Source organism: Ostrinia nubilalis, chromosome 4 (genome assembly GCF_963855985.1).
Source record: "Ostrinia nubilalis chromosome 4, ilOstNubi1.1, whole genome shotgun sequence".
Lineage (NCBI taxonomy): Eukaryota > Metazoa > Arthropoda > Insecta > Lepidoptera > Crambidae > Ostrinia > Ostrinia nubilalis.
Window position 1 is genome coordinate 3,209,004 of NC_087091.1, and position 72,089 is coordinate 3,281,092.

Below are 72,089 nucleotides of genomic sequence, written 5' to 3' on the forward strand. Positions count from 1 at the left end.
CACAATTACTTATTCTATGCAACACATCACGTGACATGTAAAATATTATGTTGTTTTCAGTTACAGACTCAAAAGGTAATAGCAATGCGTTCGTATGAATATAAATGCGGGGATTTTTGCTTGTCCCTACAAGGGTTATGAAAATTTATGATTTGTTATCAGATTTGTGATGGAGAATGATGCATTTGAATCAAATAAACATTTTATTTTTATGTGTGTGGTGCATTCTAATGAGTATAGTACTAAAAATATGTGACGCATTCTTAAGGTTAACAAATTTTGTCTTTTTGCAATAATCTTTCGTCATGATGGTTACTAAGGCTGGGTTGCACCATCTTACTTTATCTTTGACAAACGTCAAAAATCTGTCAAACTTTATACAAAAACACCGGTTATTGTCATAGTCACGGTCAAAGTTAGGTGGTGAACTCAGCCTTAATGTCAAAATTCCACAAAATAGAAATTCTTATTCCATCAAAAATAAATATAATGTGCTATGGACGTGGTTTTCGTAACACAATCTCTAACTTGCTTACATTTTAAAATAGTAGATACTTTTAGCTCCTTCAGAAGTTTCCCAACCAAATAATATTAAAGTAACTATTAAATTTTAAAACAATGTTGTCAGATACACATTTAACTATTGTAATAATTATTATCTCAATGAACCCCCTAATCATGACTTTAGGCCTTTGATCTCCTTCCGCTGAGTTATGTTTCTGGAATAACGTTAACGTTAAAATCTACAGGTGTCCGGGGCGGAGGATATTCTGCCTCTAATTTATTAAGGCCTGCTTTTGTGGCCAGTAAAATAGATTTACAAGTTTGAAAGCCCTTCCTGACGTAAAGTCAAAATGGGGATGTATTAATTTTCAATATTTTATGACGCTATAATTTTTTTAGCAGTTTGGAAAGTAAATGAAAAATAAATTAATTGAACAATATCAAAAGGGTTAAAAACCCTACAACCCTACCCCAAAACACTTGATATTGTGAAATGACAGATGGTATATTATGTACGTTCGTTAGCAGGTACATGCCTACTCATTAATGTAGAATTAAAAAGAGAAATAAATAAATAAATTGTTTCAATTATTATTGAAAGGATCAAGTAATATTGAGTATGTTCAGTGAATACAAAGGTTAGGTATCCATTTTGACTATACAATAAAATATTTGATATAGGTATAATGCCAACTTGAAATCTTCTGAATTTGACTCACACAATTGCCTCGCATAATTTGGACACAGTTAACCCTTAAATTGTTTTTGTCCGTTTTAAAGGACATGTCAAATAATTGCTTACAGAATCTAAATTAAAGCAATTTATCGACTTTCAAGGGATATTTTATAAAAAGCATGATATTTTATGTGAAACACGAGGCTGCAGTTCAATAAAAAGCCGCGAATTTTAAAAATAAAGACAGTTGAATAAATGCAATAGCAATGTCAAGTTTTCACTCTTGATAAATGTGGCAATACTGTAGGTATTACACTTGTTCTTGTGCTTTATTGATTGATTTTAGAATATTAACGAATAAAACTGACGGTTATTGCCAAAACTGTAAAAAAATATCGATTTTTTTCCATTCATTTCAAGGTTACAAATGTTATGTCACTTAAAACGGACAATGCCATGTATCAGTAATAAATACTCATGTTGATTTTTAGACATTTTTACCCAATTTCCCCCTTTTAGGGGTTGAATTCTGAAATAACCTGAAACACGTGTTTATTCATTTATCGATAGGAATGTATCCTGTGAAGTTTCGAATTAAATAGTGTAACTAATTTTGTTTCGCCCTACAAACTTTGGACCCCCATTTCACCCCCTTAGGGGGTAATTTTGGAAAAATCCTTTCTGATAACACCCCTAGACCCTAATAAGGAACCTACATGCCAAACTTTGTGTTTTTATACCCACCGGTTTGGTATTTATGTTGATAAATCAGGCAGTCACTTTCTGTTTTTATATGTCAGGGTATTTTTTGATAAATTTATGTAAAATCAACAGTAAATAGTCCAGATGGATTGCAAAAGGCGCTGGATTAGCCAGAGGATGATTATCAGGGATTCCTGTATTGTTATTAAGAAAAGTTGTTTTACGTTTGTTTTTCTAAACTGGCAATGTCCGTCCTAAGTGACATGGTTGTAATGCTAAATAATTGGCAATGTCCGTTTTGAGTGACATGTCATAACTTCTATACTAATTGAAATTTTTTCAAAAAGTAAATATTTTTTTCTTAATCTATCAAAACAATACCTAAATCCCAAATTTGACCATTTTTGAAGCAAGGGTTCAATGAGTGCCAATTTAAGGGTTAACCACGATTAATTCACAGATCCCTAGCAGCTCTACTGATTAAAATTCATAAACCTAACGCAATTCCCAACACGTTGGGGCATGTTAGACCGCTGACAAGTGCTCGGCTGTCGCGACTAGTCGACGGTTGTCGCCGTCACGCCGTCGTGTCGCGTGATGGCCCCATGTCGCCGTCATGGCATGTCGCGACACGTCGTGTTGTCACGTCAAGCAACGGGAATCCAGTTAGCGTGCACTGACCGGGCGAATTCGAATATTCTTTGAAATGTTTTTATCATGTTACAGTTGCTTTTCACGGGTTACCTACATGTGATTTGTAGTAAAATACATTTTATCTTATTCAAATCAATAGTACACAGCTTAATCAGACCTATACGTGTATGCGACGATTATTCAAACCGTCGAATCATTTTCCTTCAAACAATGGAACCTGTAAGTCTTAAGGTTAGAAATTCCTAACCATAACTATTTCCAAATTGTACAATATAGATTTTCAATTTGTGACTCAGATGCAGATGACAATCCATCTAAGAACCTCCAGTTCCAAAATCTCATCAAAACCATTTAGAATACTAAAGTTTTTAGCTTGTAAAACCATCGCGTGGTCTATACGAGCACTTACTTATACCCGATTTAAAGAAAAACAATTTATTATGTATTTTCATTTACTTACCTGCCATAATCATCAATCCAATTTAAATCTGGTAATGGAAACAAACTCAACAATTAGAATCAAAGCAATAATTACAAATCAGCGGTCCCAATCAACAATAGTTCTTTGTTCTGGATAATTACGACATCAAAGCCGGCAAGACGAATGGCAATTAAGTCGTTAAATTAAATGTCAACCTAATTTGGAGGCGGCCATGTTTATTGGGATTATTTGCATTTTAAATGCTAATAATGAGAAATACCTGTAGTACATTAAGGCTGAGTTGCACCATCTAACTTTGACCGTAACTATAACGATAACCGGTGCGTTTTGTATGGAGTTTGACAGATTTTTGGCGTTAGTCAAAGTTATAGTAAGATGGTGCAACCCAGCCTAACTTTTGATGAAAAAAGGTGTGTTCAATTGTCAATTATAAAAAGACAGGCGAATGTTGTTAAAATTTTTCTTTAATACAATAAAATACTTATTTGTTTATAACCATGCATTTGTAAAGCAAACCTCTCATCTCTCACTTGTCAATCCTTAGAAAATAATTGCATTCTCACTTGCCAGTACTTTTAAAAATAATTTCTTCTCCAGATCGAGGGCAAGCCAGTCATCCAGCAACGGATCCTGCCGAGTCCAGTCGTCTCCATCGACGTTCCTGGCAGGAGCGTATCAGCGGCAGGAGACGAGAACAGCAACATCATCTTCAGCCCTTGGAAGGCGTTTGGACCTTTCGTGGATACTATACAGGTGGGTGATGCATGATAAAATTAAAAGTTTTTTTTTATTTTCCTTTTTCAAATATTATAAGTCCCGTTAGCCCCTAGTACTAAATTAAATATGCTTGTGTCACGAGTGAGCTCACAACAGTCGAGCGGTGGCGGGGATCGAAACCGTGTTCCCCGCATCACGAGTCGGCCAGTCCGACCCCTTCATCGTTCGGCTATCGTGGCTCCAAAAAGGTTGGAAACGACTTAGTTTCTTCATATATCGCGTACTTCATCTTCAGACCTTGGAAGGCGTTTGAACCTTTCGTGGATACTATACAGGTTGGCGATGATTACAAAACTAAAGTATAATTACTTTTAGCTTCTTCTTCTTTTGTGTAAGTCATCTTCAGCCTTTTGGAAGGCGTTTAAACCTTTCTAAAGGCGTTTAAAGGCGTTTAAACTATACAGGTTGGTGATAATTATAAAACTAAAGGTTAATTACTTGTAGCTTTTTCTTCTTTTGTGTACGTCATCTTCAAACCTTGGAAGGCGTTTGAACCTTTCGTGGATACTATACAGGTTGGTGATGATGATAAAACTAAAAATTAATTACTTCTAGCTTCTTGTTCTTTTGTGTACGTCATCTTCCCACCTCGGAAAGCATTTGGACCTTTCGTGTTAATGACTCGTAGATAAAACTAAAGTTGGCAGTAAAAGCCATTGCCACTTTTAGCTTTTGTTGTCGTATGGGCAGCAACCCTCGCGCTAAAACTATAAAAGCGCTTTCACATATAGGCGTTTTTGACTGGAGGCCTAGTGACATTGTCCACCCATTGGGCACCTTGTGCTGCTGGGTAAAGTGGAAGGTACGAGGTCACGCAGACGTCTGCCAAAGCAATGAATACACCTGATCAAAACTGCTGTGGGCGGTTCCCTGCACGAGTGACGAGTGCTGTTTCAATTTTCATAATTTGATTCCCAGAAGGATATACTTTGCTTAACCCTTAAGTAACACCGTGGGGTAATTTTTTACCCCAGGCGCATAAAAATCGACATATCTTTTTTTCTAGCGAAGCTAGTGCAATGTCGTTTTGTGTATTCTCAATGCAGAACGTGCGCTTTAAGCTCATAGACGCGGGATGTGAAAAAAATCATCCGTTTGGCTTTTACAGATAGGTGGGGTAGAAATTTACCCCAGGGTGTTAGTTACGCATGCTTTAATTTATCATCACCTAACATGTTATTAATAGGTTTTTATAATATTTAAACAAAATGAGTAAATATTAATATGACAATCAATTAGCACGTTGTCTCGAGAATGCAGAGAGATAAATAGAGCTTGATTTACATGATACTTTTCGAACTTTGAAAACATCTCCTCAGAACAGAGCGTTCATAAATTCGACACAGAAATAGAGCTCGAAACTGATAATTACGCAATAATTCAGTGTGTTTGATGTGTTTTGCAAATAATAATTAGAAATAGAATAAAATAAAAAATATTTTCTCATAATTTTATTTTAAAAAAAGTTTTTTTATTTTGATTTGTTATAAGTTTTGAAATTTTCGTTTATTTAACTTAGAGTTTAAAATGTTTATAAAGCATCTATTCGATGTCCGATTAGTGTAAGTTTTTGGTTCCCACAATAACTTTCCAAGATTTTCCTAGAAGAGCATTGTGGAAACTATTAGTTGCAAATGAAAAATTCTTTATTTTTTGTTATGATTGATTTAAGATGTTTTTTACGCTAGATAGTCGATTTTTTTAAAGCAATCGTATAATTTAGTGAGCCCGCTAATACATATAAATCACGAATTGAATTGATTTGAAATATTTACTAAAAATTTTTCAATTTCCCATTGGGGTAATTTTTTTACCCCAGGGTGTTCCAAGTGTAACCAAAAATAAGGATGTTACTTAAGGGTTAATTGTACACCGCTGGAAAAAGTTATTCCGCTAATAAATTCTCCTAAATACGTCAGTATAAGAGCCAAGCAAAGCAACAAAACAACATAAGCTCCTTTAGAACTGTCCCAGTCTGAACATCTGAACGTAAGATTCACCCGAGCCTCTCAGTTTAATGACCAATTATACAAAAGGCCTTGTCATACAATCTAGTAACTCCAGAAAATCGCATTTCACGACCATTGTTGAGATAACGATCGCCGAGTTTCGGCTGGCATTTTGTGAACGTTTGCATACCTAAATATTTTTATAAGCGAAGATTACTTCAATGTGAGCCGTGAAGGCAATTTGAGATTATGATTTTGAATAGTCTAAGGATTTCGGTAACTATTTTAAAATTGTTTATACGAGTAGTCTTCTTATTAGAGCAACCTGTGACTTTTTCTATTTCAAGGATTTCCACAATGACCGGTCCAATATGCACCATAAAAATAAATAAATAAAATTGATAATTCATTGGTTAGTTGAATACTGTACACCGCACTAGGTATACCTATCACACTGATAATAGTACCTACTTACTATACTTTCGTATATTAAAAGGGGGTGGAGTTTCGTAAAATCCTTTCTTAGCGGATACCTACGTCATAACATCTACCTGTGTGTGTTGATAGATCACTATATCAGTCAGTCAGTCAGTCACCTTTGAGTTATATAAATTTAGATAGAGCTCTCTACTTATTCAAGTAAACAAAAACATTTCGTCCTTGTTTGCCGTCTAAACAACAGAAACAACTGTTCCCATTTCCTCTAATGTAATTAGTTAGGTCACATCTAACTAATTAGTCGCATACTCCAATCACGATAATTATAAAGGAAATAAACAATCCAATCCGAATAAACAAAGTAATGAACATTAGTAAGTAAAGGGACTTGGAAACTTTCTTGCTTGCCTTGTTTCATTATAAATAAATAACGCCCGCATGGCCTAGTAGCCGGAAAGTTTGACTTGTTTATTCAGAAGTTGTGGGTTCAATGTCCAGGTGGAGAGTTAACTAAAACTTTCATTCTTAAAATAGGTATTCTAGGTAGTGTTATAAAAACTAAGCGGGGCACATAGCTCGTAAAAGGCCGTTGGGGCAGGAAAGTTCTCGAGTAGCAACCACGGACTGAGACGTTTAGTCCCGCTAGGTATACCAACTATCAAAAGGCCTAGCTTTTATCGTGAAATTTTTTCGATTTTTCGCGAAAAACTCATACGTTTGTCGCCTAAAATTATCGATAAGATTTATCACGGCGCGCATCTTCCCCCGGCTGGAAAAAGTCGCGAGAAGCACCTGGATGTACGAGTAAGTAGCGTAAGACTCGTTGCAGTGGAAATCCTTGAGAAAAGCATTTGTCCAGCTGTGAACGTTGCAAAATATCTTTTACTACAACTTAGATATAAAAGATGCCAGCTGATATGATGTTTGGCCTAGGAACATTCTGCCAATATCTCAAGCGATTCCGGGGCGTGTGCTAGTCCTTCATAAAACTGTATCATCTTGTTGCGCCGCTGTATCTCTGGTAAGCATCCATTTGTCAACGTCGCCGGCCAATTACGCAGTAAAGATGGCGCGATCTCGATCTGCCAGGAATTTGAGGCTGGAACAAAGGTAATAAATTACTTTCAGTTGCGAGTGTAAATCATAAAGCGGGTTTACAACGCTCCGGTTTTAATTATCAGTTTTGGAAATTTGTGGGCTGTGCGAAGTGTGTTATTACAATACATGGATACATCTTTTTAGGTGTAACTTAAAATACATAAAGAAGTAAATAGCTTGAACGTGTAGTTTGTTCTGTTGGCCACTATCCTATTAGCAAATACTATAATGCATAGCCATGAACTTAGAGGACAAATGGAGCTGTCCAGTCACTAACAGACGGAACCTCTGCTAATGCTGTAAATGGATGCACATACGTGCCATCTAGTGCATGTGCGTTTCATTCAACTGATGCACTTAGCAAGTCAGCCAAACCAATTTCACACTTGACTCTAATATATTAAAGGGATTCATTGAGTTGCTGGCGGATTACATTTCTGTTATGAAAAATTGGGCATGTTTACTACAAAGATGTTTATTATACAAATCCGTTGACCAACCAGTATTGACTCACTCGGTGTTTGTTTGTTCTCAGGATGGTGAACTCCTGCCCAGCCAGGATACGGTAGTGTTGCCTACTCCGAGGCATCAGTTCACTTCGGTGGACGAAGACGCAACTGACCCCATGCCCACTACTGAGACGTCAAATAAGGTAAATATTTATAAGTTCTTGCAACTCACGAAGGCGAGTGACCTTTACTTGTGTGTGTACGTGTACATGCACAACGATAGTGCAATGTCTATCAAGACTTTTGAAAAACGAACAGTAGCGGGTCACCACACATGTAAAGCTCACTCGCCTTCATGAATTGCAACAACTATAATAAGGTTAATATAATAAAGGAGTGAATATCGAAAAGCCAAGGCTGGTGTAAAGCTATGTTGGGATGTAACAAGTTGCAATAAAGGTCTTTGAACCAACCATGGGGACATGGTGGCCTGTTATTAAAAAATCTTTGGGGAATGCCTTTGTCCAACAGTGCAAATGTCACTACTATTTCAAGCAGTTCTATGTTACTTTTATGTCTGTTGTCAAGGAATCCTTAGGAAGGACTTTCAAATTCTTGAGAAGGCTTTTGTCCAGCAGTGGACGCCTTTTGTTTGAAAATAAATCAATCAAAGAACTTTTCTCAGTCGGTATCAATAACTATTCCCACCAGTTTCTATGTTACTTGTCAAGAAATCCTTGAGGAGGCCTTTGAAATTCTTAAGAAGGCTTTTGTCCAGCAGTGGACGCCTTTCGTTTGAAAAGGAATCAATCAAGGAACGTTCCGCAGGTGGCCTCAATAAGCCAGCTGTCCTTCATGGTGAGGCCGGACAGCTTCGAGCGGGGGCAGCTGCGGCTGACGTGCATCTCGACGGTGCACAGCGTGTACAGCGAGCAGGCTGAGCTGGTCATCAATGAGGAGCGACCGCAGATCGCCTCGGTGCTAGGCACAAGGGATGATGCTAGAGGTTAGTGCAGTTATAGGTTTCGACGTGCCTTAGTATTGCCTCTGTGTTCTAGATGGTTCTATTACGAACCATTACCATCATGAACGCACGAACCGTATAAAGGAGATTGGATACTCAATAACGTCTCACCTGGAGGACTCATAAGACCTACCCTGTAGGCGGGCAATCGCGGTGAGACTGTGGTAGAGAAAGCTTTGCCTGGAATTCCAGTTTTCTCCCACTTACGGCGAGTGACTGATCACCGAGGTCGTTGCATATTACCTACTCGTTTTTCTTACTTAGGGAGTCCCACTTAAGCTACCCTGTCCCTGCAAGTATGCTATCAATGCATTTTATCTTTCAGTAATTGTGATAAAGATTTATGAGGGATGACGACAGAGGTGAATGTACCAAGTTCAAATTTCGGTACGCGCAAGTTTTGCAACTGCGTATTTCTTTTGCATTTTCTTCTCTCGGTCATCTACCTTCAGTGAGAGTGATAAACACAATTATCTGGTACTTATTGGTTTATTTCACCAGCATACTCCAGCAAATTTAATCACGTCAATTGAAAAAGAAGTGGAATTGATTTCATGAATACTAAACGAAACCCGCCTGTAGTGGAGGCGCTATAAAACGGCCGCGAGGGATTAAATCGTGGATCGCTCGCTCGCTCAGCTCCGCTCGAAACTGTTTGTGAATTGGAAACTCGCAATTTTCTAATTGATATACGGTAATAGAGTGGGGGACGGCGTGAAGCGATGTAGAGAAAATATTTCAGTTTTATTATTTTTTAATTGGTGTCTGGCGTGATTCGATTAGCCTATAGGTCAGACAAACACGTTTAAGGCCGAACTAACTTAACCAATTAAGAACTTTTCGTTTTAGTTGTCATAGTGTCAGTAAGTACCTATGCCGATAATGTAACATTTTGAGTACCTACCAATTTTTTTTCAGTCGAGAGTTTTTGACACTGGAAATTCATGAGTTTGACCGTTGTCAAATCGTCTGAAAAAACAACGCCGTTATTATTACGTACGAGTAGACTAATCCCCTTATTGGTAAAAAGTTACACCTACACTGTTTTAAAGTGACTTTTCTATTATTTATTATTATTGGTTTTTTGGGCCTTCATTTGCGCCAGCTCGACCAGGTTTTTTTCTATTGTGGCAGCCCTTGTCTTTAGAGTTCACCGCTTAGTCCCGTTGAGTCTATAAATATCCAGATTCTTTGAAGCGTGATATCTACTATCTCATCCGGGTGCATGATGTGTCGCCCGAGATGGATACTTCTTTTGCTCATAAGCGGGCTGCATGAGCAAAGAACATGCATGGCCGTTTCTTCTTCTGTTTGGCTGAATCTGCACAGAGTTTCCTCGGTCATGTTCATGTTGACTTTTCTGTACTAAATGTCACTATAAAACAGGGTTCCACTAGTTCGTAACTTTTATTATAAGTAACTAGGTAAGTAATAAGTATGTGAGCACCCCAGCACAATCTTATTCATTATCCAAACAAACAATATTATAAACCATATAGAATCTCAAACTACGATTGAAGTCCCACCATCGGTCTCGAGGGATTAATGCATTAACCACTCGCTTGCTTTCGCTCGATATGTCTCTACCACACTGCGCGGTGACAGGGGACTATCTTGACACTAATAGATAAATGTCGAAGGGATTGGATTTTAAACTGAAAATAAATTAAAAGTAAAACTATGTACATACAAAAACGTATGTACAAAATTCGGCAGTTTTATACACTTTTCTAGCGGCCGCCCGCGACTTCGTACGCGTGGATCCCGTTTTACAACAAACGTTTTTTCCCGCTAGCTCCCGTTCCCGTGGGAATTTTGCAATATCCTGTTGTAACTAAGCTTTAAGTTTACTAAGATACCTGCATGCCAAATTTCAAGCGTCTAACTTAAGCGGTTTAGATTTTTTCATACAAATGTTTTTTCCCGATGACTCCCGTTCCCGTGGGAATTTTGCAATATCCTGTTGTAACTAAGCTTTAAGTTTACTAAGATACCTGCATGCCAAATTTCAAGCGTCTAACTTAAGCGGTTTAGATTTTTTCATACAAATGTTTTTTCCCGCTGACTCCCGTTCCCGTGGGAATTTTGCAATATCATGTTGTAACTAAGCTTTAAGTTTATTAAGATACCTGCATACCAAATTTCAAGCGTCTAACTTAAGCGGTTTAGATTTTTCATACAAAAGGATTTTCCCGATAATTCCCGTTCCCGTGGGAATTCCTAAGTATACTATAACCTGCCCAGGAGTATGAAGAATAATTATACAAAGTTTCGTTAAAATCCGTCCAGTAGTTTTTGTTTCTATAAGGAACATACAGACGGACAGACAGACAGACAGACAGACAAAAATTTAACTGATTGCATTTTTGGCATCAGTATCGATCACTAATCACCCCCTGATATTTATTTTGAAGATATATTTCATGTACAGAATTGACCCCTCTACAGATTTATTATAAGTATAGAAGATATAGATTTGTAAGTGAGAGTAGTAAAGGCATAGAAAAAAAATATTTTCTATGGTAAAGGTTATCATTGATTTTTAGGCGTCATGCATTATGCGTCATGCATTATGCGTCAGCATAGTTCGATAGGTAAAGTTGCAGTGACTGAGAAAATAAACAGAAGGTTCTTACAAATTGTCCCAAGTAGATACTTCATCTCTAAGTAAACTCTTAATAATTGTATTATGCACCTGCCTGTTTTATTTATTTAAAACTACGTTACTATAAGCATAAGTGCAAAAGATAAATTAAATATCTCTGAAACATCCGCAAAGGTAGCTTTTTAGTTTCACAAATTACGAGTACATTCTCGAAATTAAATTAATATAACATAAAGGCAATTGCAGGTTTTGCTCGAAGCAATTCATTTAAAGTATGTGTGCCGCTTACTGGAACGAACAGATTTTAAAGAGATTATATTATTACGTGAAAATTTAATTCAAACATTTATCAATTTTACCAGCGAATACGTACCTAGTCATATACTTACGTACATAATCGCAGCTATTAAATTATTTTCTACATTCGACATGTTAATTGTTTATAACAAGAAACACAAGTGTATTAAAATATCTGGTTTCAGACAAAGATACAGGCCTGTGTTGAAAAACTTTCGGCACTAAAATATCCATTATTTTGTCAGTTTACAATGTAGTACACTGAAAACGCTTTAAACGCTGCAAACACTTTAGACGTCTATTGAAACCACATTTCTTCCAAAAAGTAAAAAAATGCTTATTTATTTCATAATAATCACTGGCTGGTTTTACATTTATTTGAAAAAAAAAACTTAAGTAGGTACGCATTCGAATTTTAAAATTGGTAATCACGAATCCGTCGCGCTCGAGCGGACGGTCCAATAAACGAAATTATGCACTCAAAGTAGACTCGGGGATTGGGTTCAATTAACTCATCCTTTACTGAGAATGAACTGAAAGCATACAAAAAGTTTCATATTCGATTTATGCTGAAAAACCCATTTTTATATGGCTCAAAGTAATTACAGGTGATGAAATAATTTTGGAATCAAATTGCTTTTCAGATGGGTTTTTAACAGACTTGTTAGGTATTTTGTATCTGGTAACGATCACATTTTATAGACGCAATTGTAAAATATTATCGTACTATGTTTGTGTGAATATTGAAATCACACGTAGCCAACGTGTGACCAATTTCATTTAACATTTTCTTATTACCTTACTTTGCTTATTGGTAGAAATTCTGTATACATTATGAAATTCTTCTTTATTATAGAAACTGTTATTATTTAATACACAAATATTATTATTTTTGTACCATCAAAACATTCCTTAACCGCAGTATCACACTTTTAGCTCCACAAACATTTTTAGTCCTAAGAAGAATCTTACTAGATATTGTGGGGTATAGAATCAAAGGCAGCTAAAGCATGATTTTAAGTACCTGTATCCCCAAGCCTATTGCAGTTGGAATCAGACTTGATTGCAACGAACTAGAAAATTGCACTCATTCAGCACTAGTAAATAGTCTTCAGTCAATAGTTCACGGTGATTTGGTAAAAAACCTTAAGAGATTGGACTCCGCTCCAATATTAAGCTTTTTACCAAATCACCGATTGAGAGCTTTTAAGCTTTTGCATACCGCAATTTATGGAATAAAATTGCAAAGACCTTTAATCTAAGTTTTTGATGAATAATTTGCATTCCATTTAAATTTCACAAGGTAAGCTTTCAACAAAGTCAGCAATTTTTCATATTTGTCAGGATTTCAATATTCGAGAAATAAATATTTCTCGTGGTCTCAAATTATGAGCACCTAAGGTGGATGAAAATTTTCTCTAACTGGATGAAAAAATAAAAAGTTAATTTCTATCAAATATCATGAATATTTTACACAACTTTTTTTCCATCTTTAAAGTGATTACTTACAAACAACTTTTATTAATCAACTCACTGAAATCTTCTGCAAAGACTGACGTTACTTGCATATCTTTTTATTTCCATTTCAATTACCTAAGTGGTTCTTACTTCCAACAACTCTGCATTACCAATATCCAAGTAAAAAACTCAAGATTGATATGAAAGTGAATATCAAAAGTTGGAACTGCAACGAACGAAGGAGGAGAGCTCCTTCGTTCATTTATTTAAAGTAGCGCAAAAGTTGAAGTAAACTGAAATTCACGTGTTACTCTTGAATTTGAAATACTACTTTTGTTTTTCTCTTTTTATGCATTTCTTGAAATATTAACACAACAAGTAGGTATGTAGTTATGTACTCACTCATGTGTGTTATTTATTTATCAATATATTTATTTTCAGTCAACAATTTTAGTGGCAAAGTTTCTTCTTTTCTTTCATTTTATTTGACATTTAGTTCCCAGGAAATATTAATAATAGAAACACATAACTTTTGTGTTTTTCCTCTCTGCCATTTATCTTTCACTTAAAATTCTGTTAACAAAAATTTACTTATTTAACTAAGTGGCATGACGATGCACTAAATCTACGATTTCAATACAAACCATCCATTAGGTGTCTCTTTCACCCATACCAGCACCCTGGTGAGAGCAAGTGAGACGAGTAGACTTCGTCGCTTTTCCGAGTCGACCTTTAGATTGTTGACGTCATGCATTCAATTACCCTGATTGGCTGAAGCAAAAAAACGATGCTGGATGCAAGTTAACGAGATTTTAAACTAATGTTAGTGCTCGAGTTAACGACGTTTATCGTGATTATGTGATTTTGAAGTGCGGCTAATCACGGGTAAATAATGGAACTTTTTCTGAGCTTATTTTAAAAAGAATTTGATTTACATATTATTTCTAATTCATTTTAAGAAGAATATATGAAGAAGATAAGTAGACCTATGTCATAAAGTTCAAGCAAAGTAGATAGAATAGAGCTATTCCCAGTCTTCCTGCAGATATCGTGAATGGTGACTAAGGATAATATTTGAATCAGGTCTTACTTAACATGTTTGGCCAGTGTAGGCAATATCCTCCACTGTAAACTGAATAATTTGACTGATGAGGATGATAGTGATACTGAGCAATGCTAAGCTCTATACTTTTGGTTTTTACTATAGTACTTAGCATACATTTTCCCTACTACTGTTAAACACAAAACACACAGGTTCAATTAATTTTTAACCGCTACCATCAACGCAGACCTAACTTATGAATAGTTCAGTGCGATAATGAAGCCTGTAGCATTCCTAGCTATCGGTCTCCGTCAATTAATTTGTAATTAGTGAGACATTGTTTACAAACGGTGCATTGCATACGTTCAAAGCGTTGTTCTATGAAACAGTGAACTAGCAGGGCTATTCCGAAACGCTGATTACGTAGTTTCAAGTCTATCTGTCACAGCCGCTCATGCTGGCATCTCGCTTAGCGTGATAGAGATGGCAACATTCGAATTCGGATAACGTGTATCAGAGTTGCCCCCCAGTTTTGCCCGTGGCTAGGGGCAAAGGTGAAATTTTGGCAAACTATACTGATACATGTTCCAGTTGTAATTACGTTCGCGTTGGGGGCAATTTCGCTGACGACCACAGACTATCGTCCTTTTACTAGGACGTCATCACAAAATTAATGGAAAAAACTTTTGGCAGTTGTGTGTAGACCAAACATGGTAGCTTCTCCATAAATTCAAAATCATTAGTTTTGCAATAAACAATGAGGTTGTCCTTAGTCGTATCTATCTCTATGCCAAAATTCATCTAAATTAGACTCTGTTGTAAATGTATATTTTGTATGTAGTGAATTGTATTTTCAAAGGAATTTGTTTCAGTTTTTTTAATTACCCGTTATATATCTTTACACAAAGTCTGTTTAGCTTGGCTTAACCGTTGCTTCATTAGAACAATTTTACCATATTCGCAAAAATCAAAACCAAAGCTGCATCTCCACTGCGCCTTAACCAGATCGATGGGCAATGTGGGCATCGGTTCACCGAGCACAGGTAATGTTTGTCGCGTCGCAACCACCCATCGACGCAAATATGACAATACCTAAATTATGCCTGCGAGCATGCACCATTGGTTTCCGTGTTTACGACGTTTTGTCATTAAATTTAAGGATTTTGCGTTAGTTAAAGATTGTGTGAATCAATGGAATAATTTATTTAGATTTATTCAAGATCCAAGTTAAATGAAGGATCCAAATATAGAAATACAAACATTCACAGGTTGGAAAGTATTCATAGAATTCTGATCATCATTTGAAACTCTGAGCATCAGCTCAATTCACTGTTCAAAACAATCTTGCGATGCCTGCATTAAGCTTTACAGCACTTAGATTTAGTCTTATCAATCTGGGTATCTAAATATATGTAATTCAAAGGTGACTGACTGACTGACATAGTGATCTATCAACGCACAGCCCAAACCACTGGACGGATCGGGCTGAAAATAAATTTGTCATGGAGGTAGATGTAGGCATCCGCTAAGAAAGGATTTCACGTAACTCTAAAACGGGATCCACGCGCACGAAGTCGCCGGCGGCCGCTAGTTAATAGATAAACACGTTTGATTGATAAAATTTAAAACAAAGTAACTGTGAAAATTACTAGCATGAGTTTTGCAAGCTTACAACTGAACTTAGAACTTTCAACATTTACGTAACCGTTTAATTGATCATAAAATAAATTGTAGGGAGTCATAGTGTAGGACTTTGATGATGAATCTTGTAATATTCAAAAAAATATGGTCATAAAAGAGACAAAATTTCGATTCATTTCCTTTTTCGACTTAAAAAAAAGGTTCTTGTTACACATACATGTAGTTTGTTATACATACATGCTTATTAGTCCAATCGTGATGAAGACACACGTAAGATACATGGCCGTAGCGCCGTAAGTGACAAGTGGTTAACGATCTATGAATATGTATGAGGGGACAATCTCTAAGCTAATCCGATTTTGGAAATGATATTATACATACAAAGCTATATTAATGGCCGTGGAATAGTTTATTTTCTTATGTTAAGAAGACGTCAGTATTCGTTGATTTAATAATCATTTAATAAAAACAAAGAAAAATCCATTTTCAAGTGGACCAGTGGAATTGTGTAAAGCAATCGTTATCATTTGACAGTTCATAACGTACGATAAAGTCAGTTATACAAAGCGTTTGACAGAATAATCGTACGTTATGAACTGTCAAATGAATACGATTGCTTTACACAATTCCACCTTAGAATGGTTTACTAAAAGTTGCCTCACTTTTCGTGCGCTTACTATTTATCTAGTCTTTATTAATCTATGTTTAAAGGTATACAAGATGTGGAACATCGATGGGTGGACCAACCTTTTTACTATTTGTCGTTATTTTCATTATGTATTTTTGATAACTTTTGTTTTGGTCTTTTTATTTTTTTATTATTGTCTTTTGTTTATTCAGAAACTCAACAGCTATATTACATTTTTTTAGAATATTTTCTTACAATGGTGGCACTTAAGCTAAAAAAAAAGTTTCGTTCTGTTAGCGCATTAGGTAGGAATACCTTTATAAATAATTTCATTTTCTTTTCCAACACTGCGCCAGCACACACAAGATAAGGCCACAATAGTTTTCGAAAATGACTCTACCTGGAATTTTAATCCGTTACTTTCAACGTTTACACCTTAACTGTGCAGTGCACATCAAGCTACACATTGTGACATCTATGTAGTTGTAATAGAAGCGATTTTACAATGCAAATGTAATATTCTTATGTGCTGCATGTAACTTTTAGGTAGCGTTGAAAATTGCTTAGATACTTTTTTAACGCAAGCGCAGTCGAATGCGTGGAAGCAAACCAATCCCATTCTGCTGTTCAAATATTTGCCTCACAACTAGCGCGGATTCCTCGGAGTTGAGGTGCAACCTCCTTTTTGCATTCAATTAGTGCTGTAGAAAAATCTACTATCGATTGTCGACAGGTCTTTGGTTATTCTAGTGGAGTAACGACACGCTGGGCCTAGTTAAAATAGTGCATGTCTAGGTAGTCCAAAGACAAAAATTCTGCGATAATCTCTTGTTTCTTATTTGCGACTTGCGATTTGCGACTTGCGATTTGCGACAAATTAGCTGAGATCCGCCATACATTATGAATATGACTATGACTGGCGTCTCTCTTAAGGGATTAAAATGACTAGGCAAGATTACTCAAACTTCAACAGTTATTTTATTTTATTAGATGTATTAGATGAGAATGTATCGAACTAGCGTTACATCGATTGCAACTCATAATTAGATAGGAATTTTACTCTCTTTATAACCTTTAATGTATGATAGGTATAAAATAAGGTAAAAAAAATGTCGTTTGACATCACGTTAAATTGAAATGAAACGGTCTGAAAATATGTGATAAGCAAAAGTCAGAAGATTAATCGCACCTACGAGTAAGTCTTAAATAAATTCGACTATTGAATTAATTTACGACTAAAAGATGAATTCCAACCAAATCTCCAGGCTTGAAGTGCCCAAAGCAATTTGGGTTAAGGTATTCCATTCCTAGAAGACTCACCGTGATTCGGACTATCGCAATAGCTCGGACAGATTTTGCCAAACTGTGTGAACAATCTGTACATATCTTATGGTTTTAGACAGTACTCCAGTAACCCAATAATCGTTGTTGAATTATTTAGCATCTTACTTGTAACTTACGAGTAATACTCTCTAAGTGCTTTAAGCAGAAACCTCACCTACTGGCGAAAATACGACGAAAAGAAAAAAAGTCTAGTAATTTAGTTTTCGTTTAGTTTCAGTAAAGATGAGGCAATTTAATGAAACTTCACGCGAATAGTGGAAGTTATGTTTTGTTGATTTACTTTTCACACTAAACGGGTATTTCTAAGGGTGTTAATGGTAACTAATTGGCGCATTTTCCATAATATCATTCAGCTGAACTCTTTCTAGAACAGTCTTTCCCAAAGTGGGCGATAATGCCCCCTTGTGGGCGCTGCAGTCTTAAAGGGGGGCGGTAAGAGACCCAGAAAAAAAATCGGGACGTTGTGTAGAGGCTTGGGAGGCGTCATCTACTAGGAGGACTCTTAGACATCGACTGAGCTCGACTCTTGACTACAAAAATGGGGGGCGCTAAAAAATAATTTATTCTCAAAGTGGGCAGTAGACTAAATAAGTTTGGGAACCACTGTTCTAGAAGATAAATCACTTTCCCACCAAGCAAAATAATCTTTTTGGTATGAATTTTGGCCTCAAGTTCTAATCTAAATTTAAAAAATATTTCCAAGTTTTAAGTTATAACTTATTCACGATAACAAGTTTAAAATTATGCCGCGTCCATACTCACAATGTTCTTCTACTTGTTACAAAAGTTGGCTTGCAAAGTTTAAACTTCCATTCTACTTTGCAAAGCTGTATCGCAGTAAACTATTACACTTTTGTATTTTGCAGAGACGAGTCTAATGTTTGAAATATAGATACGGAGTTAGATTAAAATGCCCGTGTATTTTACGAAACAATCCTGGTATTCTCTTTTGACAAACATTACGTAACTGACTGCGAAAAAGCCCGTATATCCCAGAGTTTTAGCTGCAACCGCCATTATTCTAAGTGATAAAAAATAGTGGTTTACAATGCCAGTATATCCAGTGCATTTTAGTTGACTTGTACGATGCGAGCTCCAGGGATTTTTTGACAAGTTTTTTTTAGGTTTTGTTTTGTAAAAGCAACTGTACTTAATGCTTTTGTAAGAATTCACCTATTTGCTTTGTTATCTTATTTGCTACATGGCTTACATATTTTACGTTGATATGCAAAATGCCACGATGTTTTGAGCTCATTCCATCTATTTTAGCGGTAACTTAAAATTGTTAAAGGTTGAAATAATTCAAAAGCTAACTATGAGTACGTTGCCATTAGTATTTAACTTTACTAAGTTATCGTAACTTTAGTAAGTCGTTTGTGTATTTAACTACTTTTTGAAGACCACCATTTTTCGTGTAGAGGTATCTTTCAACATAGATACAGATTTTACATGTAACGTTTGAGTTTTCCTTTTGAGTTTGGGCCCTTATCTTATGAAATATCAGCCTAACAAACTACCCTACAAGTTGTCATGAAATATTCTAAAAACAATGCGCATCCTGGTCTGAAACGGTGCGAACAAAGGCTCACAAACTGCGCGCTTGTTCAGAGTGGGTTTCAGTCGGGCGGCACGCACTGTTGCCTTGGGCAACATTTTAGTGAAGGTTTTGTCTACAATATACATTTTGAAGGATACGCTGTACAATTTATGAATAGTTTTCCGACTGTCAGTCGTAATATTGTAACGATAAGTTAAGTTACAACTGAAATGACTACAGGTTAGATAGTCGGAGAGACTTGATCTCGGTTTAAAGACTTTTACATCTCATAAGAACTTGTAATTAAAACAACAATTCACTTAAAATGACATCCCGAGGCTCATTACCTGGTACCTAGTACTTTTAAAAACTTGTACAAATTAATATATAAAAATAAAGGTATGCAGAAAAACAGAGCTAAGCTTTAAAAATATATTCTTGTACCTAAATAATATTTATTCTTCCGCGATTTCAAAATCTTATAACGTTGAAACTGTTCCAGGCAGACATTTCTATTAAAATTACTTTTCTAACTGTCAATGTAGAGGGAAACGCGAATTTTCACAGTGAATAAACCCAATAGAGAAAATTGTAACATTTTCTTACCATTTATTTTTATTAAACCGCAAAGCGCTTGTTTATTTAGGGTAAGTACAACATTATTAGTGATGTGCTGTGATTTTTATCGATAGATCGCATGGTACAAAAAAATTACGTTATGATTTTAAGATTATATTTTTAGAATAGTATGCAATAACAATCCGCCCTATAAGCCTGTTCGTTTTTATATCAGCCTTAATTAAAATAGTTTGTAATAAGTTAATATCTGTTACAACGTATTTTATACCAAACCTTGAATATTTTATTTTATTTTAACAAAGCATTAAAAAACTCATGTAAGGATTTGCAACGGGCAACTAATGTAATTGGTACTAGCTCTATGCGCTAGTGAGGTTCATAATGCAAATCATATTTTATTGGATTCTAGAATTGTCCAATTAAATTTTGTCGATAGCTGATTGCTAGTTGTTTTCCCATCACTAAATCATTATCATAAACGTGGCGAAGTATTTTAGGAGTTCATACATGTTTTCGTCTAGACTGTAGATGTGATCTTGATTCAATTTAAATGTAAACGAGGCGACGTGTACTTGGAACACTGGTGCTTGAGGATTTCTTAGTTGTAAATTAATTCAAAGTGTCATTGACTTTTTGTTCTGATTTTTCTTTCGTTTCAATCTTTTTTATCTTGAGGTAAACCAACCCTAGCGTCTACATTAAGATTTTTTGTTTAGCCTTTAACCGACGACGTGATTTTTTTGTCACGCCGTCTGCGACGTGCGGTCTGTGGGACCGCTATACTGTTTACTCAAAAAGTAATATTTTTTTGTATAAAAGTATAATGGTTTTATATTTTTTGAGAACATTATAGTATTACAAATAAACATACGTATAATTTGCGAGGAATCAATGTATATTTTTAATTTAAATATGGCTAAAACTTTTTTGACCCTTAATTTCATTGAAATTACACTAGAGCTCAATAATACCTAGATAACTTGTAAATTTTAATCAAAGCAAGAAAAACTATACTCCTTCCTAAATATAATGAACATAATGAATAAAATAAAAATAAATGACACGTACATTACACGCACAAAAAAAATTGACGTAGGGTAAACATCAGGCAAACTCAGGACATTTTTTTTACTGCATGCCAAGCATTTTCGGAATGCATAGGTAACACCTGTAAGATAATTTCGTTTTCAATTTAGATGGTCTAAAATGTACGTCTTTTTTGCAGCTGGTGCAATGACATCTGGCTGATTTGGCATGTCAGAGCTTAGAATACATGTCACTGTTTGCTTTACCACCCGTTTCGAGGTATTTTTTTACAGACTACCATCTTTTACATAATATTATGTTCAAATATCAATATATCATTAGGAAATGTCTTTTCCTAGGTTATGGTGGCTCAGGATCCATCATTTTTACGAAAAATTAGTCGTCTAAAACAAAAACGCCAGTTTCAGTATGGTACAAAAATGTCACGTAGTCTGCGACGTGCGGTCCCACAGACCGCTGTTGAACTTTAAATCGAATTATCTTATTAAAACTGCCCTCGTCGATGTAACCACTACCTGTAATGACGTTTGGGCAACTAAACTCGAAGGTACTGAGACGCTCGGGACACGGGAGTAAGTAGAACATTGCAATCCAGAAATTTCAAAAACCGGAGCGGTCTGTGAGACCGCACCTCGTCGGTTAAAGGTTAGGAAACGTCACGCATTTTTATATTTTTAAAAATTAAATCCTGCTGTAATTTACATAAAAGTCATTCTTAGCGTATGCAATGGTTACCACATTAACATACGCATCATTAACTCTATTGTTTTTTCATAGTAGGTAAATAAATAAAGTTTCCAAGACAGCATTGTTCTAAAGCAAGAAGCATCTTGAAACTAAAATTAGTAAAACTTTGCACGACATGAAGGACTTTGACTAAAATTAACGCTAAGTCTAGTAACTTGGAGTACGTTCCCAGTAATCGAAAGTTCTGAATGTCCTCAAACATTTATTAAATAAAACTTTCATTAAATGACCTTCATTTTCTTATAACAAAGGATCAAACAAGCTTGAATATATTTCACTTTAAGTTTTCAAATTGTTTACGAATGAACTGTTAGCAAGTTGTTATTGCTTAGGGCTTCTAAACTAGGTTAGCGAGTGTTGCTTGAATTTATTTAATTGAATTATTATGATAAAATCTAAATAAATTATAATAAAAGTAAGATTTCAATGAATTTAAAAAAATTTATTGTGTCTTTCATTTCATTAGGTATACATACGAGTAAGTTATTACAAAGCTTTATTTTATAATTAAGCATCATGTAAAAGACACGTTTCAAAATTCCTCCAATAGTAAGTACCTACCCGAACTTTCCCCAAACATATCAAATTTTCCAAGACAGTAACTTACAGTATAAAATAAGAAACGACGGTAACGTCTTCAAGATGAAATAAAAATACCACCCCGTGCCGAAAATAAGTGGGAAAATGTGTAAAGCAATGAATTAATTACGCTGAATTTACGATAAAAAAGTTCAAAAACGAAAACAATAATTAAATATTCATTACGAGGAATTATCACGTTGCCTTTCTTTTCGGGCATTCCTGGAAAGCCTCAGACTTGGATTTTGTGAAGGGCTAGGGATGTGACAAAGACTTTCATCAATGTCGATGCTTTTAAATTATTATTTTTACACAGAATGCAGAAATTAGGTAGTAAAGATCTGGTGATATGAGGATTATTTTTTTAACTCTTAACCTTCTTCTGGTGTTACAGTAAAAACCATATATATGAGTGAGAGATTTCTTTGTAGTTCTACCTACTTAAAGTTTTAAGTTTTAATTTTAAAACTATTGAAAAACTGGCGTACCTCTTATTACGGGCAAGTCACGTTACCTACTTACGCAAATATTTTTTCAGAAATGTATCGATAAATTGTACATCACTATTCCGTCTCCTTGGCCATTAACGCTATTACGCTAATGATTCGCCAGGGCAAAACACCCTCCTAATTACAAAACAAAGCTTTTTAATAAAGATATTTCTTTCTGCCTCCCCATTTAACTTTTTGTAGAAATAAGTATTTATCATTTTTCCAACTTTAATATTTTTTTGTTATTTATATTTTTTATTTATTCTAAGCGAGACTTCTCTTTCTGGAGATCATAGCATCATAATGTACAATTATTTCAAAAATATAAAATGTTCATTTATGTCAAACACGGCAGAATGAAAAAAAAACTAATAATAAGTGATGCAGTTGACTAAAACATTTAGGCTGAGTTGCACCACCTAACTTTGACAATAACCGGTGTTTTTTGTATGGAGTTTGGCAAATTTTTCACGTTACAGTTAAAGTAAGATGGTGCAACCCATCTTAGCATCTCAGCAAACGTGTCGCTAGACCATTGGTTTTACTATACTAAGTGCTTTATTAATCTAAGATTACGTTGCACGTGAATGACTCATTCATCCCTTTTGTCAATGCTGTGACAGTCTTCGACAAAGAAGGAAATGTATGAATGAACACCACTTAGACCATCATTCTATTGACCAACCCAAAAGCCAGTACATTTTGATTTCTCCGAAAGCTTTGATTTTACTCGGAAAATTCGTCAAACGTCCGCACCGTTTTCTATAAATCACGGCCACTGGCTATGTGAATTCATTGTCACTTTGACGTCTCCCAAATTGAAGCACCGAAAAAATTGACACACGCATTTGAAAAAGCCTTTGAAAATATCCAGTGGGGGTTTTTTACAACAATATCCATTTTCGGTCGAGCAACGGACGCCACGCGTTTGCTAAAGTTGATATTTATTTACCTACGGATAGAAAGGTTTTACATTGCTAGCAAATGAATTTTTAATCTTCAATCCAGATTAAAACTCAGATTGATTTATCGCACATTGTTTAATTTTGTGCTGACTATATTTTAAAGCATACTGCGAGTAGAACTGTAAACTTTAAAATGACACGACTTATATAAAAAATATACGCCATATTTTGACTATCATTAAAGTCTAAATACTATTTTCACTAACTAGTGTAATATCCTACGCTAAATCTTAGATAAATACTCAACAAAGAATCAAACGTGGTCCACTTCTTACACACATGTATTGCAGAGCATTATTATAATGGCGTTCCGTATTTTATTCAGTGTTTTTCCAGCCACCAGTCTCAGTTATTCGTCTTCATACATAATGATGGTGTAGCGTCACAAAATGTTCATACATTGCCTTTGTTCTCTCTTACAAACAATGACCTAAAATTGAGTGACTCCAGCGGGCGATGTAAAACAGTTTGACCGCTGGACGCACGAGAATTGATTTCCGATGTCCTGGTGATTACTCGATTCGGTCATTTGCATCGATATTTCGGATGGTTTGTAGAAATGAGCCCCCTGTGCAAATTTTCCGACACACCGGCGGATATTATGGCGCTGTTTGTGAATGCAGTGTAACCGAAATAACGAACAGGACACGTTGGACCACCACCAAGGACTTATTATGAACCGTTTTCAGAATATTTTTACTATGATGGAGCAATAATTGGTAAGCTGACATCGTCAGTCTCCAGAAGTCTAAACGCTACAGTGTTTTGACACGGTTCTGGCGTGTTTCTAGCGGCACGGTAATACTATCTATACAGTATTCCAACTCGGCCATATTTTTGAAATAAATGTCAACAGCCGCGCGGAACGTCACCGTATGACAAGATGCGATAGGGCTGCCTGCCTTGCAGACCTATTTTCATTACATCTGCCTACTTTGAATTTTTATCTAGTATTGTGAATGTATTTTGTGATTGTAATCTTTATTTTATTTTGACAAACAAAATACTTTGTGAATGAAATAGGATAAAAATGCATGTTGTTTTGTGATTAGTAGATTTAATTAAAAGAATATATTTGTGTTAAGATTTAGTAACAAATCTTATAAATTTACGACCGTAAAATGTATGCGTCTCGACTTAGGCGTACAAAATGCTTGATTATTATACAGGCTGTTTAGGTAAATGGGTTTATAAGCCGACACTAGCCCATGGTATATAAATGGTATGATGAAGTCAGAAAATTGATATCTATTTTAATTTTCATACAAATCTGATTTTATATATTTATTTTGTATGAAAATTTAAAAAATAAAATTATGATATCACTGACTTCACCATACCATTTATATGCATAGGAATGTTAACATGGTCTAGTGTCAGTTTATAAACCCATTTACCTAACACCCTGTATAAATAGGTACTTGTAATTATGTTTATAAAAAAAGAGCGCTTACTGTTTAAAAAACAACACCACGTCCGATTGCACATTCGCGACACCCCCGACTTTTGCATGTCGAGCGCATGCATACCGAGATTTGAATTTCGAAGGAAATCTCGCGTTTCGCCTGTTTATATGAAGTTACAATACTGTATGATAATATTACCGTGCTAGCGGCTTCCAGCAATCTTAAATCTCAAAATCTACCTGATGCAAGACCTGTCTATCAATGCATCCTTAAAAAGACGAATTAAGTAATTAATTCAAAATGAGAATATTGAAAAATATGAAAATTTGATTCTTAAAATCTTCTAAATTTATGTATAAATGAAAGGTGACTGACTGATTGACTGACATAGTGATCTATAGATTTTATGACGTAGGCATCCGCTAAAAAGGATTTTATGAAACTCCACCCTTAAGGATCGGAGAACGGGATCCACGCGTACGAAGTCGCGGGCGGCCGCTAGTTTTCTTATAATATTTTTGCTCGAATGCCACAATTTCCAAAACATTAATTTAATGCTTGATTCAGTTCAACTCACCATCACCTGTCGTTGGGTATTAAGCCTCTATTGAAGACTTTTTCCTGCTTTTCAAATCTCACATATTTATTTTTGAAGCTTTTCAAAGCTTTTGTATGCTTGTAAAAACCAATGTAGCGTTTGTAGGTACTCGCTAAGCCAAAAAGGATGATTTTGAATATCGATGAATGTTGAAACATATTTTGGTTTGGGACTAAACGATGATTTATGTCGAGGTTTTAAGCAGAGTAGATCCACTTTATTATGCTAAAAGCCTATTAATAGTAGGCTTTCAACATGAATGTACTCTAATCGTGTGTTTCATAAAAAAATATTCGAGCTTCTAAACATAATGAAAACGAAAGAACGGTATTTACACACATTCATAGTCTAGTTTTAAGAGAACGAGACTGCGTCGACTTTGGAGGTTCTGGGTTCGATTTCCTAATTTGTAAAATCACTTTAAGAACTTTTGTTTTATGTTTGGTTCGGTTTTGTTTATTAACGGACGTAAAAAACTAACTTGTTTACTTTTGTTCCACACAAAAATGGCTCTTACTTATTTTAACGTACCCCACCACTTATTTTCGTCATATATCAATTTCTTTACATTGGACGTAGCACAACACATTCTCATTTCGGCATTGTAACACGTAATCTTATTTTCTTGCAATTTTGTTTTTGCTGAATCAGAAAGGGTGAAAATAAATCAACATGTTTTGAAACAGCTAATGTTTTTGTCGAAAAATTGAAAGCAGGGGTAAGCAACTTTTTGTGATATCGCCAAGCAAATTAACGGCGCGGAAGAAACGACGGATTGTTTAATAATAGAGAACTAGTAAGGATGTTATTATAATAATAATAATTTGTACGTACTTACTTAATATCTTAAGATAATCTAACACGTCTCTCTATATTAGCAAAGTGCCTGTCATTTGTCGTTTTTCGTCGTCAAAAACAACTTTGTGATCTTTCGATAGATCTTCATTTTGTGTTTGCAAATAGGCTTTTAAAAAGCACTTTTTACGTCCCAATATTAACCCTACCACTGCTTCAAGACAATAAATGGGCCTGTATGTTATTTTTTATGGAAAAATTACTGTTAAGTACTATGACTATGAAGTAGCGCAAAAAACTCAGTCACTATTGTCAGCCTATTTTTCATTCTTCCTTTTTTCTTGATTGATTGATATTGTTGATGCCTTTTAATTTTTATTTATTTTGACTCATTTTCACCTGCTATAAATTAAAATATTTAAAGAAAATACACACATAGCTTTTAATTTGTATGTCTCAAGGTATCTCACAGTATTTCTGTAGAAATGCGCGCTACAACATCATTTTCGCAGGCTATTTTTCTTATCATTTTTGTCTCGTTGTCACTTGACAAATTGATGTCGTGACAAATTATTATCCTTGCCCTCTACATTTGTCACTATTTGCTTTATTGGCAATTCGTAGGAATGTTTTGTAGATTTTCACCAATACTTTGGATATTACTATTTTGTAGAGGAGTGGTAATTTATTTGTTAACGTTAGAAAATAATTTGGTGAATTGGTAAGACTTGAATAAATTGGTGAAAGTTTAATTGGTTATTTATAAAGTTGTAATTTTCATCATTTTCATTTATTAACGCTAGTCTATCACTCGTATTCACAAACGATGCTTGCTTAAGTGAAGCAGCAAATCAAACGCATAGCGTTGAATAGAGCTCTGTTTTTGGTTCGTGTGTCACCCTGTGCGTCTACGCACACTGTGAGGCCTCACAGTACACAGTCACAGGCATAGGACTTTTGCGGATTTTGTTAAGCATTTTAGTGTTACTAGTCCACACGATTATAAGGTCGCAGAAGTACAAACAATGACTTTTTTTTATTTAAAATTTCGCTAAAAGAAACTCAATCTAGAGTGAAGTGAGAAAATCACAGTTTCACGTGTTTCGAATTCGAGTTCGAACGCTCACCTCCTGAAAAACGCCGTGGCTAGAGACGATGCCTGAATAAAAATCACTACATTTGTCACAGCATAAGAATTGGAATTAGACAAATTCGACCGTTAAATTAAGACCATTCGGGATGGCAAACGAATTCGATTTTGGGTAAATCTCCCACCCGGTGGGGTAATGGGGTAAACTCGGGTGGGGAAGTGGGGAAAACTCAACTCCGACCTAAGCGGTGCCCTGCACGTGATTGGATAAAATAGAAAGTGTATTTACTTCTAATTTGATTTTAAATTGGATACAAATGGATGGCGACTTTTTTCTTTTTTTTTTCTTAATCCCCAAAACGTTCTTGGAGTAAATTATTCGGCTTAGTGGATCAAGCGAAAATTAAATCGATCAATCGGCTGTTTAAAATTCCGCCGCTCAGTCTCGACTTGAGAAATCACAAGCGGTGTTTGAAGAGTATCTAATTATAGCAACAAAAACGAAGAAAAAACCTTTCATCTTCTTTGCAGCTTAAAAGAAGGCCACGTAGATGTTTATTTTTTTAAAAGATCAAACTAAATTATTCAAATTTTGTATCTGTTTATTCCATATTGTTACGTTTAATTTATAATCTCGTCAAGATCCGTCATCCAGTAATTGGAGAGTTTTGGCAAAGGTCCCTGATTCTCAAATGGACGACAAATTAAAAAATAACACTGCAATTTTTTATTTATCATTTTGAGTAGGTTATTTCAGATTAACCTGACTCTCTGATAAAAAAATCTGCCCATTTATAAAGCCTATAGCAACTTGAATCTGGTGACAAGTGGAAAGAACACTAATCTTTCTCTTCAGTCTCTATCTATCTCTTTTATTATTTTGGACCTTTTTTCTTAGTCCTTTTTCATCTCAAAAATTAATAAAAATCGGTTGCACAGAACCCCATGCTTTGTTTACAGTGTCTTAAATTATTGTAACTCATTGAACTGAGAATGTCTGACTACGCACTGAAACTACACTCTTGGCAGCGCTCTCTTAGCACCCAAGCGACTTTTATTTCAATTTAAGACCTAAGTAATGGCTTCATAGGAACCATTTAGTCTGCATCACGGCCGTATGCCAAGTATGCTTTTAACATTTTTTACAGTTTATTTATGGTACACGTTTACCGGTCTTTGTGGAAATCCTTGGGGGAGGCCTTTGTCCAGCAGTGGACGTCTTTCGGCTGAAACGAACGAACGAACGAACACGTTTACCGCAAATATTATAGGTCTATCACTTAACTTCAGTCAGTGCCTGAGGTATGCAAGCGGCATGGGAGGGGTGATATTGACATTTAAAAAATAATAATTTTGAACGAACGAATTGCCAATAAACAAATTTAAGATGCTTATAAAAAATACCCTTATGTCCAAAGGGTACTACAAGGTTTGAGACTATATTGATGACAAGGATGCGTGGTCAGTTCAGTCTGCACATATAATTTGATGTACTTGAATTTGGTTATTCTTACCGTTAGATAATTCCTGACAATTAGTGGTGACTGAGTTTGTTCCAGCGTTTCTTCTCAGCACTTGCCATAATATGTTTGTCTCGAAGCGCTGGTAGGGCCCAAAAGATAAGAAGACATGTAAAGTGCCCCATAAGGGCTACCTTTTTCTTTTTTTATTATTATTTACTATATTTTGACGTTCATAAGTGCCACTTGTGGTCTAAACTGAATAAATATTTTTGATAGCGGCCGCCCGCGCGTGGATCTCATTTTACCCCCTCCTTCATCTATCTTACGCGGTTCAGATTTTTTCATACAAATGTTTTTTCTCGCTAACTCCCGTTCCCGTGAGAATTTTGCAATATCCTGTTGTAACTAAGATTTAAGTTTACTAAGGTACCTGCATGCCAAATTTCAAGAGTCTATCTTACGTGGTTTAGATTTTTTCATACAAATGTTTTTTCCCGCTAACTCCCGTTCCCGTGGGAATTTTGCAATATCCTGTTGTAACTAAGCTTTAAGTTTACTAAGGTACCTGCATGCCAAATTTCAAGAGTCTACTTACGCGGTTTAGATTTTTTCATACAAATTTTTTTTCCCACTAACTCCCGTTCCCATGGGAATTTTGCAATATCCTGTTGTAACTAAGCTTTAAGTTTACTAAGGTACCTGCATACCAAAATTCAAGCGTCTAACTTAAGCGGTTTAGATTTTTCGTACAAAAGGATTTTCCCGCTAATTCCCGTTCCCGTGGGAATTCCTAAGTATCCTATAACCTGCCCAGGAGTATGAAGAATAATTGTACCAAGTTTCGTTAAAATCCGTCAAGTGGTTATTGTTTCTATAAGGAACATACAGACAGACAGACAGACAGACAGACAGACAGACAAAAATTTTACTGATTGCATTTTTGGCATCAGTATCGATCACTAATCACCCCCTGATAGTTATTTTGAAAATATATTTCATGTACAGAATTGACCTCTCTACAGATTTATTATAAGTATAGATTTTGATTTTGATTAAGATGTAACGTCTTACAGACAGAGCATATAAATCTTAGGGAAATCTGAAGGAGATCAGAAATCACGCTGACGTTTGACGTTTCAAAATTTTCTTCTTCGTCGCTACACTCTTGCCAAAGTGGTCGTGGTCGTCACACCTGGTCTGGTGGCAAGCTTCATAATCCGTCGCCATTCCTCCAGAACTGCAGCCTTTCTTGTAACAATAATAATATTTAAATTTTTTGATCTCAGTCGAAATCGAATACACGACCACAGCTAGTCGTAGCTGTTGTAGTCTAAACCACACAGCAAAGGTGGGCGATATTGTCATTTCTCATTTAAATTATGTCATATTATGTACTAATAACTAACTAAGTATTGCAACATAATTTTCAAAGTATTCATTGCATAATTAATTTGAATATGCATGATTGATTTAATTAAATCTATCCAAATACAGTTTCAGCAGGCAATTATTTCTCGTTACGTATTATTACTTGCATCAATATCAATGACATGTGAAATATGAAAATGACTAGCTCCACTATTATTACAAAATATTGATGATTATTTGAGTTTCGGGAATCATGATTTTGTATGCAAATGGTCGGTGTTATAAATGGCTACGGTATATCTTCGCTTGATTGCGTAAGAATGGACGGATGAGAAATGACATGCAATATTTTACTACATATGTAAGGATCGAGATCAATGGGTTCTCACATGATCCCTTCGAGGTCACTTTTTAGAATTCGTTCCAGTGTTTTCTTTCATAAGTTTTATTTTAAAACATTTTACCTGCTATGCTAATACACCTCGAAGAAAAATGTATTGTTCTTTTAGTTTATAAACTACTTTTTATACAAGTAAACAAAAATATCGATAAATCTGTGTTACGTTCATTTCAATTAAATGTTACGAAAAGAAGATTAATATTTTGTAGACATACCTAACTATGAGTAAATTTTCAAGTAGATATTTAATTACATTTTAATTTAAAACTTGACACAGAAAAAGAACCTCAAAAGTGAAAAAGAGGTTTTCCATAAATCATGAAATTCGCGTAACGTTTTCTATGGACTTACATTAGACTTAAATTCAGTAAGTAATTCATTAATTGTTGATTCAGACTGAATCAAAATATTTACCGTTGGACAGACCCTCCTAAGCCCTTAATCTCTTTGACTCACTGAATACAAATCATTTTGTATACATTAGAGTACTTGTGGCACTTGGAATCCATTTTTGGGGCACTAAATGGGATAATTCTGAGTAATGTTTATTGAAAACATTATCTTTAAACTGAAAAATAACCACTGAAGTATTTTCAAAGAAAGTATTCAAACCTAAATGTAACATTAGTCATGCTTATTCTATTTATGTTTATTTTAATGTGATTTAACTGCGTTTGTATTTGCACAACACACATTTCTGATTTGAGCTCGAGGTTTACTTATCTTCTATGCCCTCTAAAGTTTCCAGTTTAATGCTGCGTTTACACTGCGCGGAAATTAGCCAAGTCAAGTCAAAAAAACAGTGGAGTGGGGATGAATTATGAATGAATTTCATCCCCACTCCTCTGTTTTTTTGACTTGACTCGGCTAATTTCCGCATAGTGTAAAAGCAGCATAAGAGTTTCTGTTATTAAGTAATTATTTGAAATTGTGGCAATTTCAAAGACAAGACTAGCAAAGCAAGATACAAAAGAAGAAAAAACATTATCATCCATTTAATTTTCCAAGTCTAGATTAATGTGAATGCATTTATTTTTAAAGACTACAACACTGGATCCTTATTTGTATTAGTTGAAGGTATAAACTCAATCGCATTTACTTTCTTTATAGTTTAACACGTTAAGTACTCGCAGTAACTTCAAATAAAGTTGCAACTTTCCCAACAAATAAAGTCACAAAATAAAATAACTGGAGTCACCCAACTTAACCGGTTGTTGACTCGACAGCTAAACTAAAGCAATTGTTGTAAATGCAGTCGCCAGCACATCAGAGTAAAAATTTTTGTTGAAAAATCGCTCTTACTGCAACAACTTTAGATGCCACAGTTTTTGGCTTGTCTGTACACCTATTTTAAGCTATCCTAAATAGTTTCAGGTCGATAAAGCACATAATCGTAAAATAAACACCCCGCTACGGTTATGGCGGTCAACTTGCCCTGTAACTTTAAAAAATGATGTCTAATCTGCAGTGGCACAGGATGAATCTTGGAAAATTTCCAACGTATCACAGCTTTCCACAGCCTAAATAGAAAAGACAGGCGTGTGTAAACAAAACAGTCAAATTGTAGATAAAATTAAGGGTTATGTTTATTGTGTCTACTTTTTATCAAAACCAGTTTTGTAACCGCAATCTAATTTCATATGGTTTTCAAAAATTTTGAAGAACAAATATAGGTTTTGAATAAACATAAATAAATTGGCACTTTTTTAAAGAAAGTTTCTTGGTATTGAGAACCGTGAAACAGTTTTTGTATGATTGATAACAAACCGATAGTCATACTTGTGATATCGCTCATCATGACTATGCAGTAAAGCATTGCCTGCAGTCAAAATGTTTTTTTTTTACTTTTTATTTATTTTCCACCAGGGAATACTTATATCACGAATGATCTGTCAACTCAACTCGTTTATTTGCCTGCATTCCTACAATCATTTATTTTAGTCCAAATAATTTCAGCTATTTTCTACGATAGACTGGCTGCTCTTTTTACACTGTTGCTTTATCCAGGCGCTGTCGAGTCCGTTGAATTAAATACTTTCATAAACATAACGCCAGTGGGAAGTTGTGAAAGTTCCTTAATGTGGCGGTTCATGAAAACCGGCGAAAATGACGGGGCATATTAAAAACTGTGATTAGCTCGAGCTTTGATGTGAAAAATGATGGTGGATTAGTGGCGAGATGTGGGAAAGAAAATTGGTGGGAAGTTTTGATCAAATGTGACTAATCTTTCTTTTAATTTGCGTAACAGGGAGACGACAGCAGAGAGCAAAGAAATTGAGTAAGTACCTATTGAATATTATAGACTACTAGCGGCCGCCCGCGACTTCGTACTCGTGGATCCCGTTTTACCCCCCTAGGGGCCCGTTCCCGTGGGAATTTCGGCAATTCCTTTCTTAGTGCACCTCTACGGTATCTAAGCTACGTCCCTTCCAAATTTCAAGTGCCTACGTTTAGCCGTTTAGGCTGTGCGTTGTTATGTCAGTCAGTCAGTCAGTCAGTTTCTCCTTTTATACAATGTGTCCGGGCATGTAGTGATAGCTATGGAAACCGCTGGGAAGGGGTATCTTTGTTTAACAATTACGTCGAAACTAATAGACGTAGACTAATAAATTTACATTCGTTTTGTAGAGTAGCTCAAACACTAATAGTACAGTGCAAATAAAATATACCTTAACGACCTGGTTTTTCTTGTGTTGGAAAATAACTGAAAAAGAAATGAAAAAAGTCATATTTTTTTCTACTTTAATCCTTTCCCTTAAAATGTATGAAACTTGTGTCTGTTTTCTACTTTCCTAATAGACAATTTTATCAGCTATCGCAAGACATAAAATATTTGCTCATTAGTGTTAAGGTGCTCACGCAATTACTTGTTTTTGAAGGAAGAGGTGAATTCTAAAAATTAAAAACTTAAAGCCTTGTAATTTTTTGAGAAATGGGTAAAGCCCCAAATTTGAAGTATTTTCATCGATAAAATTGTCCATAGATCACGCCCTTAAAGTTTGATTACTACATGCCCGGACACACTGTATATTTAGATTGTGAAGTCACCGAAAGCTGTAAAGCTTTTCACTGCGGCATCGTAGGTAGTTGTAGGATGTGGTATTCTGACTGCACATACTGTACGAAACTGATAACCACAAGAAATTTAAGTCTGCTAAGCATCTATGGTTCCGTGGTTAAAGAAATATAATTCTCATCTTAGAGGTTAAATTTCCCGGTGTGAAATGAAGAATGAAGTTTGGAGGTTAGGAAGTTGAAGCACTAAAATAAAATACTCCGTTACTGATAAATTATTGACTTAAAAAAGTTAAAACTAAACTCACCGTAAACAAAAACAGTTATTTAACCTCTTACCTACGGGAGGCACCTATAGTTGCCAAGTCAAAAGTCACTTCTCAATACGGGTGGCATCTATTGTAATTTTGGCAAAGCCAGTACTAAATCACGGTTTATGAAAAAAAAACAATAAAATTGCAAATCAAGTGTAAAATGCGGTTGTAATTATGAAACTACATTAGTTGCAGAATATAATATTCCAAATTTCAATACCATAAGTCTCATAAATTTTAAAATATCTTGATGTTAAGTGGAGCAAACAATTTTATAGGTTAAAATACCCCGTATTGAGAGGCGACTTTGGTTTCCAAGGGCCCCGTAGGTAAAGGGTTAATGCATTTCAAATTAGCGCTATCATTTAACACCTACTCTAAAGGAAAGTGCTAACTTTAATCCGGAGTTAGAAGTTCAAACACGTTCGGCAAACTAGATTAAAAGTAATCAAACAGAAAACAACAGCGTTTAGAAGTTTCGGTACGAAGTTCGCGATTTTAGACCTAAACCTTTGGAATTAAAGACGAAAGTGGACTTTGTGAAGTTTTGACGGTATGTTATTCTGAGTTATTATTTATACAACGTATTTTGGAATTACTCACAGTTTCAAATAAACATTTCCGCATTTAAGTGCCTAACTAAAACACACCCTTTTGATACTAAAAATTTCCAATTAATTTAAACTTCGCTTTTGCTAATCGGAAATTGATATTCACGATTGAAGTACTAGGTAATTCAAATGGAAATATCCAACATTAATAATTTTATCTGCATTTTCAACTAAGGTTGCTCTTACACCAAAATTTGATGAGCTGTTAGTTGATTTGAATACTTTTCTGTAAAACATCTTACAGAAAACTAGTGCAAAATACTAAAACATCTTTCAGAAAAGTAAAGCTAACAATACTTAAATTCCTCAACACATTCTAGTTTTCACAAACACGTGCCCTAACTGATAACATCGGCCAAAAACCCACTCACTGTTAACAGGCATCCAAAAAGCAATACATCTCTTAAGCTACACATAAAACCTTAGCGAAATGAAATGGGTCCGCTATCTGTGTGGCCCGTCAATCTTATTGTCATTCAATTTGAATTTCCGCTTAGGGCCGGTTTTTGTGCGATCCCCGCGAGCCACGAGATTAGCGACCGAGAAAAATCTATTTTGGGGCCACGAAACAAGATAGAATTCTGCCTACGGAGCGGAGAAGACGAAGCGGAGAGGAGACGAGTGAAACTGTACGATTTTATTCTTTTTAATGGCCCCAATGGTGCTAATTACTGCGAAAATGGCCCTTTGCCTTTTGTCTTAGACAGCCCGAAGACTTTTAAGCAACCGATAGTTGGGCCCGATTTTATTTTCGTATGAATAATCGGCCGATACCAAATCAGTGTAATATGCGCACATTCATACATTCATGTAAAGTCCGTGTTCTGGGTTTAGGCAGATGACGGCAGACCGTGAAGTTAACGACTCCAAAGGCTACCTAATTATTAGCATGATTTCATCCTACTTTTCATCATTTTAACCCAGTTTTAATACTTATTATTTATTAAAAATAATCGAAGGTTTCGTCTCCTCTCTAAAGTGATAAACATGTAACCATTTCTGCCAACGCCCGTCCCCTGGCCCCACGCATTTGTCAGCTCGGTGTTGGAGTCGAAAAAGTCAGCATTTGTCACTGCATCGGAATCTGTTGAATTAGTCTCTAAGCGAGGGTTTAGGCATACTTGGAACAGAAAGAGTAAGCTCAATTGTTATATTTTGTCTCTCTCTATCACTTCTTACCATTACTGCAGCCTCTTAACCTTGAAATCGATCTTTGGGTGAGATCTACTGCTTGACGGCCCATAAAACCTAACTTTATTACATTCCATTCCAAAGCTTTCTGATTGAAATTACATAAATAGGAAAGCGTACGATTTACTATAAAAACACGCATCGTAATCGATTTACAATATTGTCGTCTTAGATTAATAAAACCTAGATAGATAGTCAGTGCACGAAAGGTGAGGCAGTTTTTAGGGAGCCGGCACGGCTCACCCGTAAACGTCACATGAACTGTCAAAGTGAAAAATTGGGAAACACGTCTGACGAATTTTAATTAATTAAAATGGTTTGTGCTGTGAAAGGGTGTCTAAAATACATCAGAAAAACGAAAGAAAGTGACCAGTGTTACATTTCATAAGTAAGTACTACAATTCGATGCGTATTTTGCTTGAATTTGGCTTTCAAAAATTAAATACGGGAATGATACCAGTAACAAGAAAATTTATTTCCCATTGTTCGCCGTACAAATACACTTCCTTTTTTATGAAATCGAGACTTTTAAGTCGATTTATCTTATTGTTATTAGGTAGGTACTTTGAATTCAATAAATAAGTAAGTACATGATGCGTTTTGTTTTTGTTAATTATAAAATAATTAAAAACGTATTAAAAAATTCCCTACTTTCGGGAAAATCGCCTTCACTGTCTACACTCCCCAACAAAATTGACACTAATGACATAAGATTTTTGCCTCACTCTTGACGAAGCGTTTGTATGAAGACTATCCATCTAGGTTTTATTAATCTAAGATTGTCGTATTCACTACACCACGACGAGATTCGAACCCGCTACCGCTAGCTTTGTAGCCTTCCAGGCGACCCTCCAAAAAGCCAATTAACATTTTCGCATCGCAAATCATTCCATCAAGTCACCCTGTATTTTCCCCGAAAATCCAACTTAAAATGGCAAACGAAGCACACCAACATGAAACGCAAACAGCTCACGCTAACATAATGTTGACTTACGCGAATCTCCGGAGCCAGGCAAATACAATAATTATTTCGAGCTCAATATAGAACAAGTTTCAACCCGGAATGAACTTTCGCGCCAATTAAGAACAAACTTGCTTGAGCATTGTTGGAGATATAATATAACTGTACTGAATCATACAGGGTGTTAGGTGAAGCGGTGTTGTTTTTAGGTATGACTAAACTTGGTATTGTGTTGTGGAAAGCCACTGATTATTCGACTAAGTATCCATACTAATATTATACGCAATATGCGAAACTAAATCTGTCTATGTGTTACACTTTGACGCTTATACCACTTTATCAATTATAATGAAATTAAATTTACAGTTTGAGACCCAAGGAAAAATATTTTTTAAATTTGTTTTTGATAGAGATATTGCACGATAAAATCTATGCGCAATATTATGGATAGTAGGTACGAGTGGCTATACATAAACATGTACAATATACGTATCCACTGTGCTCTTAAACTCTTAGTTTTCTTATTTGGCTAACATTTTCTTCAACAGTTAGAAAGTTTTTCCTCGTGATTTAATATCATTGATCAAAAATGCTATAGGTACAATGAAAAAACTCGCAGTAGGTCTCGTTATGTTTAGACTTACCAATTATTTGAAGTTAATCATTTGAAAAGAGAATACATAAAAAAATAGAACATACATAAATAAAATGTAATGAATTATTTGACGTTTTGACGTTTACGCCATCTTGTGAGTAGAATATTAGCTTTGAAGGACGTAGCACACGTATCAACCCGGAAAGGGATCGTAACCGTATTAAATTGAGGCGGTCAGTATTCTTTGTATGAAACTCCATACTGACACGCACACTAACTTATCCGCACCGTAACGCGAACGCCTCACCTCGCGGTTTACAGCGCGCGAAAGGCGATGCGGTATTGAACCCTTTCCGAGTTGATAAAGCTGCTATGACCTTAAATCTTAAGTTAATTGATGTCATGTTTAAATACATTCAAAATAATTACCATTATGATTCTCCTGAGACCTAATGTTTTTGTTGCTCCAAATTGCTTCTGCTACAAATAATAAGAAGGCCTACGGTGTCCCATTTCTACTGTGGCCATCGGCAGATAAGTTGGCAATACGAATGTTAGCGGTACGTTTACCAAATTAATAAATACAAAATGTATTGCGAATCGTAACTTGTGTGCCGAAGTTAAAGTTGATTATTGTTTGTTAACGAATACTGAAATTGGTTACCGACTGAAGTTTGCTTATTGAGTTTTGCTTGTTTATTGAATGAATTTTAAGTTAACTTTTTTCAGAGATTTGTTGGTTTCTTTGTGTTTATTTTGTACCGTCTAGTCTGCTTTTTATTAAGTTAACCTGTGTGGGATTAAGGGGAATAAGATCTAATTGAGCCAACTAATTGCCTTGCTTCTGGAAGACTGTTTTTAATAAAGCATCTTAGTTATTGAGTAAGTATAACTAAAGTTCATTTTTAACAAACTTTATTTGATATGGAAATTAATTAAGAGAGATTATTTTAGAATTTGATTATAAAGTAGGTATTTGTTTTAGTAAACTAAGTGCTAAAAAGCTAATTTCTAAGGTCAACAGTTGACTTCCTGAATACTCTTGTTCCTGAGTACACATAAAGTGCAGAATACACTAGTCAAATTATAGGAACTGCATTAGGCATTGACATTGACAGGCGCTTAGTGATTCTATCTATAGCAGTTAATTATTAATGAACCATTCTATCTTGGGACATTATTAAGAGAGTATAGTTTTGACTAGTTATGACAAAGAAAGTCACAACTATATGATATGCATAAACTTAGCTTGTCTTTGTTTTAGCGTTTATGTTTATGTCCTGGAAAAATTTCACGCTACATCTCCCACGCGCTACAAATTCGGAGCAAGAGCAACATTGTCAGTTGACATGTAGCGCTCTCGTCTGCTGAATGCAAACTCTTTGCTAGAAGAATAACTTTTTATTTTGAAAAATGGCTTTTCGAAATTCAAATTGATTCAAAAATATTTTCTTTTCCGCCTTTTCGAAACCATTGTACAAATTAAGGCTGGTTGCACCAACTTTTACTTATAACCGTGACTATAACAGTAACCGGTGTTTTTTGTATGGAATTTGACAGAATTTTGACGTTTGTTAAAGTTAATGTAAGATGGTGCAACTTAGCCTAAGTCATAGGTCAGCCTAAGATAATTGACACATTCTAAATTCAAAATCAACTTTTTTCATAAAACACAACAAAGGTCAATCGATTGACAGTATTCCAAATTCAAACACAACTTTTTTTTATAAAACAAAACACTGACCATGAACATTCCGTAATAACCCCAGTTATTAGGAGCTGGCCGTTAACAAATTCGCCGGAAGTAAAATAAGAGTAAATCAACGGGGGGCAGTCTGGAACACCTGATCCCACCGCGGGCTCCTGAGTTATTGCCCAAGTTTTTTCACTTAGATTATTAAAAGTTGCCAACTCGCGAAATGGCAATAATCCCCAGTTTTCAGTTTCTTCCTTTGATAATGCGGAGATCTCATTATGTTTGTGGTTACTTTTATAGATGTCTTGAGTTTTAGCATGTTATCCAAGAAACATGTTTACATTGTTGGGTAAATCTGAGAATATTTTTTCTAAGAGCCCCAAAATTCGGTCTCATTAAAATGTTACAGGGTCATATTTTTATCTGAAGAATGAAATTAACGTTTCTTCATTATGATCATAATCATTTCAGCCATAGGACGTCCACTGCTGAACATAGGAACATAGAATGAATGCTTTCCATGTTGATCGATTGGTAGCGGCTTGCGTCCAGCGCTTCCCTGCTACCTTTTAACGTATAACGTTTTTTAAGTGTTTATTATTTTCTGTAAAATAGTTTTATTGACGTTATTCTACATTAAACTGTTCAGACTGGTAAATCAGCCCTTGTTAGTGATCGTAAAAGGCTTTTTAAATGTCAATTTCTAACTTCTTAAGATCTAATTATTCATATGAATTACAAAAGGGCCCAAGAGCAACCAGTACCTTTTCTGCACATCTCTGTGTTATTAAGATTGTCTTTTGTTACCTTGTCTTACTTTTTACAGACATTAATTCTTTGCAATATCACATTACACTATAAAACTTTCCGGCAAGTCAGTTGTATGTTGAAAAAAACACTTAGCGGCCAAACGAAAAAGTTAGTTAGGGGCAAAGACAAAAAGAAGCGCTGCCTAATGGGGCAAGTTCGGAACACTTTGCTGAACGCCGCTAATGGAAGAGGAGCCGGGCTGCTGTTCTATCCCAAGTGATGCCGAATGCTTTAACTTGAATGCCTTAACTGTGATAAATTCTAAGTAGGTATGTGACTTGTAGTATGTCAGTGTAATACTTTGTCGATTGCGATTCGATAGATCTCGAAAATAGCTTTTTAAAACATTGATAAAAATAATCAGATTGAACCTGCTCTGCCTTCTCCTATTCCGTATAATCACATTAACTGTACTCGAAATGTATTAACAATGGTAAAGCAACCATTAACTTCGTCGGCCGATGTTAATTTGTCAAAACTCACCATAACCTCGTACAGATGAACGTCTGCATGTTGATTAATGTATGGAGACGCAGCTCATACCAAGCTGAGTACTGTTGCTGACGAAACTGTTATATTATTATGGATTTTACCCGAGAATCTGAAGATGAAAATCATCTTTTAAATTGTAAAATGACCATTTATTTACGGGGAATCGACGTTCAAAGTACTTACCATTAACGTCAGGTGTGCTCGCTAGCGATTACGTCAAAAAATCTATGAAGATTTTAGTTATTGAAAGTAGCTGCTGCTGTACAATCTGTCATACATTTAATGACATTTTTTTACGCAGTTGCTAGCGAGCACACGTAACGTAAACATAACGTAATGGTTAGCACACTGAAGTCCGTAGGGCAATTACGTATTTCTGTCAATATTATAGCGCTGACATACTTACATACTATTATACACTGACAGACGGAATTACCAGTTAGAGTCAAATAAGAAAAAGATATTTTCTGAGATGTAGGTATGATGAAGATCAGCAAATATCTTGAAGGTACATTAAAAAACATAGAGACCATGAAAATTAGTGTATTATCCGGCACAAGATCAAAGAAGGGAATTGAAAGATTTGATTGTAATTAGTATTATTGCCTTTAAATTGCGTGATTTGTCAGACAAATAACTTGACTACATTTTTTTTACACTACCGTAACATTTATTTGATTTGATTTTTCAGAACCTTCTAAAGCTAAAACTAATTTCAACAAAACCATTAACACTTTTCGCGACAATTGTACCACCGCTAAGCCCGCAAGGCGGCGCTAGGTTTGCAGTTAACGAGTGTTAAGATTACTAAACACGTGTCGTGAGACACGAGTTTAAACGACGGTTAATCTTGGTTTAAGGTGATTGTCGAGATTAAGGCTTAAGTCCTCAGAACTTGTGAATGGCTTCTGAGTTTTAGTACTCATTTAATGTAGGTACATATTTTTTTATTCAAAATGAATCAACTTTCTTAAAGCAATAAACTACAAAAACCATGCAACTAAAATAGAGAAACCCGGGTCTCTGGGAGTTTCATTTAATATGAAAAAAATATGTTAAAAAAATGTGTTGAGACCCGGGTTTCTCTATTTTATTTAAATGGAACGCAAAAGTTTAGAATATTTTATACGATAACCAAATTAAGCATAATTCTCCACTCTTGGAAATTAATTTAAATCGCTTTGTAGCTCTTTCTAACTTGTTGGGTTTTTAATACGTTATGTTTTTGTTACATATCTATTTTATGTTGCACTTGTAATTTATTCAGCATAATCCAAAACCTAGCACTATATCAGTACTTCCTAATTTTTCACCACTCTTCCTCAAATTGTCAAAAAATTAGTACAAGTGATTACTTTTTTTAAATTAAAGAACCCGAGTTGGCAGAACTCTCACTAGATCACAGAGGTGCTTAACTCTGCATATTACATTAACTGCATCAAAAAATTGTAATCGCTCTAGGTATAGCACATAATTATTTATGGTTGTCGCCCTTATTGACATTGCATTACAAACAGTCGTATTGGGTAATTAGCGCGGCCGTTATGCGACTACACGGCAGCTACATGACGTATAATTATTGCTTATGGGCCTTTGAGAATGTATACAGACAGAGAGATCTGTAATTATGTACGTACAGTCGACAGCATTGCAGAGTACAATTTTTGTTGCATATTGGCACCTATGACCTAACTACTTAGGCTGAGTTGCACCACCTAACTTTGACCGTAACTATAACGATAACTAACCGGTACTTTTTGTATGGAGTTTGACAGATTTTTGATGTTTGTTCAAGTTAAAGTAAGATAGTGCAACCCAGCCTTAAGGTTCTACAATACTTAACTTGAAGTGTTGTAGAGCTATACAAAAAAGTGAAGCATCTATATTCTAAACCAATAATAGGTACCTACTTCAATAACAAATAGTTTTTCTATTTAATCAATCTCTATGTTATGTAATATTTGTTATTCAGTATACATAATATTATTTATTGTACGTTATCTTACTATCTTAATGACATGGTGCAGAGACTGGGGCCTAAGGGTATTATTTAACTATTTTCACTTAGTATACAACAATGACACCTTCCCTTATAACCTATTCTAAACATGTCCTCTAGGTTGTCTGGAAGAGATCGCTTTATAGTGATAAGACCGCCTAAACTGTGCCGTATCTTTTGTATAGTAATTTATTTTTCTTGTCTTCTGTGGTATACAGTAAAGACTTGTTATGAATATGACTAAATTTTGTATCTCATGCAACCAACAAATCATTCCACCTTAACCTTATTCAAATTACACATACCCTCAAACTAAATCCATTTCATTAAACTCATACGTCTCTAAAACGCAGCCCGCCCTAAGTTTTATCCCGGAAATTCCCGAACCTTCCAATTTTCTACAAAATCCCTTCCTATATTTTACATACCCGACCTCCAGCGTCCCTTAATCTTTAACCACACCTCCCTCCTATATTTAAATTAAGCTATTTCTTCTCCGTAATGATACAGTATATTTCAGTCGCAGGCAAAACGGAAAATCATTGATTAAACGAAACGTCCGAATTCAATTTAATTTGTCAGCGCTAATTTAAGTAAAACTGTCAAACGCAGTAACTTTCTTTTTTCAAATTTATTTTTGTCTTAAAAACTTTAAAAAATAACTTTAAAAGCCCGTATATTTAAAAACTGTTACTTCTTACGCAAATTGCTATTGGCCAAAATGGAAATAAACTCACTTATTTGTTGTGGTTTTTTTTCCCTATCTCTGAGAGTCCTCCGTCTGGACATGAGCTCCCCTGGCATACCTGGAAGTCTTTAAATAGACTTAGGACGCATGTCGGCGGTAGTAGTAAGGACAATATGTTCAAGTGGGGATTCTTGGGTGGCTCAAACTTGGAGTGCAGGTGTGGTTTTGTTCCCCAGTCGACGAAGCACATGATGTCAAGCCCTGCGTGCCCAAACAATTGCACGCAGGAAGATTTAATGAAGGCTACTGACAACGCCACGCCACTCTTATAGCTGAGTTTTGGGCTGATACTGTGCAGGTTTGTGGTCGACACGCTGTTGTGCTTATTTTAGATAGAGGTCACATTTTAACCTAGATTAGAAATTAATAAGAAAAGTTGGTACTTTGAACAACCCAGATACTTATAATGATTAAAACATTAAAACTATACAAGAAAATTATGACCCTAGTTTATTACTTCCGTAGCTACGCTGCCTTTGAATAGCAATTTCCGCGGTGTTTGTTTGATAGCTTTTTATATAAAGGCTATTAGAACTTCTCAAGTTATTGACATGGAACCTTATTATACTTAAAGAATGAAGACCCATAATAATAAGACCAAGACTAGCTTGTACAGTCAGCGTCAAAAAGTTCGCGGCACGTCTTTGTTACAATCGAAATAAAGTTTCATTGTCAACTTTTTGGCCACTTTGGGTGTCACGAACTATTTGATGCTGACTGTACATACCTACTTAAAATTTAAAACATTTTTTGTTTTTCTTAAACAAAATATGTACCAATCGGCAACAGTATTAACTATCCATTGCCTGTCATGTCGTCTCGTTCTATCGCAAAGAATCACCATTTGATGAGAGCGAGAGCAAAAACGGAAATAGATAGTTAACAGTGTGGCCGTGTGTACTTACACCTTGATTGTTGTGTACCTGTTCCTGTTGATTGCCTTGATAAATAATTAAAATAAATAAAATTGGCCATTTCGGTCGTATCCCAAGTTGAAATTTGCGCAGCAACATGTAAATTAAAATACAGACAGATTTAAATATGTCTTTAACTTGACTTTTTCGCGTGCACACTTAAATCAGCTATGTACCCCTCATTCATAATTCATTATGTCTTATAATCTTGAAACGCGGAACAGGAATTGAGAATCAAGATAGGCGTGATGAATTTATAAAGTTAAGTTATTTGAGCAACGTGAGAATTACTAATAAGATTATAACGTCGAAGACCGTTAGGAAGTCATTTTGGTTTATTAATTTAACATTTGTTTTTGCTTAGCACTAACCTATAATATTCTGAATCAAATCTAAATGGTAGGACAAATGCCAATAAAGTTCAACTGAGACATGGAAAAGAGGTTTTTTTTACCTACACAAGCTTTTGAAATGTAAAAGCTGACACCAAAATACTATTGCTGTCTGTGGTTACCACAGAATAATTCACAGCACTAACTTTTTTTTTTCGACGAGACAAAAAAGATTAAAAATAGACCAAACAAAAACAAAATACGAGCCAAATAGCAGTTCTAATCCAACAAATTGTAATTATCCCGAACTACCGCATCATCCCTCGCCAAATACCGTTCGCCCCGACTAACGTTTCAAGTTTCTACACGGGGATTATCCCCAATAACCTAACAAAAGTGCCCCTTGGAAGAGATAGGGGCGGATCCAACAAATATAGCCCCATTTCTTACCGGTTGTGCCCCTAGACATAATTATAATCTGGGATAAAGTGCCCGATCCTACATAATTACGGGGAGTTCATTCCGTTGCTGCCGCATTTATGGTACATTTACACGGTGCGAGTTAAATTGTTATGTTTAAGTGACTTCGCAATGCACATTTGTGGTGATAAATTCATTTGGACTCACCATAAACCTTTTGTTATAATTGTCATTTTTCCATTACCAGGTCTTTGTTATTGGAACAGACTTAAAATTATCTGTGGAAGGTCGATACTAACAATCATACATGTCGACGCCAGGGATGGACACGACTACGACATACATAACAAAAAACATGCCCGCGCTAACATTCAAAATTGAAGATAAAACCGAAAAAGACATGGTGCATAAAACTCGACTTTTATATCTTTTAATAATATATAATACCAAATCACTGTCGCTCTTACAGGTTTTCCTAATATTAATAGAAGAATATTTTCAACACTTGCGGACGCTCTTAACAGCTGTAACTTAACTAAAGCTTTGTAATCCAATCGTGAGGTGTAAACTGACCGCCAGTCCCCTTCCTTTATCTTACACGGAGTACACGTAATTTTTATGGTAATCGTACTTTTATCACGATCTCTTAATTCAATTTAACATCATGGAACTTGTGAGTTACGATTTTTGGAGCGACAACCCCCGATCTGAATAATGCTCTCACTTTTATATGAATTTATTATGAAACTTATTTACTTTTACGACCTTAACGGCTTTTCAGCCCGTTTTTGTTTCGGGTAGACGATAACTTCGAATTTTAGGTCGAAGGTAATAAATACAGTGTGTTGCCAAATTAACGGAAAAGTGAAAGAAGTTTGTTGAGAATTTGTAAAAGTTTGAAACTGTGCTTTCCATTCAATATATTGTTCGAAGGTTCTTCTGGTGAAGCAATTTTATGGCTTCCAATATCGCTAATAGTTTAGAACTCTACAAGGATGTTGGAGTGATGATTAACGGCATCAAAGATAGGATAACAATGACCTTCTTTAAATACAGTATGAAAGACTATAATTATTATTATTTTATTCAATAAAGTGTTCTTATTTTCACACAAGTATCTTTGTTAGATACTAGATCCAAGAAAACAGATTACCCTTTCAGCATACATTTAAATGCTAGAAATCGAATCTAGGCCTTCTTTCATTTAAGATAGTTATACCATTAGACAAAAATTAACTATGTTTTTTTCTTTTACTATTACAACTGTGTTTCGTTCGTAATAAAAAGTGTATCGTAAAAACAAAGTACTTAGAAACTCTAGAGCCCTACAAACTCTGGAAAATGTACTTCCCATATTCAGCTTTACTCCAGCACTTTACACACAAAATTATATTTATTTATCTCTCATTTAAGTTTATTAACACTTAAATTTCTACCGTCCTAGAGTGGAGTGCTCTAAGTGTTAATTTTCACGCGAGCTTCAACAATTTAAGTGAGTAATATGAACATGTTATTGGAGTGTTGAAAATAAGAGACGATGTCCTCATTGAAATATGGTGAGAGGTTCTTCTAATTTATGGGTTAACTAGCTGTGCCCTGCGGTGTTACCCGCGGTAAAACGTAGCTTATGTGTTAATCCAGGGTGTCAGCTAACTTCACACCAAATATTATTAAAATCGCTCCAGCTGTTTAGACGTGAAGAAGTAACAAACATACACACTCACACACTCACAAATTTTCGCCTTCATAATATTAGTGTGATGCTCCCTTGACAGAACGGTTTGATCAAAATACTGGCGATATTAATATTTTCTTAATTAAACATGTGATATGAATCATACTACGAGTACATCTCATCTATCTAACCTTCTTCCTCATAGAAACATCGAGGTAAAGCTACAAAATTAATTAGGAAACTCCAAATATGTAAACTGTACTTAAAAGTGTTTTAAATTATAATTAGTGGATCTATAGATTGTTTCATGCACGAAGACGCGCCCCACCATTGTTCCGCAAAATTTTTATTGTTATCGGTACATGTACATTATCCATGAGTGGCACGCACACTGCAATAATGACGCTCAGATTGCTCGGATCAAACTTCCGGCACCCCGCGCTTCCCTCGACAAAAAAATGGTGGGGCGCGTCTTCGTGGATGAAACTATCTATAAGTACTAGCTGACTCTTGATAGGTCCTAGGAACATATCCAAGAATATTTTTTTGATTACTGTCATGATTATGTGACAAAATAGTGACGTAAACAAAATAAAACCCTCTGAAAAATTTTAATCCATCCGCATGCGTTTCTTTGAAGTCACAAAATTTTCCATTAATTATGTCCGTTTCTAACAGATTGACCCAAACTAAATTTAATCGTGAAAGCTCAACCTATTAACAGAATAATTACCTGTAAACGACGCGTTTCATTTTAAATGGGCGGTGATACCATGTTAGTAATAAGCGTTTTCAGTCTCACTCTAGTTTCAGTTCTATTTTATGAAACAGAATGAATTGATGAAAAAGGTCTCATCCTCTTTGATTAAATACTAAAAGATAGAATACTAAACCGTTTTAAAAGTATCCACGCGAATTAAATTGGAATAAATTAATGTTTTGTCAAACGAATAGGCATTAAGGTTAAATAAAAGAGTAAGACCCTTTTGCAAAATTATTTCGTTAACTTTACTACATTTAATAAAGAAGATACTACATTAATTGTACAAATTACGGATGTCGAAATGGCAAGTTAGTGATAGGTAGAACTTTTTTGTAAACATAATTAAAACCGTCTCCAAAAAAGTAAACCAAAAATAATAAAAAAAAGTTTAGTTATTTATAATTGTAAGAACTGTAAAACATACCTCACAAGTCAAATTTAAACCTAATCATACCCCTACCTTTTCTTAGGGCCGATTCGACCAAACTTTTATCCGAGAATAACTCCTGGTATAACTGACACATAGACAGTTTCAGTATGGGAAATATGTCAAACTGTCGAGTAACTGACGATTTATCCTGAGACTAGCTTTCCGCCCGCGGCTTCGTCCGCGTGGAATTTTGTCTGTCACAGAAAAACTATATGCGCGCGTGTAGTTCAATAACCGGGATAAAAAACTATCCTGTGTCCTTTCCTGGGACTCAAACTATCTCTATGCCTTTCATCAAAATCGGTTCAGTGGTTTAGGCGTGAAAACAAGACAGACAGACAGACAGACAGAGTTACTTTCGCATTTATAATATTAGTATAGAAGTATAGCTATAGTCTGGTCCGTGAACACGTAGAATTTTCTCCAATGACCCCTAGCTACCCATCCTTATCGCTCGCGCGTAATTACATATATTGCTGTCGTGACTGTGCGACGGGCGCCCGCGTGCGCCTGTGCGAGCGCAATAGCAACATAATTACGCGCGAGCGATAAGGATGGGTAGCTAGGGGTCATTGGACAAAATTCTACGTGCTCACGGACCGGGCTTTAGTATAGATTAATATTTAATCTTGTTTGGTCGAATCCACCCTTAATAATCTAGTCCCCCGCTGCGCTTATCACCGCGCACACCGCCACCTGTATAAAGCTGAGTAATCAAAGAAAGCTCATCAAGTCACCGCGGTAGACAGCAAATTATAAGATAAATTGTGGTCTTTATTACAACCAGGACTTTATTAGACAGAGACAGATGGCTTGCTTACCCGCTTTAATCAAAGTCCGCCGAAATAGCTTATGGTTAATTCAGGGGAAGTTATTTAAAAATTTTGTTACGTCATCTTTGGGTTAGCGACTCAATTTCAGATATCACTTTATGTAAAGCCAATAAAAATGTCTCTCCTTTGACTTTGTACAAAACTTCGAATTGTATTACTGCATGGTCACAGTATGGATGGAATATGTGCTCCACAAGCTGCAAATGAAAGTAGGCCCTCGAATGTCTCATAATTTTAGAATACGTGATGATCTATCACTTACTAGCAGTGTGCTTACCATAAGTTTACGTTAGGTATGCTCGCTAGCGACGAAAAAAATGACATTAAAATGTATGAAAGATTGTACAGCGCCCCTAGCGGCTACTATCAAGAACTAAAATCTTCATAGATTTTTTAACGCACTCGCTATCGAGCACACAACGTAAACTCATGGTAAGCACACAGGACTGTCTTTTGTTTTACTTTCGAATGCTAAGACTGGGTTACACCATTTTACTTTGAGAGTAACAAAAGTAAAAAATCTGTCAAACTCCATTCAAAAAGCACCTGTTATTGTTACGGTTAAAATAAGGTGGTGCAACTCAGCCTAACCGTTTTACCAGTAGATTTGTTTTACTTGCGTTTGCTATGTTTTAATACGGCGTTTTCAGTATAAAATCGTTATTTTTTCATCCATAACATACTTATGTAGTGGATACGCTATTGAAAAAATATGTCAAACATGAAAGGGCTTTGCATCAGCACGTTCCAGTAAACATTCTATGTCAACACGCTCAAATGAATGTTTTTAAATCAACCCGTGCCAATAAAATCACGATGGCTATAAATGTTAACCCGTTATTCCGGCCCTGTTAACGGCAAAGGTTTTAATCAATGGCATGTGTGGCCAATCACAGTCAAAACCGTTAAAACAGAAACATAGGTGAAGTTAACCTAGTTAGGGCTAGTTTGATTGGGCTTTTTTCTGGATGGGCTATTTTTAATATTCGCAATTTGTGTAATACAAATCCGTTAGCCCCTCCTGCTTAGCTGAAATATTGCTTGTGTTAATATTAAAACGTCACCGCAACAGTCTAGGGGCGATGGGGTTTGAACTAACGAACCTCGAATCTGCATAGCTACGAGTATATCAATAATACGCCATCAGGTTCTACGAAACAAAATAAGTAATAACATTTTTTATGTACGAGGCAACCCAGTTTCAGGATAGTTGTTTGATAATGAAAAATGTTTAATTAAAGCATCTACTAACCCTAACCCCTTTGCTGCATAAATTTTTCACACGAGGAAATAAATTAGAGTTCTGTATGTAGACGCAAAAACAGCAAATTCAAATTCAAAAGGCCCTTTCCATACACGACCCAAATATAGCTTACCCTACCAAATGCAAAAACAGCGTCTTTGGAACATTAATTACTATCGCTCACACAAAAAAAATGTGGCAGTGCTTTTCTTCGAGTAAATAAACACTAGTTTTGCACTTGTTAAAATGACACAAACGTGCATGTACTCTGGATATAATCCGCCTCTGTGGTTTAGTGGTAAGACCACCTGCTTCAGACGCAGAGGTCCCGGGTTCGATTCCCAGTGGGGGCAGATTTTTCTGTTCGGTTTGGTTGGTGGTAGGGCTTGTACTAAGTCCGCCTGGCTAGCTACCACCATCTTACCTAAGTCTGTCGCCATAACAACAATGTTAACAGCATTATTGTGTTCTGGCAGTTAGAGGTAAGATAGCCAGTTCCTCCGTGGTTGAGGATTCCGGGTGAAGCTCGCTTCCACCTTCGGCCTGATCTTCACTTACCATCAGGTGAGATACAGGCCAAGAGCTTCCTCGTTGTGGATAAAAAAAAAATCTCTTTTACTAAGAACAGAGACCCGCACTGTGAAATGAAGCTCAAAACATTTCTTAGAAGATATAATTACACTACTGTTTCCAATTATTTATCAACTACAAGGAAATTTCTGAGAAAAGCTAAAATCTGCTTTTCAAAACCATAACCTCTTTCCACAACAGAGATTCAAAGTATTGTTAACTACTAAACTCGTTTAATGTTTGGGTTTGTATCTTGAGTTACATTAAATAATTATTTGAAGTACGGAACACTGCTTAGGCAAGGGCAGTTTACACTGGCCGATTTTTTCAAACGTGGAAATAATTTTGGGGTTTAAAGCAGCGCCGTAAATCTAAGGTGCACAATACAGGGCGGATAAATCGTTGTCACGTTAGAGCGCCGCATTTGGCGTGGGAATTGGTCACAGAGGAAGAAAATATAGTAAGTCAAGTCCATTGTCAGGATTAATAAATAAATAAATCGTTCTATCATCTTCAGCTAATTTAGTCTCCATGATCCAAGGATGGAGGATTTGGTTACACTGGCCAGACGGTTAGAAAACCTGATATTTTCATTCCTCCTTTAGACGCCTTCATTACATTCATGTGAAGAATGGGAGCTATCATATTAAACTCTGCCGGAACTGGGTTGTTAGTAAGTTTACAACAGTAACATGTTCGTAAGTTTTGATTTTTATGAACTATCCCGCTGAAACAGAGCCGCTGGAGAGCTCCCGTGTTAAACGCCATGCTGTGATTTTGCCAATGTCAGGTAAAAACCTTTTACTTTTTCAATAAACAAATTGTCACTATCAAATCCTTTTTGTATTTTATCTCCAGCTGTAAATGAAGTTTATCACTTCTCGGTTTTTGGCTAATATCGAACTGTTGTGTAAATGTTGGCTTACTACATCTGCGTATACTATGTAGGAGGGCCATGGACTGGGGTGGGTGCGGATTGGGCCGGCAATAACAGTGGCACGCCGCAGTTAGATTCTTGTTGTTATTGCGCTTTATTATTTATGTACGCGGACGAGGTGACACTGGCTGCGTTAGGAAATGTAGATGAATAAGGTGGTGTAAAGTGTCAAGTAGACTACTCGTTGCTTAAAGTCACGAGTAGCAACGAAAATGAACCATAACCATGACACTGACAAGGCTTTAACGCTAAACTACTTCTTAAGCTTCAACCACACCAACGCGTGCAGATCGCCCTCGCCGGCGCCATAGCCTAGGACAGGTTGATGTGGTTGAAGCTTTACTTTTACCTAAGTAATCAGGAAGTAACTGCCTACTTAGAACTTTACTCGGAGGTACTAGTGTGTTAACTGAAGCGACAATTTCCGAACGATGAAACTGTCCGCTGGCTAACACGAGATCCGAGGAATAATGTGGTGAACCCACTCGTAACACAAGCATAATTATTTAACTTAGTACGATGGGTTAACAGGGATATTTTAACATAAAAACATGAGGGATATTCTCGTTAAAAAGAATATGAAGCATCTAGGTATAAAGGACTTTCATTCATTCGTTTTAATTATGTAGGTAAATGATCTCCAGATGGACAAAGGCCCCCAAAGATATCCACAACGACCTGCGTTGCAATCTCGCATTCAAGTGCTTCCCCTCCATGGCAGATGACTTTCATACCATATCTCTCTAATATGAAACGTATTGGTAAAAAATAGCATAACCATAGTTTTATCGCGTGTGGCAAATGATGTCAAAATTTTTTGTCAAATCTTGGCATCTGACATGGCTAATGCGACTTTTAACTGCACTAGCCTGAGAGACTCCAAATCTAACCACTAACACTTAAGAATTAACAAATAAAACAGTTGTACGTATGTTTACAATATGTTTATATCCCCTTGGTCCCATTAAAACTTGTCCACAAACCCATTAGGTACCTATTGATGATTATGAACAACTCTTATTTAATTATGGGTTGAAAAATAAATACAAAATTCTGAAATTGACAATAAAATATTCAACTCATAAAATAAATTACTACTATTACTATTAATTACATAGGTAAACAAAACTTCGTAATAATATAGAACATAATAAATATCATAAACCGTATAAGTACCTACACAGTAAAGACAATAGGTATTACCTAGGCAAATTAATCATAAAGTGCGTGTATTTGCTTACTTATGTTATCAAAAACGTTTATATAACTGCTACTAGTAAATATTTTGCTATTATCTCCATTAAAGCGAAGCCATACAAAAGTTGATAATGTAACAATCATCATCACATCATCATCATTATAATCAGGTCATTAAATCTCAAATAAATGAGCACGACCTTCTCGAATTTACCAGAGTTGAATGGAGAATTTGAACTACACTCCCCACCCTGGCCAGACGGCGGAGGCCTGATGTTCACATATTTCTCGCTATCACCTCGTGGCTTTACAATATCCACAGATATAATTTTGTATAGGTAACTTATGTTAGTTATGAATTTTTACTAAAATAATATTTACTGATAATAAAGTTGCTGAAATGTTATGCTTATGGCATATTTATCAATCATCTTCTAATTCTTTACGTTCTTGGCAGATCGGTCGTGGTCACGTTGAGGCGTTGTTCACATCGGTTGTAGAGGATACAACTCTCCGCACGATCTCCCGCCATCTCTCTCTGTTGGCAGACTGTCTGGTGCAGTCACATACGCCGTCTCCCACTGCCGATTTCAATTGGTCGGTCCAGCGCATTGATGACCTGCCACGCGATCGGGTTCCTTCGACTTTTCCTTGGACGACCAGTCGTTCTATGTAGTTGTCATCCCGCCTTGAGACATGTCAGAAGTATTGCAGTATGCGCGACTGTACCTACTACAGTTGATAAACGCTGAGTGACACCGAACTCCTGGAGTATGATGGACACGTTGGTACGGAACTCATATCAATCATACTTCACATTAAAATCTTCGAATCTTTAAAAAAGCCAAAGGAAAATTATCACAAAACTTTTATAAAGCTTTGTGATAATTTTCCAGTAATTTACCTATATTTTGGTATACAATTGTATTAATTAGGCTCCTACTCACATGCCTATATTTAAAAGGCCATTTGTTCCAACAAAGAGACGTTATAAAACAAAAAATATTATACTCAAAGTGGCCACTTTCGTGGCCTGAAGTGTATGCAGACAACCGCGATCACTCGCTTGTTTGGCCAGTATGCTTGCTCTGCGGATAAGAGAGATAAAACTGTATTTATTGTGTGTTCCTTTCTCGTTTGCATACAGCAGCCGGGTGCAGAAGGACCGACGCACTCGGCAATTTATTAGTTTTATTTTGACGATACTTAATTGCGCGGTGTGTGACTTTTGACACTATTCGCCAAAAAATATAAAGTACGAGCTTTTTTCTGTCGCATATCTTTTAATTATTGACCAAATATTATACATAAATCAGAATTAATGGTATAACGTTAGTAGATTACAGTTTATTCCACCACCGGAAAAGTTAGACTTACGTTATGCCATAAAATCTGATTTTTATGTATAATTGTTTGGCAATAATTAGAAGTATTTTCTCCAACAGCCAGACAGTTTTCACAGTTCCAACTTCTTGTCAGACAGTTTTTTAGGGTAGCTCCCAAAGCCACGATGACCCAAACTTCATAATTCACCAACATTATATCCTATTTGGGAGCATACACTGACAAACTTTCAGCTTTTATAAAATGACGTAGGTCTGGCATTCACTAGCTCTTAGTCTATTTTGAGATTAATATTTACTCTTGTTTAGTTGAATCCACCCTAAATATCGTTTGATTTCTTAAATCATCAGCTAAACTGCCCCTTCTGATTCATCTTCTACTACCCTGTTTGCCTTTATCATATAACATTGGTATTTGCCGAGATGCTTGCGGCTAGTTGTTCAGAGTGTAATCACGTGATACATCAGATTGGGGCGATGCTGGGTTATTTGCTGGCCAAATTATAACTTAGTTTATTAGTTAGACCGAAGTCGATCTTTTTGTATTGAATAAATCATGTCGGTCCTTACATCGAGCATTTTTAGTGATGAAAAACTATTTTGACTATTCATAGCTATTGACAGAGTTAATACCGTTTAGGTTTAGGCAGGCCCCCCACTACCGACCATCTGGTGAAGGTCGCAGAAGGTGCCTGGATGCGGGCGGCACAGGACCAATCGTTAGAGAAGTCCTTGTAGGAGGCCTTTGTTCACTGGACAAAATGTCCAGTAGTGGACGTCATTTGGCTGAAACGAACGAACAAGGGAGTTCAATGAAATATTTTTATTTGTAAAAGTTTTAAATTTATTATCCTACATTATTCTAAAAATGAACAAATATTATTTGTTTACCATTTTAAATTTCGGAATGTTAAATGCATTTTTGTTTGAACTAGTTTTATGAACTTGGAACTTAAAAACATTTAAAGATCGCTACCAAAGGTGGAATTGTGTAAAGCTATCGTTATCATTTGACAATTCATAACGTACGATTATTCTGTCAAACGCGTTGTTTAACTGACTTTATCATACGTTATGAACTGTCAAATGATTACGATTGCTTTACACAATTCCACCTCTGATTGTTTTTTGGCATCTTTAACATCCAGTACACATTTCATTTAACATACTCTTTTATACAGATGCCAAATGTGGAATCATCAACCAAATAGCAACCTTGTATAATAACACACAAAACTTATAACCGCGTACAAACTCCCCCAAACTCAACCCACTACTGATCTCCCAATAACTTGTATCATAACCAATAACTTTCATCAATACTCCAATATCCAGGGTTAATATAATACCGGGTGTTCCTCCCCCATTGCCCAGGGTTATTAAATAACCACACAACATGTGCTCCGGCGATTCGATACTGGATGCCCTTTTTATTTTCGATAGCCGTTCGTATTTTGAAGGTTTTCCTTTGAAAATGTTACCTAATTGTTAGATTTGGGTGAAGTTTGTACTTTTGGTGATCCCGTAATGCACGAAAACTGGACTGTCGTGTGAACGCAAATATTGTGTGTTTGAAATTTGTGGGACATTTCAAACGGGATGTTTGTGTGAACATATTATTAAAACACGTATGACCTACTACTAAAAAGGATCTTGCACAATGATCCTCAATGAAATATAAAACCACTATAAAATTATTACGAACCCACTCCTGTCATTTATTTAGATCAGCTAAGTTAAATACCAACAAACGCTTTTTTTAAAATACGCGTAGATTGTGCCGTACCTTTGTCAGGCAGTAAAGCAGTCCGGATTATATTGTATTGTATCTGTAAATACCAATTTATTTAATTAATGAAACCTTTTCTTTTGTCCACAGGTCTAGGAGCTTCGTTGCTGCTAATCACCTTCTGCTCTACAATCACTTTAAGTGATATTATTTTAAGGTAAATATTAACGAGTAGGTACCTATACTTAGTTGTAGCAATATAGCCTATACTTTCTTTGAAACAGACTGGGCAGTAATTTTTATTTTGGTCGTTGATTTTCAAAATTATGGCGTCTTCTATTCCTTCCAAATTTATTTGTAATTTGGCAACAAGTGTTAACTGCCCATTGCCAGTCATATCATCTCGTTCTATCGCAAAGAATCACCATTTGATTAGAACAAGAGCAAAAACAGAAATGGATAGTTAACAGTGTGGCCGTGTGTACTTACTTATTTATTATTATTGTACTCTTTATCATACATAGCTTATTTCCCTGCTGTTTCAATCATTAATGTAATTATAATATCTGCAAAAAATAAGGGAAATTTGTAATAACGTTTCGGTTTATTTACTCTATGATTGAGGTGGGTTTATGTACGTCATAAAACAACAATGACTATCATAAAATAATACCGGAATTATCAAAACACACATTTCACAAGTTAAATAAGAGCTGAAATCTAATAATAAACATTGTTTTGCCTATTACTAAAGCAGTTTCGTAACGACGTCTAGCCGATGGAAACCATTTTGTGCCAAGGAGAAAATAAAGACAATAATAATTCCATTATAGGGAGGGAATTTTCCATTACGTATAAACTTGAGACACTTCATAAATCTGCTGTATTTGTTGAATCAATAAACATTTTTAAACTGTTATGAAATGTCAATATAGGTACTTTTTTATGTATGGGCTTGCTCCTCACTCGGGGGGTGCAGATGCAATCTATGATAGAGCGAAGAAGTTATCCAGAAAATTCACTAGTGTTTTGAACATAAAGTTAATAGGTATACCTAGCGGAATAAAGTAACAAAGAACTAAGCGAGCGAGATGTCGCTAGCAGCAACACTCTGTGATAAAAAGAGATGCGTGAAGCCGTCGCCGTCACGTCAAACAGAACCGTTTTTTTTTTTGCAACTATTTGACAGTTCGGAGGCAACAGTTGGCACGCTCAAAATTTGAACTCTGAGATATTTTCAGATTTTACGTGAATGACATAGTGCTTCAGAAACGTGGTGACTGGTTCAGTGATTGATTTGTTGTACAAAACAGTGAAATAATCCTAAAACTGACATACAAATGATTCCAGTGTCATCCAAAATCGGTTTCGTTTGACAGCTCGTGGTTGTTGCTCTATTCCAAAGGAATATTAACTTTGTGGTTTTGAAGTCGTTAGGGTTATGACGTTTCGTATATACGTATCAAACATGTTTTCTAATACATGACCTACTTCAATCTCTAAGTATGTAGTCCGGTATGTATTGAACATACATTGTTGTTTGGGAACCAAACATAGACGTATTTAATCACTGTACATTGTAGGATAGGCAGAGCAAATGTTATAAGGAAACATTTATTAGGTACATGGTACAGTTATGGTTACTATGTAATCGGAAGGCTTAGAAGTTTTTATAATACAATATTATGAGCCCATTCTAGCAAATCGACCCATACAGGGTGTTAAATTGAGCAAAGAAGATAAAATCAAAATCAAAATATCTTTATTTTTGTAGACTAATAAAATTAGTACTTACAAATCGACAAAATTAAATGCTCTTACCCCCTTATTAATAAAAAGTTACAACTAGGATGACAATTTATACCAGAGTTCTAAGGTGTAACTTTTATTAATAAGGCCCTTAAGCCTATACATGTCTTATTCTGTTTTTGTCCTACCAGCGCTTCAAATAAATCAAAGTCTTCAAAGACACTATCTTAATAATGTTAAATATGATCATGATTATGGTGATTATATTATGTACAAAAACCAAATGAAAAAAAAACTCATAAAACAAATATATTTGCAAATAGGCTTTTAAAAAGCACTTTTACACATCCCAATATTAAACCTACCACTGCTTCGGGACAATAAATGGGCCAGTGCTGAGAAGAAGCAGCGCAAGAAACTCAGTCACTATTGTAAGCCTCCTTTTCAAAGGTTTACAGTCTTTAAAATATACAAATTATAGTCATAAGTATTGATGCGAGCTAGGTAGTTAAAAAAGTCCTAAATTAAGATATTTTTTGTTTCAGGGAGATCCTCCGATGATGTATGGCTGTCGCAGAGTTGAACGGGCGTCTAAAGTAAAGTTAATGTATGTAAATAAGAGTTTTAAATAAGACTAGAGACTACCATATAATAGGTACAGTTATACGAAACGTGGCATGATTTTTCGGCGCTTTTTAACCGATTTCAAAAAAGAAGGAGGTTCTCAATCGACTGTATGTTTTAAGTTAAAACGACAAGACGTGTACGTATTTAACTCATTTCATATTTGTTTAAATCTCACCATTGCCAAAAAATACAAAATAATTGCAAATTAAATTGTTAAAAATGTCGTAAACGCACTTTTCAAAGTTAGCTCTCTTGAGTTGATTGAGAGGATAAATCCTTATTTTGTAAATGTAATACCTTATTTAAGAGGTATGACAAAGTTTCTTACCTCAACAGATGTAGCTTTTCGTCTTGCTACTTAGTGTTATGTAAAACGTTGCTGTAATCAAATCTATTGTTAATACTGATTTCTATACTTCGTACAACGAATATATTTATTGTGAATAGTCAAATAAAGTCACTTCAAGTACTAAAAGTTTAAATATGTATGTATCCCTTCCTACTTAATTTTACCTTCAAATTATTTAATACAATACCAAGCCGCAATATTAAGGAATGTACATAAATATGTATTTTAAGATAATTATGATGATAAAAGTTAAGTTTAATGTCCTTGTAAAATCGTGTGATCTGTAGATGAATAAAATTTGTAGGAAAAATTAAATTAAATTATATCTCATGACTGTGAGGTGCGTAAACACCATGTAATTTGTCATTTAAAAAATGTAAAAAACCATTCATACATTCATGTACGTACAGTGGCCGACACATTTCTTTTGCAAAATAGTACTAAAACTAACACCCGCAATCACAAACGAAGCTTGCTAAGTGAAGCTGTAAATCGATCACAGCGTTGGGACCCTGTGCGTCCACGCCATTGTGAGACCTCATAGTAATGTTTGTGAATACGTAAATACCTACGATGCTGCAGTTTTTACCTTGTAAGTACCACGTTATAGTATCTTTCATAAGTTCATATTATGGTCGTCCTAACCACGTTTCCCTTATTTTCTATTTTCTGAACATGATTCAAAAGTTGGCGACGTCAATCAGACTTTACAGTTTTCATGTAAAATCACCCATCTAAAAAAGATGCCACTGTTAATTTAGCTTGATGTACCGTCATCTGTAACTCTCAGCGTCAAATAGTTCGTGTCACCTAAACTGGTCAAAAAGTACCTTATTCCAATTACAAAAAAAGACTTGTCGCTTTTTGGCTACGAGTACTTTGGGTGTCACTAAGTATTTGAAGCTGAATGTACCATGTTTAACGGACTAAAGAAACATTTGAAAAACTCACATAGAGTAAAAAGACGTCATGTCAATATGGTTGTATAATATGTAACTATGGCACAAAGGATAAGATTAATATTAAGAGAAACATAAAAATACTTGTCATAAAAATGAAATAATAGTACTAATAATCAAAGCGAAAAGAACTAAAGCTTTCGAGGTATAAACGGAATAATATTAAGAAATAGTACTTTCGTTGGGTTTATAGAATTAGATAAAGATTGTAAGATTGTGAATGGTTAAGACTTCAAACATTGTAACATAGTAATGAAATCATATAATATTCGGTAGCTTTTAAAGATGTTTCAAGGTTGTCTGGATGAATGTTCTCGATGTGTGTACTTAATGCAAATTCTTTGACGTCAAAGGATTACTTAAGTAATTTGTGTTAAAGAAAACAATTTCTAGAATGAGAGCTTCAAGTGTACGAAATAAATTGAGGTTTAAACTAATTTATTAATTATTACAGCCAAGAAATATTTTAAATGGTGAAACATTTTTCAAAATTCCCCTGAATGTTGATTGTTTAACTATTTATTAACGGTGTTGTGATATTTTAATTTTAAAGTTAACTAATATTAAAAAGACTTTAATTTTTTATAGTGTAATATCGGCTCATTTCTGAATTTGAAATCTATTATTATAATAACACAAATAATTTCCAAAAACTTTTCAAAGGGCTAAACATTTTACAGAATCTTAAATATGTCTCTATCAGTGGTTTGAAGTAGGTAGAGACAGAATCATTTTTAAATCAGATTTAGCTCTAATTTTGTTTAAAAGTGGTCATGAAAGTCGTCTTAAATGTTTTCAGAAATTGGTACCATAAAGTTTTCTTTTGTAACTTTTAACCAAAATAGTACACAAAACAAAAACTGTATGAGTGTGTGCAGTCTACTTATGTAAACCTGAATGTGTGTGTGAAAATGTAGACAATATTAAAATTCTTATAAGAGATAACAGCAGTAATCAGGATTTTCCTCAAAATGGTGTCTCTATTACAAAAATCGTTTTTAAAAAACGTGTTTTATTTTATAGCTCTTAGTGTAGTTATTTTGTTGATTATGAACTAATAAATTTTATACGATGATGTTTCAAGTTTCTACGTTGATTTGCTCAATGATATTGTATTTTCTTTTGGATGAATCTGTTAAATAAATTATTATGAAGAGTTGGATGAGTTTTATTAATTAAATTAATCAAGTCAGTGAATTTCTGTTACGTGAAATATTTATTTTTTGATAGCGATGATAAGATAGTTTCCATTCAGTCGAAAAATATAAATAACATTAATTTGATTACGCGAATATTTCGGAGGTATCAAGGACATAAAAGATTCTAATTCTGAAATTTATTCAAAATTCAAATAATTCGTGTTGTTAGTGTCACATCCACTTACCGCTAGTGTAAAAGACAATTCTCAATTGGTTGTAACCTTAAAATACATACTTTAATCGTTATTATAGTCATTACTGTAGGTACACTCGCCGCACTTTAGACGACGGCATAGACTGCGTAGACACTACCCATATTTGTTGCAAAATACCTATCTTAACTACAAAAGCTTGATTTGCCGACGTAGTTCCATAGAGCCAGTAAAAATAATACAGAATTGTGGGCATTGTTGTAACTCCCTAAATTTCCTTGCTGAATACACAGCGTTTTTAAAACTGGAACAAATTACCAGCACTTAAATCCGGCAGATTATTGTCCAGCAGTTAAACCCTCGGCTAGCGGCCGTGTAGAATCTTATACACCATTTGAGTTTTTAGCCACAGTGCAAACTAAGTTGAAACAGTAAGCCTAGGCGCAGACCACCGACTTTTAGCTGGCCGATAGTTGGGTGCGACTCTAATTTTTATGAAGAATCGGCCGATACCAAATCGGTGTAATGTGCGCATTTCATGCATCTCCATACTGATAAACAGCCCGAACTAACTATCAGCCAACTAAAAATCGGTGGTCTGCGCCTAGGCTAAAGCAACTCGATACAATAATATTACAAAGTAATATCATACACTTTTGTCTTGAGACACTGGGGTATTTTGTTTGGACGTGACTATTTCGCGAAGCTTCATACTTAAATGTCGCGGGAAGCACGTGGATGAGAGCAACGCAAGACTGGTCGTTATGGAAATCCTTGCTTTCCTGGTCTTTGTCTAGGTATGGAGGTGATACAAACGAACGAATATCACACTCAAAAAGTTTTAACACGCAAATCAAACACCAGTAGAAAATAATAAATTTTCTTGGACATTTTTACACTGTGTCTTGCCGCAGGTTTAATTTCTCTTTTCAATAAATGTTTAACGCACCTGTATCTCTAATAGGCGCGTAAGGTATTTAGTGAGTAGTATACACATAAACATACAGGCTTCAAGGATTTTTATTGGAATTGGAACGGTTTGAATAAGACATTGTCGCATATATTTTTTGGTCGGTCCAAGCCAAAAATGACGTTTATGATTTGACTAATATTTTTTAACAACAAGGGTAGTCTTACTCAGGCTTTGTAAAGGACTTGAGTTGCGGCGTAAACACTTACACTGTGGTTTAAGCGTCCAACAAATATTACCTTACAGAATTACAGGTATTAAGCCGTATTACGGTTTTACAGCGGATATCCTGCGTGGAATTACAGCGGTGACAGATAGGGCCCCACTATAGGCTCAAGCCACACCGCCCGCGTAATTATACCCAGGATTGTATGGCCAAGTGAGTAAAACCCTAAGATACCGGGGTTGATTCTCACTGTCAACATAAAGAAATTGGTAAGTGATCAGGATTAAAAAGAGGTAAGTGTGAGTTATCCTCGCATGCTAACGTTTCCGACGTTACTATACAGGCTGACTTTGCAATCAGTATACAAATTTTCAGGAGCGACTAAGAATCAGTAAGTTAATCGATATATGTAAAGAAAACAATATACATATTTTTTCATATTTATTTATTTTTATCCGCTGCTTCAAAATTGGCACACGTACATAAATAGCTTCGCTCATAGAAAAATACGTAGGTACACACTACAAAGCTTAATAGACATAATGGTTCGCGAAAACACGCCTAACCTTTAAAAATTAAGATATGCACCCTCGAATTAGATTTTCAATATTGTTTTTTCGCGAAAAATACCACGTTTCAAGAGAATTAAGACAAAGTTGTATTGTTCAATTATTCTATAGAGTTTATTTAAAAAAAATTGGATACTGATTACAAAATCACTCTGTATTTATCTGTAAAAACGTAGACACCGTCGGCGTGACTTATACGTAGATAAGAAGGGCAATAAAATGGTAACAATCAAATTATTTTTTCAGTGCCTAGAGAATCCATAAAAACAAAAGAATAACGTGCCAGCCTGAACTGAAACTGTCTTTTGTTTAATTAATGTTTGAGTGCTGTAAAATGTAGTGAAAACCAAAAGTGTAGCCTCAGATTTACCAGATACAAGTTCACGAAGTTCTCCCAAGCTTTCTCCAAGGTTTGTAAATTTCTCATTTCTGTCCGTGATGAAATCCTGATGAATTTCACACCAGAGCCGTTGTATAATGTGTGGTGGTGGAAAGACAACATTTCAAGCTTAACTCGTTTGCGATTAGTTTTGCATGGGAGTTGCCTTTGTGGCAGTAAGTTTGACGTATATTTTAGCTTATTTTGTGAGTTGTGATGTCGTGGAGTTTCTGACAAAAAAGGTTTCCATCGTCCATATCGACAATTAGACAATGTCTAACTGTGTAGGTGTCGGACTAGGGTTCGATCACCGCCGCTGCACTATTGCATTATACCACTAGGTGTTATTTAAAAAAAACAAGAGTATAACTTCAGTTCCTTAGTATGTATGCGTTTTAAGCTATTTTATACCATATAATTGATTTACTTACCACCTACCTAGGAATAGGTAAGTACGTTACAAAAATCTTTTGTTTCGCTTTGGCAAGTAGGTATGAGAAGACCTTTGTTTTCATTTCCAAAGTCTTCATATAATAAAGATACATTATTTACTTGTATGCAGTTCCTAAAATACTAACAAAGTATTTTTCTCTTCAGATAGCTGACAAGGGCGTAACGTGTGTTGTGTTAAGATTTGTTTTTCCAATGCTAAATGCACTTCTAGATAATACTATTAAAAATAACCTGTAATAAGTGATATTATTTTAGTGATAATGAGCTATAAGAATCTTATTTTTGTACCAAAAGCAGATAATTTTAATTATAAAAGGTCAGTAAAGGGTTTTAAAGGGGTGTAAAAACCCTTAAGGCTTAAAAAGGTTGTTAGTGACTAAAGCACCAAATTAATACTCTATTTGAAAAATTACTAATAAAATATTTTAAGATTGAACCCTCAATAAATCTGGGGGCACGGTAGTGCCCCCGCCAAGTGGAGCGCGAAGCAAACACTGCCGTACCATCCTTTACTGGAACCATTTCGCCGCATTTTCAGGCCCCTATTTGAGAACCTCTGGATAAGACCAGAACGCAGAAATTTTCGTCATCTAGTAAGCTATAATCACATACTTAAAATCCAAAATTTCAGGTCTGTAGGTCATTTAGTTCCGAAGTTAAGCTAAAGCAAAGTTTCGCATTATGACACTCACTCACTCACTGATGATCATCAAAATAGAACTAGTACTTCCCACATCCCATAAACTGAAATTTGGTACAGAGTTAGAGTTTAATGGCCACATATAGGGAAAACTATAAAAACTAGGAAAATCGAAGATTTGGAGTAACACCACATTCATAATCAATACTACTAGCGCCACACTGGCACCGTGGTGTTCGCCTATACCGCTTACCGGTAGATGGCGCTAGCACTTTGAGTGTCGATTTTCTGCACCGCGGTGTCCAGATTTTTTTTCCTTTCTAGAGTTCCCCCCCTTCAATTAAGTTGAATGTTGTGTAATTTGCATTTCGTCGATTTCGTTTATTATATCGTGAGGTTAGCTAAGGTTAAGTTATTAAAACGATTCTTATTCGTTGTCCATTTTAAAGGTAAGCTTAATTGTGTTTAAGGCTTGGTATTTCTTCTAAAGTAGGTATTTCGCGCTGTCAAAATCTGCGCGCGCAATTCTTCGCCGAAAACAGCGCGTCAAAGAGCTCCCGCCACAATTTCCAGCTACACAGTATAGAAATACGCAGTTGGTTAGGTTAGGTTGACTTCCTTCCCTTCAAGCGTCACACTCACAACACTTTCTAATAGAAATCATATCCAAGTGATACAAATTAAAACACCTTTCAGACTTTTTGGGAATATATTCTAGAATCGAATAAATATAAAATATAACTGCAGAAGTAAACACGGTTCAAAGCGGCCGTGGCGTCGCCCGACCTTCTGGAAGTTCTGCGCCGGCTTAAAGAATTTCAAGATTACGTCGAGCGATTGGAATTTTTTTTTATGATAAGTTACTCTTAGTAGCGATTATTTAGAGCTTGGATTTAATTATAGTTGTTGCAATTCACGAAGCTTTGCATGTGGTTAATAACATTAATCAGTATAGGTACGCATCAATTTTGTTCAGTCTCTTTGTTTATTAATAAATAAAAATATCATACTAAAATTGCAGAAACATATTTGTTTGTATTGGTCTGGGTGTTTTCTTTCTATAATATGTATGACGTATGTACGGGGTTCTGTACCTATCGAAAATTGCTATGAGCATCACACGCGGTTACCTGCGTACCTCTGTGCACTCATGGGAGTTTAAGCAGAGGTCCCTAGAGTTTGACTTTGAGCTTTGTTTATAGTCATTACGAAGCAGACTGATGGGAAACTGCACTGTCTTGAATTCGAAAGGGTAATTTGACGGTGTTTGGGGAATTCTAGGAATAAATACAGAGTCTCCTCATTGAGATTGAGACATTTCAATTTGAGATTTCACTTGACATTGAACACAATCTGAAATGGAGTTTTCAAACACTTGTAAAAATAAAAAGTAATTAAATCAAAGACACTAAGTAGTATTGATATCAACTTCGAAGAAAATGACTGCCAAAATTACTTTCTACCCGTTCCACACGTCTTTCATGAATTATATTAAGGTATTGTTAAACTAAAGAAGAACGGTCATCTGTGACCCAGGCCCGACAGAAACGAGACATACCTCAGTTTTTTTGTCATGTCTTAATTAGTTAAATTATATATTTTTTATATTCGAAATCTATGTATAACACCAAAATATTACCCTTTGTTTTTGTTCAGGCGTTATACAAAAACTAATACAAAATGCCTATTTATCCCCAAAATTGGTAAATGTATGTACCTAAATAGCTGATATGGAATGTATCAAGGTGACCTGGAGATACAGCCGGATTATACAGGGTGGAAACGAGAAGTTACAAAATCCAAAAATTCAATGTTACCAGTTTCCATAATCTGTAACCTATTATTGGTACCATTTGAAAGAGCTCGTGAAGCACTTTCAGAATCAGTAACTAGTTTTTCGATATCTTGTATAGTTTAGAAATAATCAAGTGAGATCACTTATCGTTCCATATGTATAACCACCCTGTATAATCCGGCTGTATCTCCAGGTCACCTAGATACATTCCATAGCAGCTGTAATAGACATTTAGGTACATACATTTACCAATTTTGGGGATAAATAGGCATTTTGTATTAGTTTTTGTATAACGCCTGAACAAAAACAAAGGGTAATATTTTGGTGTTATACATAGATTTCGAATATAAAAAATATATAATTTAACTAATTAAGACATGACAAAAAAACTGAGGTATGTCTCGTTTCTGTCGGGTCTGGGTTTTTTTTTGTATGGGGCGTGACCGTTCTTCTTTCAAGTAGATTGAACCAAGGAATCACTTTGTCCCATACAAACTTTGCCCCCTTTTTTCACCCCCTTCATTTCATGACCCCATTTCGGAAAATCTTTTCTTATGAGATGCCTACGTCATAAAAAGAACACACCTTCCAACTTTCAGGTCTCTACGATATCCGTCAGTCATTTAGGACAAAGCATTTTTATTAGTTGTTCAAAACTCTATCGTTCCAGCTATGTCATTGACAGGAGGGCGCTACTATCTTAATGGGTTATTCATTAGTCCACTTGACATTTCAGAATCGTTTGACTTTAGATACCTAAGCGATTTGATATTCGGAGTCTTTTAATGAAATCAAGTTCTGAAATAACTTGAGGTGTTGTACCCGATCAAGCTTTTCATTGCAGGACAGTTAAATAGTTTTATTATTAGTTTCTTCTCTAAGTCTTAATTTGTCAGAGTAGGTAAAGGCTCCATGAGAGCAAAGTTTAGCTTTATAATAGTTTTTAATTTTAATTTAATTTTTTTCTTGAAATATTTGACGCCTTGTAATCTCTTGTAATCTCTCGTTAATATAGGTCCACACAAATAAAGAATGTTTGACTTCGACTTTAATAATTATGCTCTTACATAATTATAAATAAACTAGCTTTCCGCCCGCCGCTTCGCCCGCGTCGAATTTTTTGGTTTTTATATAACCTATTACACTCAGATATAATGTGGCTTTCTATTGGTGAAAGATTTTTTAAAATCAGTTCAGTAGATCCCGAGATTACCCCTTACAATTTAACAAATATACAAACACACAAACTTTACCTCTTTATAATATTAGATTATAGATAAGTAATTAGAAACCCTATTTTGTTTTATTCTTTTTTTTATTTTAAATATTTCACGATCCAAACTAATATTTACTGTAAGTAAATGCTAAATAGTAAATATTAGTTTGGATTGTGAAATATCCTACTAATATTATAAAGGCGAAAGTTTGGATGTCTGGATGTCATGATGTCTGGATGTTTGTTACTCTTTCACGCAAAAACTACTGAACGGATTTTGTTGAAACTTTACAGTATTATTGTTTATAACCCAGATTAACATTATGACGATATGTGGCAAATAAATTTCAATAAATAAATAAGACGTGTCTAAAAGCGCCATCTATCGTCATTGGTTAAAATCTACAGCACTGGACAAACTACGGTATGACGTTCGTAAATATTCATTCGGGGGAAACCGTGAAACGCCATCTATCAACATGGGTAAAATGAGGTAAAACATCATATCTAACGGGGGTAAAACGAGGTCCACGCGAACGAAGTCGCGGGCGGCCGCTAGTTTATAATAGGTAGCTTTCCCTCCGCAACCTTATTGGTATTCCATGTATGTGTCTTTTAACTGAGTTCTGTTAAACATTTCATGTAAAATTTGTCCAATTATAACTCTATTTACATCTGCATCTGTAAGCAAGGATTCAGGTTCTCCAGCCCAGATGCCGAGTAAACAGAATCGTCTTTCAGTGACGTGCAGCTGCCCCTATATTTGACCCACTGACCTAATTTTTTATTATTTATTTGTGTCAGTGTGCTCTTCTAAAGAGTGAAGACGATTGTATGTAGGTACTATTAAAATGTAATTTTAACTCATTGGTTTTGTCTCATATTTGAGGAATGTATCATGAGTAGAGTCTTAGTTTAAAAGGATGCCAACGATTTAAATTTCAATAGGTAGACAAAATTCAGAATTCTTAATTATCAAAAATTTTAGCTTTCTCCAGTAACACTGGTATTATTATACTGTGACTCATCAAAGTCATCATTGACAAAAATATTGACAAATCGAGAACTGTCACGGCCAAAAAACTGGCACGCGTCCGTCCTCCGTAAGCGCCACCGCGCGACTGATTGAGATTGTCCAAGCCGTCATGGGCGATTTTTTCCACATTTTTTAACATAGTAACTAAATAAGACGCAATATAAAAATTTCATCCGTTAAAAGCCCTCAAGTTATTTCTGAACTTTAGTTTAGTAAAAGATTCAGAATCTCAAATCGCTTATTTTAAAAATAAAACCATAATTAGAAAACGAATAGAGGTAACTTTGGGAATTTATTCTATCGAGTCAACTTCATCAAATCGTGTTTCCATCCGTTAATAGCCCTAGAAAATATCCTCAACTATGCCCAAAAAAAATCTTAGCCTTTTATTTTACTGTTTAGTACCTCAAAAATGAAAAATGAAAACCTCATTTTCGCCATTTTCTCTGTTACCCGGCCTTAATATCGTAAAAAAATGTTGATAATTCTTATTAAAGGACGACGACGTTAAATAATTATGCCACTTTCTACAAAAAGAAGTGAAATCCCACCATAACATTCTGTAAAAAACTAGCCAAGTCTCGATGGAGCTGCTTGTTTATCTCTAAAAAGTAATGAAATCTAGACAAAGTCGTGCCAAGTCTATGGTTCCTTACTGCGATTTCTTTATTATTATAGTTAATTTTGTGTGACTTGGCCGACTAGACCTAAAGAACCGTTTGAGGTATATTTATGAAATTTAAAGCTGATGTTTATCTTGCAAGTCTCAACACATGAGCCAAATTTGAAGTGTTAATGCACAGTACTTTTTGAGTGATGAGGAGTCAAAAGTGGCTCCAATTGGTTCGTCTAAATATACGCACGGTGCAGTCCCCTCCCTGGAACTAGGCTTAACATGCTCCCGCATGTCTAGAATATTAGCTCAATGTTGATTTAGTCGATTTTCTCCTGATGGAAACATGTAAGACAAAAATAAAATTTCCAATATTACAGACTTTCTAGAGCAGATGCCGCGAAAACTATACAAGATATAGAAAAACTTGACTATCTCACCTGTAGCAAATTGAATAAGCTTTTTTTGGTTCATAGTAGTCATGTCACTAGGACGCATAGTTTCCGAGGATTAAACGAAAAACCGAAAAGTGGTACCTTTAAACCGCCCTCTCCCCGCCGGCTCAAGGGCTAAGGGCGGGGACTTTTGCTATGTTCACCTCCTAACTAGTCTAAATAAAGTCCCGAAGTCAAAAATTGTGTTCCACGGATTTCCATCTATAATGCTTTAATGACTGGACTATTTGCAATATAGTCAACTTGCGCAGGACGGAAGGTCGCGAGCTTAAAATGCTCTTGAAAAATTCCACCCGTTAGCTGGGTCATTTTCTTCTTATACTGTACTTGACAAGAAGTTATGTCGCCAATTTTAGGCAAGAATACAATTTAACAAGCTTGTGGTATGTTTGTACAGTCAACGTCAAAAATAGTTCGTGATATCCAAATGTGGCCAAAAAGATGACCTTATTATAACCTTATTCCTATTACTACTAAGAAAGTAGTCGAACTTTTTGGCTACTTTTGGTGTCACGAAATATTTGACCCTGACTGTACAAAATTTATGAACCTACAATTTTAGGCTCTCTTAATGTAAAATGACCAAAAAGTTTAGTAGTTAATTAGCCAATTTACAAAGCTTCAAGTACCTACATCGGTTTTTCTGTGACAAACTGAATTTCACAAAAACAAACTCGGGGCAAAATTTAGTATTACTAATAAATTTTTTTTTCCATATCGTTTTCTTAAAATGTTAGTTTTCAATTTCATGAAACACAAAAGCGATGCGAAGTTGCAGGCAAGTCGTACTGCCAAAGTTCAGCAAAGGGTCTTGTAGGGTTGCGCAACCATCGAGTTTTAATATCGATAGTCGAATTGAATCGTAGTTGACTATACAGTCGATACCGATACCGATGATAAAAACGTTAAAAAGTAGAATTTGTAAAAGTAGACAAACATCGATAGTTTTCACATTTATGCTCATTTTTATGTTATATGTTTTCATCCCCATCAGATGTGTCAAATGGCAATGCCAGATTTTGTATGGAAGGTGGCGTCTTTTTTTTTTCGCGCGGCCATCGACCAAACTTTGTTTTTTGATTACAAAATAGTGTAATAAACCAAACTTACTATGGCATGTATACCTCTAAACTCAGTCTGAACTTAGTTACGAGCATTAGAAGTTTAATGATTTTCATACTAGATTTGCTTTTTGCGCGCAAGTTTTGTAAGAATTTGCAACAAAATATTGCGCTATTTTTTTATTGCGCTGATTCTGCTGCATACTGATGTCTGGAGCCTTTAATGGATGGTATTGTTTGTTTACACATACAATGTCATTATTTTGTTGCAATTTCTTACAAAACTTGCGCGCAAACAGCAAATCTAGTATGAAAATCATCAAACTTCTGATGCTCGTAACTCAGTTCAGACTGAGTTTGGAGGTATACATGTCGTAATAAGTTTGGTTTATTACACTATTTTGTAATCAAAAAAACAAGGTTTGATCGATGGCCGCGCGAAAAAAAAAAGACGCCAATTTCCGGCATTGTCTTTTACAACAACTACAGATTAACGAGAGTTCTTCTATGACTCAGGCAGTAGGTAATTGCTGATTTAGGAAATGACAACTATTCCGCGGCGAACAATGGATTTTGACATGAACTTTTTAAGTCGACTTAGGGAAAAGACTATTTCTAAGGGCTTTTGCAGATAAGTTTAAAAAAATATTGGCATCGTGGTTAAAATAATGAAAATAATTTGACAGCGTTTATTTAAGAAACACTGTGCTGTTTTCAACTGAAATATTAAACTCGTTTTTTTATTTTAACACGTTGAGTGCGAAACCAGGTCCATAGACCTTGTGTACGTCTCGCTTACCGTGCGGCTAAGAAAATTATAGTCTTCCTTGTCGTGCGAAAGGCATAACTTCAATTGGGTCCGGTGTAGGAAAGTGATGAATATATATCTATGATGTATTCTTAAAATAGAATCCAATGATGTACCTACCTTAATACCAGGTTTTTAGACCTGGTACCGCACGGAAGTAATAAAATGTCTTCACAATGCGAAACCAGGTCGAAGCACCTTGTACCCTGCGCACCTGGTACCGCAACCTACGCTAGCTTCGTGCAGCCAGTGTTGCCTCGCATTCGTAAGAAACGCACATGTCGACATGGCGTCAAGAGTAACAAACAAAATCAAAACTGCAAATTGATTATAATTTAATTTGCTACACGATTTATTGCTAATTTAAATAGTTTTTCGTGACAAACATTTGAAGTTGTAACTAAATGTTATTAAATAATATGTTTTCTTTAAATATAGGTTATTTAAGTATTTATGCACGTATGTCTTATTTGTAAAATATTTAGACTAAATTATTAAAACATCTTTGTTTGTTACTTTTTTAAATTTTTATTAAAACTTAATTAAAACTATCGATATTTGTATTTCACATCCCTAGAATACCCACCAGACTTCCCTACTTCAGTGCGGCACAGGGTGCATAAGCCTTGTATTTTGAATATAGCTATAATTTCTATACTAAACAAGTTATTCACGAACGCCTTCAGGTGTATGTCAATAAATGCATTATTATTAATATTCAAAGAAAAAAAACACAATATCTATTAACATGAAGCCAAAAATAAAATTAATATATCTTAAATATTACAAGGTCTTTAAGCCTTGTGCCGCCACAATGTAAGTTTTAATACCAGGTTTACTGACCTTGTACCGAAGGAATGGAAAGTATTAGAAAGTTACTGCCGCAGCAAAGGTGTTAAAGAAAGTAGGTACCTACTAAAAACAAAATTAAATCAATATCAAAACAGTTGCAACCTGCGACTGCGAAATTCGCTACACACAGTTCTAAAGAATCGCTCTGTCTTTGAAACTCAGATGTTTCTGTTCATGCAACATTCTATTGAGAAAGCGAGATTTACGACTATATCTAGTTTTCTTAAAGTGCAATTTGTTTTCGATTGCCTTCTTCGAAAGTATTGCATTGTGCTGTACAAAGAGTGTTGTTATTTAAAAAGTAAAATCGGTTTGTGTAATGGAAACAAGCTTATCAAAAATAATTTTACCATAATCAATTTGATTTTGAGAAATATTTGGTGATTATGATGATTATGATTGAGAAATAGACATGCAATAAATAATGACA

The 72,089-nt window shown here is 35.3% G+C and overlaps 1 protein-coding gene across 1 annotated transcript; it reads left to right on the forward strand.

The window, feature by feature from the left end:
• Positions 1-2,746: 2,746 nt before the first annotated feature.
• LOC135071324 (uncharacterized) lies at positions 2,747-60,368 on the forward strand. Its single transcript, XM_063965117.1, has 8 exons — positions 2,747-2,755; positions 3,576-3,731; positions 3,842-4,030; positions 4,241-4,270; positions 7,776-7,892; positions 8,518-8,695; positions 55,762-55,828; positions 57,906-60,368. Exons 1-8 carry the CDS (start codon positions 2,747-2,749, stop codon positions 57,919-57,921), a joined length of 762 nt encoding a protein of 253 aa, XP_063821187.1. The 3' UTR covers positions 57,922-60,368.
• The last annotated feature ends 11,721 nt before the right edge of the window (positions 60,369-72,089 follow it).

Excerpts from the sequence above, each read along its gene's own strand:
- LOC135071324 (XM_063965117.1), top strand. Across the intron at positions 3,732-3,841 it reads CTTTCGTGGATACTATACAG|CTCACAACAGTCGAGCGGTG; the intron begins GTGGGTGATGCA and ends GTCACGAGTGAG. Across the intron at positions 4,271-7,775 it reads CTTTCGTGGATACTATACAG|GATGGTGAACTCCTGCCCAG; the intron begins GTTGGTGATGAT and ends GTTTGTTCTCAG.